The 72,089-nt window shown below is 46.6% G+C and overlaps 1 protein-coding gene across 1 annotated transcript; it reads right to left on the minus strand.

The window, feature by feature from the left end:
• Positions 1–12,517: 12,517 nt before the first annotated feature.
• CKM (creatine kinase, M-type) lies at positions 12,518–29,645 on the minus strand. Its single transcript, XM_069207759.1, has 8 exons — positions 29,508–29,645; positions 24,653–24,865; positions 23,088–23,242; positions 22,118–22,250; positions 17,509–17,680; positions 15,874–15,997; positions 14,944–15,133; positions 12,518–13,106 (listed from the first exon to the last, which is right to left on the minus strand). The coding sequence occupies exons 2-8, from the start codon at positions 24,843–24,845 to the stop codon at positions 12,928–12,930; spliced, it is 1,146 nt and encodes a 381-aa protein (XP_069063860.1). The 5' UTR covers positions 24,846–24,865; positions 29,508–29,645; the 3' UTR covers positions 12,518–12,927.
• Between the last annotated feature and the right edge of the window lie 42,444 nt (positions 29,646–72,089).

Below are 72,089 nucleotides of genomic sequence, written 5' to 3' on the forward strand. Positions count from 1 at the left end.
ATCCCTCTTTTGCATCACAAAATCTTGGTTGGTTATATTTATGGATTTGGTGTAGCACATTTTTTCACCATCCGCAGGGCCACAATCCCTTTTTTTCTTTTCTTTTTTTTGTATTATTCCCCTACAAGGCTGCTGACCATAATTGTGTGGCCTCTGGACCAGCCAGTACCCACATCCCTGTCCTTCATCTGGGTGCCTTGCTAACTACTTATTATTTTTATTTTTCCTTATGAATTTACTTTTGTGCAGCTTTTTAAATCAATTTTTCATGGATTATTTAAATTTTTCATAACTCCTTGCTTCAGGGCTTCAATACAGGCAATCTGTGATCTCCTAATGGCTCCCACCCACTCTCATTCACTCAGATTCACCTCTCCCCCAATATGGCTGCCAGTTTTTCTATTAGCTCAAAGCGGATACATTGCAGCATTCAGAGGTCCCCTCCATATACAAGTGGGCCGTGTCAGTTTCTGTGGCTCTCTTTCCTGTGTGCTGGCAATGATTCTGAAGCTGAGCATGCTCACCATGTCATCCACTTGGCCAGCTCCCTAACCGCACTCTTATCGGCTGCTTGTTTCCTGTTGTGATATTGGTAAGCCTTTTATTCCTGTAATGAGGCTACGGCCTGTTGACTTCTCTTCATAATTTTGTTTACGTATGGCGTGCATGGCTGATTATTATTATTCATTTTATTTTCAGCTCACTGTACAACATTACGGCTCCCCTCCAATTTTCGTGGGTATATCTTACGATATATTGAGCTTACTGTTATACAAATTGTAGGTAAGCGCATCTTCACTTTTGACCTCTGGCACTCCACCTACGTGTTTTCCCTTTCTCATACCTGCTCTGTTTATCTGCCAGGTCTTGCAGAGGACCCTGGCATCCACTCCTTTGTGGGGCATGACCTATAATTAATTCTGTTTATTGCTTGATTTGATAAGCTCAGTTTGTGTGTAATCTATTTTCCACCCTGATTGTTTCTCCTACTTCTAATTGTAATTGGCCCTAGACGTTTCACCTTAGTGCATGGGATTTTGTCATCCTTCACACCCTGGAGGAGCCTACTTCAATTGGTAACTGTCTGGATTAGCATGTTAGATCCACGCTCAATTTGTTATTTGAGCTTGACTCTATTAGCATGACAAGTGATCTTGTTTGCTGTATGCTTCCGTAACTCATTACAATTTGCAATAGGCTTGAGTGTATCAGCATGACATGGACACTTTTTTAGGTCGATTGCGCAAGCACTTTGACCTTTTGTAAGTATTGTGAACTTTTAACCACGGCCAGCTCACACCCATCGTTTTCATTCGTTCCTAGGCTTGCCTTTCAAAAATCACTTGATGTTATTGGTAAATGCTTTATGTTTGTCCCGTCTTGAGGTTGTTTTTGTTATGCCTTGCAGACTGCCCCTGTTACATGGATTATTGCACGATTGCCAATATATTTCAGTGTGGGCAAACTATTTTTTTCTTTTATCTCTCCTCTTCGTGCTGCATAGCGGCCATGGCGCTCACAGCACAACAACGTGAACTCAATCTGTGGTATTGGCGCGCTTGTTACATTATTCACAGTTAAGTAATTAGACTAATTTCTTGTTGCTCTCCCCTTAAAATACTTCAAATTTGGAAATGCTTTGCGTAAAACAGAAATCCTCAGAAGAAAAGCAGCTCTCTCAGCACAGCGGGAGAGCTGATACTACAATATTCACTGCCCTCGCGAAACTTGCCCCATAATGCTTTGCAGGGCATTACATTCACAAAATATATTTGCTCATAACTCAGCCTGTGGTGGTCCTGGGACAATGGGACCACGTACAAAATGTTCAGCACAATATGCTCTTTCTGTCTACATCATTTCTGGGTCCCCATACAATATTAGTGGGGACCACAGAATAATAATCCCTCCCACCATTCAGTGTCTTTTTAAGTGCTCTCATGGCTGAAATGTTTGTTTTACAGCTGGGAATAGCTTGTGTTTTAAGGGGCTTGTTTGTAATATAATTGCTATAGGCCTGCTACCCCTGAAAATGTGTAGTGCACTATGCCCTCTCGGGCTAAATATATGGTTACACTGCATTATTTCATGCCATTTTCTTTTTGTGTGGTTATGCCCTCTAGTGTGTAACTATATAGTTACATGACCATGTTTCTTACAAATGCTGTTTTCATTGTGGTGTTCTCTAGGGACTATTCTAAGCATTACAGTCATATCAACATGCTAAAATATTTGTGGTGCCGAAACTTGCCCCATAATTCTTTGCAAGGCATTACTTTTACAAACTTGTTTTGCTCATAACTCAGCCTGTAGTTGTCCAAGGACAATGGGCCACCTTCAAAACAGTGACCACAATGTGCTCTTTCTGTCTACATCATCTCTGGTTTCCCACACTATGTTAGTGGGGACTACAAAAGAATAACCCATACCACCATTCATTATCTTTTTAAGCTCTCCCTTGGCTGGATCATTTGTTTTGAAGCTGGGAGAAGGTATGTTTTATAGGCCTTGTTTGTATTATCATTGCAACAGACCTGCTAGCCTGGATAATGTTTAATGCGCTACAACCTCTAGGGCAGGGGTCTTCAAACTGGGGGATGAGCCCCCCTAGGGGGGCTCCAGACTTTGGCCAAAAAAAATATTATGCAGATAATAGTGCTTTGTTTTAAGCGTAAGAATGTGTACAAATATAAGTCCGGAAGTATTTAAACATTGCCAACTTAATAGAATAGTTGTGAAAAAATTCTGAGGGGTGACCAGTAATTTATTTTTTCCAACTTGGGGGGGTTCGGCATTAACAAGTTTGAAAACCACTGCTCTAGGGGCTAAATATATGATTTCACTGCATTACTTTCTCCCTTTTTTTCATGTGATTGTGCTTTCTAAGGGCTGACTGTATGGTTACATGACCATGTTGTTTTCCAAAAGCTGCTTTTATTGTGGTGTCCTCTAGGTTTTTTTTTTTAGCATTGTAGTCAACATACTATAGTATTTGCGACACGAAAACTCACTACAGGACATTACTTTTATAAAAACATTTTTGTTCATAACTCAGTCTATGGTGGTCCTAGGACAATGGATCCACCCTCAAAATGCTCTGTCTCCATGATCTCTGGGTCCTCACACTAAATTAGTGAGGACCCCAAAATATAAACCCCTCCCACCATTCAGTGTTTTTTTCAGCTTTCTCATGGCTAGAACTTTTGTTTTACGACTGGGAGAAGTTCTTTTTTAAAGGCCTTGTTTGTAATATCATTGCAATAGGCCTATATGGTTACACTGCATTACTCTCTCCTATATGTTTCATGGGGTTATGCCCTCTACAGGCTAACAATATGATTACATGACCATGTTTCTTACAAATGATATCTTTGTTATGGTGCCCTATAGGAGCTGTTTGAAGCATTACAGTATAATGGCAAAACTTTATTTATGATAAAGCTTTATATGATAATTGTGTATGTTTTAATAATCTCTCCTTATTACGATTATGACCATGATTCAGCCCAACTTAACACCTTTATTTCACTATGACTGTTTTGAACACTCTTGATATGTTTGAGTGACACTCCTACTCTATTTCTCCTCTGTGGCTGTCTTGTGTCTTTTTTTGTCAATTGTGTTAGCCAGCCAGCAACTCTGATGGTGGGGTGGTGAAAGTGGTATTCTATTGGTATTAGAAGGGCAGATTTAAATTAGGATGCTAAATGGGAACATTTTCATTTTTTGCTGCAGATAGAGGGAGAAGGTAAATGGAAGTACTTTATTTATAATGCAGGGCCACTGGAACTATATGACAGGAAAAGACGAAATAATAAGGCAGGGTTGACGAATTAATGTGGCAAGAAAAGTCCAGTTAAAAATGTACAATGCCAATAGCTTTAACTCAAGCGAAATGCAAAACCTATTTCATTGTAAATGCTTCTTATTGCACACTTCTCGCTTGAACTGTTGGTGTTTATTGTGTACATTATTCCTCGACAGCCCTATATTCCCTGTCCTATATTCATTCCTTTGTTGCTTGGCCTTGTACACATTTTGCTATGTTCTTGGTCTGAGTGAATTGATTCCTCCATATTTCTCTTTGGCAACTAATTTACTTGTCTTACGTATATTGTAATTTTCTCTCAGGCAAACTTCTTTGTGTCCTGATAATGATCCTTCTGTTCCCTTAAGGATCGAAATGCCATCGACTACAGCACCTAGACTCAATTATAGAATTGTTATATTGTTGTACACATGAGCACTGGTACTCTTGGACAGTGACTTTCACCATTTGGTTTAATCTGTCACACCTTTAAGCCTGAGCTTTTTGATTGAGAATTGACTTTTTTCTTTTTGTTGTTCTCACACTATTATTGGATGTCGATGCACAATATATATTTATGTATATCCACTGGATAAAAAATTATAGGTTTGATTGTATTCCTATGTACATTCTGATGCTTCACGTGACGGACCCTTGTTCCCTAAATGCAAATACATGTACCCCTGGTCCCTCTATACGTATGTGGTGTACCTTTCTTTATATAACACACCTCACTAAATAGGGCATCAAGGTATGGAGAGCTTCACCCAACGGAACACTAGCTACCCCTAGTGCATGATGGTGGCAAGCAAAGCAGGATTCCCTCCACTGCCAGGAGGAAGGAAATTAGAAAGTGTGCCTGCTGACAACCCCTGCCCCCCAAACAGGATCAGACACAAGAATGGAGCGGTGGACATATACTGTACTGTGATCACGTTCACCCTACCATTTCATTTGCAAGGATGTTGGAACATGGAGGGCTATTCAGTGGAATGAACGCTATGCTTGACATTTAACAACTAAAGGATAATCGAGGACACCTGGAGTTGCATTTCCAGAACTGTACTCACTCAATTTTTCACTTCCATGAAGAACAAAACCAGTGGAGTAGACCTACTTTTTGCAGTACATGCAGGTTTCTCCCTAGCTGACTCTTTCATCGAAAGTGAGTATAGCTCACTCGGCTTAAATTGCCATTTGAGAGAAAGGAAGATTTAAATCACTGTCATTTTGGCACACAATTCCAAGGAGGAAGCACTGTTCAGAGCTACACTCCAAAAAATACTCTATCTGGCTTTTGAGTTCATTGAGGTAGGTTACGATGGGACCTGGTAATGGATGGGAACAGAGAGAAGGCAGAAGAGAAGTTTGGGGAGGGGGTGATACGACTATCCAGAGATGGACTGCAAATGCTCTCAGAGAAAAGCTTGATAGAGGTCACAACAACCATAACACAGTGGATTACCCATACTACTTTCCCACAGATTGTAAGCACAGATTGATATTTGTATAGCCCACATGCTTATGTAAACAGTAACAGAGGGGGATTATGGGCTTTTCTTACTCTTTGACCATCCCACACAGATATATAATTTAAAAATCAGAAGAAAGATGAGTTTGGAGACTGAATGATATAACCTTACAGCAAAAGTGGGAGTGATAGAAGAATGGGGGTCGATTTATCCACTTTAATGAGAGACAATGAATAGGGAATGACTTATGGTGCTCCTGAAGTGGTGTTGAGAGGCTGCTTGAGAGCAGAAGGTTCACACATACATACAATTAGAGAAGAGGTGAGGTGAAATTTTCAATAAAAACTATGGGCACCATGACTTTACACAAAAATTCCAATCATAAGTTTGTTGCGCAGGATCCTGGTCCTAGGAGGATTACTAGACCTCAATAAACCACAATACCCCATTGCCAAACTATGGCAGACGTTTAGGGAGGGGACATAAAATCAAAAGCTTCTAGACTAAAGGCAAATCAGATACAGATATTTGTAACCACCATCAAATATGACAATTCATCAAGGCTAGTGGGAGAAGCTAAGAATGTGTTATGGTTCCACTAATTCTATCAACAGCTATATGACGCTGAGCCAGCCTACCAAGGGTTAGTGAAGGTATACACAGGCCAGGCTAGATTGCACAGCTTGAGAAATGAGGCCAGTCTATAATGAAGGAAGAAGTGATAAAGGCAATCAAGAGTTTTAAGTTTTCTAAAGCACCAGTCCCCAAATGAATTACTTCAATTGTACACAACGGTTTTCCCCCCTGTGGTGGATGAAATAACCCACTCTTCAGTTCCTTTGCTGCCCTAGCAAAGGTGATCCCCTCCATGACAGAAGTGAGGATCACAATACTGGTCAAACCAGGCAAGAATAGAGAGGAGCGTGGCGCATAAAAACCCTACCCTTGTTGAACATGACACCAAGGTATACATAAGTTATGAGACTGAACAAAATCTTTCCACTACTGATACACAAGGAACAATTGGCTTTGTAGGTGTGCACTAGGTGGGCAACAACAAAAAGAAGGTAAGGCATTTGGCAGCTATGGCTTCCAGACTTGGATGAAGGCTGTTATTTACTCCCTTAATGTTGAGAAAGCCTTTTATTGGGTGGAATAAGACTTCCACAGAGAGGCAATCGATGTGCAAGAGTTTGGGCATGCCTTTATAAACATGGTATAGATGGAGTATGCAGTGTCAGATGCAATGATTTTAATTAACATATTAGATTCCCATAGGGTTATGATAATTAAAATTCAACCTATTAAAATATCTGGGCATCAGTCTAACTCCCAAGTACCAGCAACTACTTGCGGTAACCTATTTGCCTGCATTGGATTGGGTGCCCAAAGACCTGCATTGAAGGTACGACCTACATTACTCGTGGCAAGGGAAGGTCCGTCACAACGACAATTCTACTAAAAATGCTCTTTCTTTCCCCAGACATACTGATTGATGTGCCCGCAGTACATCCAAAAGCTATGTACCAATTTTATAGAGGAGGGTAGAGAAAATTAGGATAGGAACTACACAAAGCCCACTCTTCCCTAAGAAGGGAGGCCTGGGCATTCCAGACTCCGTCTCCTATTTTCAAAGCAGCCCAGTTGGAATATATGTTTAAACGGTAGAATGAAGAAACAGCGCACCAGTGGTCCCATTCGGACCACACACAGGTGGGTCAGACACTATGGAACACTATGGGACACCCTCCCCCCCCCACCTTATGAAGATGTGTGATAGTGTGGGTACGGTCCTGCGTTCTGCAGTCTTGGGCACAACCCTGAGGGCCATATTTATACTTTTCGACGCACAACTGTGCCAACGCAGTTGTGCGTCAAAAAATCTAACGCCGGCTAACGCCATTCTGAAGCGCCATGCGGGCGCCATATTTATTCAATGACGTTAGCCGGCGGAGCTGCCTGGTGTGCGTCAAAAAAAATTACTTACACCAGGCAGCGCCGGCGTAGGGGAATATGGAGCTTGGGCGTCAAAAAATGGGGCAAGTCAGGCTGAGGCAAAATTTTCGCCTCAACCCGATTTGCGCCATTTTTTTTTACTCCCAACCCCCATTGAAATGACTCCTGTCTTAGCAAAGACAGGAGTCATGCCCCCTTGCCCAATGGCCATGCCCAGGGGACTTATGTCCCCTGGGCATGGTCATTGGGCATAGTGGCATGTAGGGGGGCACAAATCAGGCCCCTCTATGCCACAAAAAAAAAAAAGAAATACTTACCTGAACTTACCTTAAGTTCCCTGGGATGGGTCCCTCCATCCTTGGGCGTCCTCCTGGGGTGGGCAAGGGTGGCAGGGGGTGTCCCTGGGGGCATGGGAGGGCATTTCTGGGCTCATTCCGAGCCCACAGGTCCCTTAACGCCTGCCCTGACCAGGCGCTATAAAACGACGCAAAAGCGGCTGGACGTCATTTTTTTTGACACGCCCACTCCCGGGCGTCATTTTTGCCCGGGAGTGTAAATACGGTGCACATGCCTCGGAGTCATTTTTTGGAAGGGAACGCCTACCTTGCATATCATTAACGCAAAGTAGGTGTCTACGCTAAAAAATGACGCAAACTCCATGAACTTTGGCGCTAGACGCGTCTAACGCCAGAGTATAAATATGGAGTTTGTTTTGCGTCGAATTTGCGTAAAAAAAAACGTTGCAAATCCGGCGCAAACAGAGTATAAATATGGCCCTGAGTCTCTGGGATGCGATTAACAGAAAGAAAGGCCTTGTTTGTTCTCCTTTTTGCCTGACTTTTTGGAAACTCAATCCAGGGATAAACAGGGAGACGTTCCTGCAGTAAGATACGAATAAATGTGTGAATTTTGTATATTTCCTTGGGGAGGGAGGCCATTAAACCTTTAATCAAACAATAATTCAACTTCGAAATGAGCAGAAGGTTCTATTATTCACAACTCTGCCACTGGGCTTGAAATCCTTGAGTTAGGGCAGGGACATTCAGAGAGTTGATGCCTTTTGAAAAATTCCTACAAACTGCGGAAACGAATACACAGTTAACCTCAAGAATATGCGATGCTGAATTATCTCTACCTAAACAGAGTTTTAAGAATTTGTGGAAGAAAGAATTAGCCATTACACGTAATGAAGACGGAAGGGCCAATATTTAGAGACGTTTTAAGGCATGGGCAAAGTGGGGCTTGGCCGAGGGCCCCAGCATTTCAGGGGGCCCCCATAATAGAGTCAGCTCTGTTATGCTGAGATTCTTGCCCTGATGGCCTTGAATAATTCTTAAACAGATTGTTTTAGATACTGTTTTCCTAGTAATTGATTTTTAATGTGGGTGATATGTGAGCCTATTACGGAAATTTTTCAGATATAGGTTGTGTTTCATGCAACATCCATAAAAAAAGTTCCTTTTAGATCAAAACAATGAAAGAAATGGCCGGGTGACACTGATTTTTGCAGTAATATTAGTGAGCTGCTGCTGTGTTACATTATTTTAAAAAATGTCACTTTCTTTTAATATTATATGTAAAGACATTTAGAATATGGACTAGTGTTCCTTTGCACTGTCAGTGACCTGGTTGAAGAAGGGCATGTAAGAGCTGATACCGGATCATAAACTGAAAGCAGTTCCTAGTAGAGGCCCCCAAAAATTGTTTGGTCCAGGGTCCCCAAAATCCTTAAAATGTCCCTGCCAGTATTATGCATTATACTTCTAGGGGTGCTACCAGTGTGGGTGGGATTGGATCCAGACTGAGTCCACGGTAATGATGGCATTAAGCGCCACTAGATTAAACGGTTTTGAGAAACAAATTATTCAATGCATGCTTGAGCGGTATGTGGGAGAGGGACTTACTACATCATGTGTCATTATGTGAGTTCGGCAGTGAGTTGCTAGAAGACATATATTAAATCATAGGCTTCAGGGTTTTGCCTACAAAACAGGTCAATGGAAAGACTGCGGCCTGTGATATGGAGTGTGTCTTCTGGGACCTCACTCCAGAACTCACAGGGTGATGTCAGAGAGGAACTGAGGTTCAGTGAATCACACCATGAAATTTGTTTTGATGTTGCTTTAGGCAATTCTTGGTAAAAGGGGATTGGGGGCTGGAGGATCCCAAACATGCTCTGATTAGTATCACAGGCTGTTGGAAATGTTAGGGATAAAGAATCTCCCAAAATATCACAGGAACAGGGCAGGAATTTTGTGAACAATGGAATTTTATTATTTGGCTTATTTGCGAATGATATCAGACTACTCACCTGTCTGAAGACTTTGAGGACACTCCAGATTGTTCCCCAAGTCTCCTTGGAGTTCTACGGGTTTTGCTCACGTTAGGCAGTTGAACTCCAGCTACTGGAGACACCAGCAATTTGAGGGCACTTTTCACAAACTGTGCAAAGTGTAGAATTTCCTACTGTTTGGCTCTACATGCATTCTAATGCTCATATCCTATGACATGCTTAGTGCTTAGAAAGTCCCCAAACAGAATTAGAAGTAGATTCAAAGTCCATGCTGTTGAGGTTAGAGGTAACTTTTTGTGGTCTACGTATTTAAATGGGTGTAAAGACGATGCATCAGTATTTTTGGATTGTGGAGCAAGGAGGACATGGCCAAAACAGAATGTGGACTGAGTCCCAGCACCCCGCGTTCCAGAGACCTTCATCTTAATGTGACTCCTGTATAAAAGGGGTGTTTACAACACTCTGGGACCCCTGCTGCACATCGCTATTAATAGCTGCTAGTCTGTGACAATCGATGTCTGACTGTTGGTCCGTGAGCATGGTTGGCTAGATGTTTGTAGCTTTTTGGGAAAATGGATGTCTCCAAATATGTTGCTCTGTGTGCATTTTTTAAGTACACCCATATGGTGTGTGTGTCTGTATACTGCCTCTGCTCTACACAACAGCTAAAGCTGTAGATTTGTTGACGCATGCTTTATATAGTCCCCTCCTCCAAATTAATCACAATGTTTTACATATGCAGCGTAATGGGCTTTCTATATAGTGTTTAAAGAATACTTCTGACTGAATTTTCACTTCCCTTTCACACAGAATAATATGCCCCATGCCTTGAAAAGTACAGATGGTATTGTGCACTCATGTTCAAGCATGCTGTAAAGCCACTATCAATTATTGCTCTACTTTGTTGATTTTTGGCTATGCATGGTTGTGACCTAGCTGCACCGATGACACACTTTCACAATAAGCTCCATCTTCCGTTGTATCAATGACCCCGGGTTGCCCTAAACCCCTTGGAAAATATGCGTGTGTTTTGTTACTTGCTATGAGGGCTGGATTGGATACCAAAATCAGCCCTGAAAAAAAAAGTCAAGTCTTGGCTACCCATCCTGCTGAAAGCAGTCCCCTAGCTGCAGCCCAACGGGGAAAAAACAAAATGGCAAAATCGGCAGTTCCTTTTGACTTTACCACAGATATACAGAAATATTTATCGCATACATTTCTAAACCACACTTGAATATACAGTAAAGACCAGCAGACAAACAAAAACATTCTTGCACCCCCTAAATGCCTCATAACTCTTGGAAGCAGGGTCAGTCGTTGCTTCCTTTTTCTCAACCAATGATTTGCAGGACTAATCACCAAATTCCATTTCGTTTACTTTGAAAGTCGTTATTTGTTATTTCCTAGATCTACATGTTTTGCTTATTGTCTAAAAAGGTTTAGCAGGTTAGCTTGCAAGAACTCTTAGAACCCAGTTCCATATTGTGTATCCTCGTTTATCCAGATGGTCATTAATATCCTCTCTAATGTGGCCCAAGACAGGTGCTATATCCACAGCCATATCGTTGTCAAATGCTGACCCACTCCTATATTGCTACTACCTCTCTCTGCATATAAGTCTGGCCTTGGAGAACGTGTGTGATGACATTTCCAATAAAAAAGTGTAAAAAGAAATTAACATCGGGTTTAATTTTAATGTAGCAGTGCAGAGTGCTTTCTAGCAAGCAGGTGTATGCTAAGAATAGTTACAAGAAACCTTTTTTCGTTTTCATGCACATCAAAGGAAAATATGATCCGGTACTATTTGCTTTGAAGTACTGTGGACCGATAATGTAGTTAAAACAGTGATGGAAGACTGAAAAAATATCAAAAATGATAACGAGAAAAAAAAGCATTGGCAAAGTAAGGTATCGCACCCAGGACCAGCTTTAGGACGGTGAGAGCGGTGCGGCCGCACCGGGTGCTGACCTGGACTTGTGGGCGATGACCTTAGGGGGGCGCTGTGTTTGGAAATAACTTAAGAACTTACGACTTAAAAGCACCTGCTGAAAAGTTCCTTGTGGTTCAGCCTCCAGGAAGCAATTAAAATGTCAAGATACCTCTTGTGATTAAACTTCCTGCTAGGTAGATAGATGGGAGTTTTATGTAAGGGCAGCTTTGACTCGCCATAAAGAAGCTTAGTTGGTTAATGTACCTGCTGCAAAGAAGAGGACTATGGCCCTCATTTCAACCTTGGTGGGCGGCATAGGCCGCCCGCCAAGGTTTAACAGCCAAACGGCTGCCTATGTCGCAGCAAACCCGCCAGCCGCGTTTCAACATCCCCGCCAGCCCAGTGGGGATGTGGGCCGTAACATTGCAGCCGGCTCCTAATGGAGCTGGCGGCAATGTGGCGGTGCGGCGGGTGCAGCAGCACCCGTCGCGCTTTCCACTGTCTGCAAAGCAGACAGTGGAAATCGCAATGGGGCTGTGCCTGGGGGCCCCTGCACTGCCCATGCCAAGTGCATGGGCAGTGCAGGGGCCCCACGAGTCCCCTTACTGCCAGCCTTTCCATGGCGGTGTCTACCGCCATGGACAGGCTGGCGGTAAGGGGAGTCAAAATTCACAGGGCAGCGCTGCTTGCAGCGCTGCACTAGCGGATTTCGACCGCCGGGACCTTCATGGCGGTAAACCGCTGGTCCCGGTGGTGTGACCGTGGCAGTACCGCCGTGGTCAAGATGTCTCTAGTTGAGACTTAAAATGAAGTGAAAGGGAAAGGGCCATGGCAAAGCTGTCATTTATTTGTGAAAGAAATACTCATTGATTAATATTGGGATCAGTCTCTATGGGTCCTATGCAGTTCTCTTGTATAAGCCTTCTTTCTTAAGCTATGAGATAATCTTGCTAATGTTTTCCATATTACGAATTCATTCACTCATTCCTCAGCTCCATCCATCCCCTAATGCCACCATAATTTACACTGAAGGAAAAAAAGTTGTAGTTGAAAGAGGCTTGGGCCACCATTGTGTTTTATTCACTCTTCGCTCAAATTCAAGTGACATATAGGCAGCATAAAAAGAAACAGTTCGTCCAGCTCCATTGAGGTGGCATCTGAGTTGCTACTTCACAGCTCAGTGTTTACCCATTTCAGTCTCTCCCTTTGCTCAGCTGGTGGTGTTGGAATCTGTGTGAGAAGGTGAGGGTTGCAGTAGAAGGGTAGGAGAGGGAGTGATGTCTGTCAAAAGTGATGTTGCTGCCGTCGCTTTCTCTCTTTCCTGGCAGGCTTTTGGCTGTTTTCTGGTAGGTGTTCTCATCATATTTTTTTGGCAGGGTGTTCTGTTTGCCAAGATCAGCAATACGGTAGGTGGTGGCAATGGTCATTGAAGCGTGGTGACTTTAAATTTGTGCATGTTGTTCCTGCCTTACTTCTGGGCCGGCACCAGGTCATCAATGGACTGACCTTTTTCCAGCTTCTTTTCCATCTCAATCATGAGTTTCACACCATCCACCACCATCTGTGTCTGCTCCACCTCGGAGAATCCCAGACGATCAGCATTTGAGATGTCAAAGACACCACCAACAGCTGCGGTATCGACACCACCTGTGAAAGAGTGAGTGAAAAACATTCAGTCGATGCTCTTGGATTCAGCTCAAATCCACTGCCACACATGGTGGGTTCAGTGGAAAATGCTAGCATTTTGACACAAAGTCGTTTCCACCTATCCCTCGCACCCTAGACTTTAGATATGATGGGCAGGAGTGCAAAGAATATTTCTGGGGAAATCGTGTAACAACTGTTAATGTTTTAACAAAACTTAACCTCATTGGCCACTATACTGAGGTTGCATAAAAGCAATGGATGTCAAGACCATACCGAACTAAAACAACACAATCTACTTAATGTTTTATTATATTGTGCATTATATTTGGCCGTTCTAAAATTCAAATTAGCCCTGTCTCACAGGTTAATATTCTTTCAGTTTGTATCAACGGAAGTATGAGCACAACATGAACGACTGGAGCATAGTCTCAAACGAGGAGTGGTAATCTAGTGGTCAAAGAAGAAATAAGGGGGTGGATATACGTTCTCCAAATCTTCAAACTGAGAACCATATGGTAAGAAGTTGAAAGTAAGCCTTAGAGGTTTTTTTCAGGCTGGGGAAGGGGTACGATTATGAACCTAGAAACTCATGGCTACCCTTCAAGAAGGTATTTATCAAATAAGCAGTTTCTCCAGGTCCGTCGCAGTTCCACAAGAGTCAAGATTCTCTCATTTCAAAAAGATAATGGGGTTCTTGTTGTAGATCTGGGGCGAGCCTGCCGACTAAAAGCCATATTCCAATCTACCTAAGGGCAGCCGCCGCTTCTCCGTTAAGGCACAGGAGCATCGTCCCACTTCTCCCAGCAGTGAAAACATGAAAATTAAAATGATAATAACACAGGTTATTATCATTTTATTTTTCGTGCCGAGTCAAGTGAAAGAGGAGGGTGGGGCCATTGTGATGACAGCAGCTGCAGCGGTGGGGGGGAGGAGTGGTTGGTACTGCAGCAAGTGTGCATGACGGTTTGGCCAGCTGTCTTAGGACGGGCAAACTGACACGTGCACTTGGATCACTCCACGCGAGCTGTGGTGCACAGCCGGGTGGAGACAGTACATGCTCCCAGGGCCTACCTGAGTGTCAAACCAGACCACTCAGGCCAATCACAGCACTGCTTTCATGCTGGTAAATAGTATTACCAGCATCAGAGCAGCATGTGGATTGGCATTGGGGTCTGGAAACCTTGCTCTGGGCCACGAGGGGGAGTTGAAAGAAGAGGTGCAGAAGAGCACTGAGTTGGTGGCCAGCAGGTAAGTGTTTATTTATTTATTTTCTCCCCCGGGCTGCCCTCCTCTTCCCCCTATGCTGCCCCACTTTTTTTTTTCCACTGTGGCCACCACTGCCTATGGGTCTGGTGGAAAGTTAATGATTTACTAAAGATGAATAGATGTTGATTTATGGGTAATTTACAAAGGAGGAGCAACATTTACATGTTTGAAATCAAGCTTACAAGAAAGACAAGAGAACTTCCAAAAATTGGTTGGCAAGAATTCACCAACTCAATAAGTGTTATATAGAGAGATTGTAGCTGAATCTGCAGGTCCAGGACATGCTGAAGCATAGATATGTAACCAGAATGACTCTAGCTTGCACGAAGAACATAGAACTGAGGCAATGACATAAGCATAAGGGGGCTACTTGAGGGGATGGGGGTTCATACTAGTTTGAACTCAGAGTATTGAATACAAGTTAGTGCACAAAGCGAAACTGCTGCTGGGAGACCTTAAAACCTTCTGACTAGTATAACAGAGGTTTTGTAAAGGGTTTATTTTTTAGTGCAGACTGACACTGTTTGCAAACTAAATGGGAGATTTTCTTATGCCGATGTCTGTATCTTACCTGTACCACGTTTCTGAAGGCGCAGCCTGGTCAGAATCTCCTCAAACTTGGGATGCTTGCTGAGGTTGGGGAGCTTGACGTGGACACCACCACGCAGCCCAGTTCCCAAGTTGGAGGGGCAGGTCAACACGTAACCGAGATGCTCGTTCCACATGAAAGGATGGCCTGCTTTCTTGAAGATTTCTTCAATCTATCGCAAGAGGTTAAAAAAGGAATAACATTTCAGAATAAAAGTACACTATTTCTACATGTGAAATGCTACTTGTAAAGACCTATTTAGGCAGTTCCTCAGTCTAACGTAGGTGCTGACCCTGGCCGATTATTAACTTCCTGGAGGAGATAATGTGGAGGAATGTTTTATCTTTATCTCAAGCTCCTTTGCTGGTCTATTGCCTCTATGGAGGTTGACTAAAAAGTGTTTTATTTTGTTTGCCCCGTATGTGTTTTAAACGGAATGCACTTTGGTGGGGAAGACGTTTTTGGGAAAGAAAGATGGCTGGGAAAATGGAGTCCGGTGTAACAGTGAGGCTGATGTAAATGGCCTTTAAATATTGGAAATACTTGCGGAGATGCAGCCAAATTTACTTCATTTAGTTGCTGTGATAGGTGTTTGAGAGACAGCTGTGGAAAGAGAGAAAGGAGTATGGCAGGGGCGTATTCAGAATGAGTCCTCTGTACTGGATTAGCAAAGAGTTTAATGAGGCAGAAAAGGATAAATAGAAGACAGGTTGCCCTAGCTGTCTAGCACCGCTTGTAAGTCAGAATATCATATACATAAATATTGTATAACAAATGTTCTGACCTAATTATTGTCCCATTGTATGTGGTGATATTTCTGTTGATGATAGTTAGGACACAATATTTATTTCAAAATATTTGACAATGATACTCTGGCACCATGCCATAGTGCCAGACTGATCTGGCCCTCACCTTCTGCAAACCAACACAGAAGCGTCTGAACACCTCCTTCATGTTTCCACCCTTCTGCATAGAGATGACACGGAGATGATCCTCCTCGTTGACCCAGACCAGAAAGGTCTTATCGTCATTGTGCCTGTAGGATATGGAGATAAATGGTCAATACCATGATAGTCATTCAGACCCTGACCAGTGGTTTCCACGTCTAACATGTTTCCATTTCAGGATAGAAGTGCAGAGCTACAGCCATGACTGCAGAGTAACTTTTAAATTATTCAACTAGTCCTAACAAAACTTCTTAGCCATTTTTCCTCTGTGAAAATCCTGTTAAGGTCTAGCTACGACCTTTTGATTTTACTAAGATTATATGTGTGATATACTTATAGGAGCTTTCAGTCGGTCCTCTTTATCCATTGGTCTGTTATTGTGCTGTTTACATTTTTCTTCCACCATTACAGTGCAAAGCATGGGGCAGTGGATCAGCCCACGTAAGCTATTGGCTAACTTTACTGTGAGTGAGGGCATTCTACCCTTCACCAAAGAGCACATCCACACACAAAAGTAGTCCCCTAGGTGCCAGAGACGTCTATGGCAATACATGCCTTTTGATACTATAAACATATTTTTAGTTTTAGCTGATTTTTTTCTACATTGATTAGGGCACTGCAGCATAGCAGACAATAAATTGATGCAAAATTTATGACAAAACAAACAAAGCATTTACAAGACCAAAAGGCTCTCTGCCAATGCCAGACAAATTGGCTTTGCCAATGTTGATTTCCAGTTGGCATGTAAAACAGACGTCCAAGAATAGTGACTCTTTCTGTACAAAAATGTGTTTCATGATTCTTGAGAGGTATTCTTTGAATCACTGAATCTACAAATACGACTCACACTTATTGATTGGTCTATATCTTTCCCAAACACAGACCACTTTTCAATTATGATATAATACATGTGTTTGAAACATTACAAACCATGTGTCAGCATTTTGCAAGTACATTAAATAGTCCATTGTGCAGCAATTCTATCTTAATTTAGGCAAATCACAGCATATTTGGGGCTAAAATGTGTATGATTGATTTTTTGGCAGATTACATTTGCTCGTTTATACCCATGACACCCATTTCAGGATTTTTGAGAAGATGATAGGACAAAAACATTATTATTCCTCCAGGAGACGATTGAGGGTATCCCTGCCTCACAATGTCTATTGTGGGTTCTCCCTTCCCTTGAAGCCATACCTGTCTGCTCGCTGGTAACCTTTAAAGTTGAGTTTGAAGGCTTTCCCTGTCTTGTGTGGTGGGTTCCGAAGGCCCTGTGGAGGAGGCACTGCCAGTTGCCATATAGAGATATGAAGGTTGATTTATCCTTTTTAACAAGGATAAATCAAGGGAGTTGTAGATGCCTCTTTATATGACTGGATCCCTACAGAGAGCAGTCTTGTTTATTCGATATTGTTTCATGAAGCAGAATTTGAACGAGTTTTTCACCTTACTGATCTTCTCTTTTGTAATGTCATTCAACTGTGCTGCTTTTTTACCTTCCTCACCACAGCGAGTGCTGCCTGTCCATCTTTACAGAGACTACAAAGGCCATAACCTCAGCACTACTATGCTCCTTCGCCACTGTCTCCGTGCTCCTTACCAGATCCCTCTGGCGTCGGGCCAATCACGAGCCATGCCTGCGGCCAGCAGAAGAGGAGAGACGGGCTTGTCAAAGAGAAAGTGGTCATCGATAAGCTGCTGCTGCTCGGCGTCGCTCATGTCCTTCAGGGGATAATACTTTCCCTTGAACTCACCAGTCAAGCTGTTCAGAGCTGGAAGAACAAGCCCACACAAAGTCAGCACGTCTGATTTGTTTTATGTGTTCTGATATTTGTTGTGATGGACCTATGTTTGTGTGACGTTTGGATGCACAAACAGAAAACATACCTACAGACACCCAGATGACCTCTCACACAAATCCACTCACACAGTAAGAAAACAGGTGATAGACACAGCAGGTTCAGCCTGGGACAGAAAATAAGCCCCGGCATCAACATAAAAGTGGCCCCCATTAACGAATCAGATAACCCAAACAGTGCCCACATCTGAAAATCGGGGCCGTTCTGAACTTGTGAAGACACATTGCCTATATGTTTGGAAGGTTGGGGAGCTTGCATATATTTGTGCTTAATGCAGGCAATGTTTGTTGCTTTAAAAAGGAAATCAACAACAAAAACGGGCCCACCAGACCATAAAACAGGTGAACAAACAGCCAAGAACCAACCCACACATTGACCCGACAGACCATCTCTTTGGGCACTGGCAGAAAGACCTATAGGCCAGTCCGACCCTGGACACAGGTCAACATTGTTTGAATGCATGGACTGATTTATGATTGTACACATGGAAAAATAAATGGGTGGTTTACTCTCAGTGCTGAGTGAGTGGATAGATAAATGGATATAGTTGTATGGCTGGAGGGATAATAACTTGGCTGTGGTGGATGGATTTTCGGTTGTGAATTGATGGAGGAATGTTTGGAGCTAGCTGTATTGGTGCTTTGGTGAAGGTGGAGGATAGATGCATAAAGATAGTTAGATGTAATGATAGGTGTGGATAAATGCCCTTACCCAGACCTAAAAAAAAGGTGCTTGCATCCCTAGCTTATCTTTGAGACACTGGTAGCATTTCAGAGGAGTAGGTTAATGAAAAATCACAAATAAAAATACTTCTAGTACTCATCTGACTCCAGATGATTTAGTAAGAAAAACCTCGTACGGTTACACATGCCTGTATGTCATTACTCAGCATTACGGAAGCAGAAAAGAGGGAAGCATAGTGTAACAATAAGACCTGTATGAGACGTAAACTTTGCAATAAAGTTCCATCATACACCAGCTGTGTTGTGCCATAATGCAAAAACATCAATGTACATTGGTAGGTAAGGATAAATACAAGGAAAGCAGTCTGTTGCATGTGTAACATTGCAGTTGTGCTATGCACCAACAGAAAGTGCCACATTTGTGCCACAGAAACAGTTCAAGTTTGTTTTAAAAAATTAGGGTGCAAGCTGGGAATACAAAAGAAAATTCCTTATTTGGATTCATCTTAAAAGTGAGAACATGAAAACACGGGCATGCACAAATACTCTTTGTGTGCGCGGGCACAGTGAAGATATTGGTTCCATTGGTTGATGCTGGAGGGTGAGGAAGACCTCAAAACACAACCATTCTGCTGGACATGCTGTTAGTTCTGTGGGGCCTGGTGCTCCTCGGGTGGACAAAGCGCCTTCCAAAGCATGTAGCGAAGGGGCCACAAACACATGCACTGAATTTACTAATGATGATGGCTGTAATGTGTGTATCAGCTGTTATGTTATATTTTAAGTTGGTGGGTGTTTACATACGTTTGATATTATATGTGTAGTTTAAATATGGTGTAAAAAGATTTGCATAAACTGTACCAATACTTTATAGTATTGAATATCCTCTTGTAGTATGTATAAAATAAGGGCCTCTCTAGTTTTGAATGTATTGGTTGCATTACATAAAATGGGTGATGGCAGCATTGTCAAATTGTAATTACAAGTATTAGGGTGCAGTTAAATGTCACACCGCTCACTTGTAAAGGGGTCTCAGAAAGCACTGATCTTCCTTTCCACAGTGCGGGAAGTATCTATGCCACCTCTTTGAAAGTGCTTCTAGGAATATTTTTTAAGCCACATTTCTTTAGTGCAGAATTTATGGCTGTTCCTTTCAGCAGGTTTACTTCCACAGATTGGATGCAAAAAACTCTCCTCCTGCTATACTCCTTAAAATGCTGCATGAAAAACTGACCTTAAATGAAACTTTTATACACGTTTTGCCTCCCTTATTAACTGGAAATGCACCTCTGCTTGCCTTCTGCATGTCTCTTCTGTATATACACTACTTTAAATGTCATGCCTATCTGTCTTAAGTTATTTTTGAAACCATAACAGTATCTATTCTAGAGCAAGCAGTTGCTTCTCACATAGTCCCTCTAATGATCAATCTAGGCCACCATCAACACAAACTGGTATAATTGCATTAACTGGTTTTCTTTGACATGCAAAACTAACCCTAATAACCAATGGACTAACCGCTAACTTTGGGCTCAGGATTAGCGTGCTACTCACTGAAAAGGGCTTCATCTCCTCACCAAGGGTAGTAAGTGCTATATAAATGCCATTTCAATTTTATTTCAATGACAATAAGTAGTACCTATTACCACTACTTGCTGGAAGATTGTGAATCCAGCATACACATTGTGTGCTTAACGCTGTGTGCTGAGGAATGTGTGAGATGATTTAACCTGACTCCTGCAACAAATCAGCTTGCTTATCTGGTTACTAAGGCCATCATGGGATCACTAACAGAATATTGGAAAAAAAAATATTGCGAAGGTAAGTGAAAATAGGCCAGTACAGATTTACTATTCTTAACTCCACCTCTACATACTATATTAATATATATATATATATATATATATATATATATATATATATATATATATATATACTGTCAAGGTACATATATGTCGAGTTCTATATAGTAAAACCTTGCTTACCTTTAAAAACTAACCTTCACAATGTTTTTGTCCTCGATATTCTTGACATATTTTGTCCCACGATATTTTTGTTTCCGATATTCCATCTAAATACCCTCATCGTGACCTTGCATGAGAACTGATAAGCTGATATCTGCTCTCCTGAACATATCTATATTTTCATAGCACTGAAAAGTATTATCAGTGGAGTTAACTTGTGACTCTCCACTTTCCAGAGTTGTTATGTTGCAGGCTGTGGGCTCAAGAGAAAATAGACAAGTTTTGCTTGTGTATCTTTGTTTTTTTGTTAATAATACTTCAGGTTTAGCCACCCAAAGTACGTTATTGAGAGATTGACATCACAGCAGTTGATGGGTGTGGGGCATGGTCCAACTAAGAGACGAAGTCACCTTACAGACACAAATAGAAAGTGAGCAAGAAATGTATAAAGAAAGATTTCTGTTCAATCTCAGGGACAGTTACCAGTCAGAGCCAAAATGCCATCTGTATATTAGCATGCCACGAAGATCAGCGCTAGCATTGTTGCGTAGTCCATTATGATTCCTGCAATATATTGCATGATCCTTTGGCTCAAGCCTCTATCAACTTTGTTTGCTTGATGTTCCTATGAACTGATGTGGCCAGGCTTTGGAGGATCCTAGGAGACTGACTCTGTTCCAGTGCTTTCCCCACCCAGGATGTGAGATCGTCACCCACTTGTAACTCACTCCCAATCTCCTTCCTGTTCCCTGGCCAAGCTAATCCTTATCCACCAGTTCCCATGCTCCCGATATTCAAAACTTGGGGGGACTGTGCCCTACTCCCTACCCCTTGCAGTGTTAGGTGAGCACCCACAGGCATCCTCAAGCGTGATTGATCCAGTCAGCCTTCTGAGTATCCTTGGAAAATGACTTTGCTCCAGTGCTGCAGGAGGATCTGGTTCAATGCTCCTCCGAAAATGTTGCTAGTAGAAATGAAGACGTCAGGCTATCTGCGGCTGCTAATGGTTGAAAGCTTTCACTATTCACTATGAAAAGTGATAGTGAGCGCCTTTGTCACCCCTGACAGCAGTGCTTCACGTAGCTGACCGCTTTGTGACAGGTTACAATTTTTTTTATCACATTTCTCCTATTCTTCGCACCCTTCAATGCCATCTCATTAAAGCAAGAGCTCAATACACCCTTCCACTTGGTTGGAAAACTGAAAGTTTCTGGTGCTTGACGAGGATTGAGAAATGCTGCAGTACTGCTGCTGGAACTTCAAATGTTCAAGCAAGAACGTTTTAAGAAACAAGCATTATCCGGCAGTACATCAAGGATCTGGAACTCTCCCACTAGCTCTTCACACAACCATGTGTCTCCATCAAAAAGGATCTCAACATCCTTGTATAAGCTAAGATCACTTCCTCGAATTGCTTTTTGTCTTATCCAGTACATCCAGATTGAAACTGCCTGTCCTTTCTCCCCTGATTTAAACTGTTAAGTCTTTGGCTTTTATTTGTTGTTTATTGGTATTTTCATGATGATTGTTATCCATATTATTCTTGTTTTCTTGTAAAGTCCTCACATGCCCTTGGGGTACGTTTGCAATGTATAAAAAAGCAAAATAAATAGCACAGAGTAGACCCTCCTTCAGCACTATATTTGTGGCAATCACCTCATATTGCATAGAGCACCCAGGCCAGAAAATGAAGCAGGTCCTACCTTCAATGGCGAGCTTCTCGATGGCTCGACGCTCTCCCCGGCTGCAGTGGGGGGGCAGAGTGTATCCCTTGATGCTGCGGCCAGTGCGGACACGAGAGCTGAAGACGTAGTTGGGATCCAGATCATCACCTCCCTGTCAGGAGATCAGCAGCATTGTGACTAACGAGAGTTACAACCACCAATGTCCCACCCAGCCTGTGTTCAGCCACTCTATGGATCCTTTGATCAAACATGCCTCATTGGTAAACCAGTGATCATTCCTAGTACCTATATGCAGGGCCACTGGAATACTGCGGTAGCGGTGCATCAAATTATGCAGCAGGGTTGACTAAATTATGTGGCAAGAAAAGGCACACTGTGCAGCCGTACCTATATGTACCATCAGATGATGTAGTGGCTTGTTAGACGGTTGGGGGCGTGAGGCATACTACCATTTATTTTACAGAATGAATCCAGTTTTCACAGTCTTGAATAAACTTTGGGTGACATCTGCCTTCTTGGGCAAAGAGGAAGGCAATTATTAGAGAAAGTGCACAATTGTTCTAACTAGTAGAGCCAGGTCGGTTTACCCTGAGTACGGGTGACAGTCAGGTCGAAGGTTACAAAGGGAATATTCTGATTTTAGATGGGAGCTGCGTAGGAGGGAATGGTTTCTGCTCAGATTCAGTTGAGGCACTGGACTATACAACAGTGTCACACATGAATGACTTGCTGAACAATGGGAGGCATATAGAGTAAAGGAAGGGGTTCATGCACCCTGTGTGTCTGCCAGTGAAGCTGAGAAAGGGATAGGGTGCAGTGCATACTTCACTGTTGGGTTTAACTGGTACTCAAAGCACAAAATGCTCTTTTGGAAATTTAACACCCCCAAACTTTGCTAGGTCTTTACGTTTTTTTCAGTCCATAGGTTTGCAGGTGACTATTTGACAGGCTGCTCTGGGGGGTTATGTACATCCCTCGGGTATCTTACCTTCAGGTTCTCATGGTTCAAGTCAGTCTTATGCTTGTCTGTGGGTTTGTATCCATTATGACGGTCTTCAATGACGGGGTCGAGCAGCTCCTTGAAAACGTCATAACATTCTTCATCTCCAGCAACACAACCCACAGTCATGATGTAGGGGTGACCTGGAGGCATAGGAAAGAGAAGGCATGTATGAGAGCAACTTTGACTCAGTGTCCTACTGCTGTGGCTTAATGTAATTGCTCCTGGTGCCAAAGATACAGTCAACCAGTGATTGCAGAGGTAGATGGATCCTGAGAGTGGAAGTGGACTGTAACTATGTCATGATATGGTGTTGTTTGTAGAGGTGTGTCTTCTGCTCTTTCCCAAAGCAGAAGAGATTTAGGGCAAGCCTCATCGACATGGATGGCATTTCAGATCGTGGGTGTCTCAATAGAGAAGGACTGTTGTTTTGTCTTTTTCCAAACATAGTGCCTCCTTTACAAGGACCTAAGGGCACACTGCGCCACCAGAGCATCATTATCTTTGACACTCCAGTGGTGCAGTGTGCTGGCCCATATTTACAAGGCCACTCAAAACCACCTTGAATAGTTTTTCATGGCTTTGTAAATATGGTCCCCTTTCGAGCATTATTCTGCGTGAAAAGGGTATTCCATGGGTGTTGCTGTGGGTGTTCTCAAGCAACACCCATGGAACCTGATAGAATCTGATGCATTCCCAGATTTACAAGGCTGGGAATGCGTCAGATTCCTACGCCACCTCAGGGGTGGTGTTCAAATTGCGCAATGGGGAGAAATAACATTATGCTTTCTGTAGCACACAGAGAAAGAAGAAACACCATTAATGATTGTTGAAGTGCAGGAAGGTGTCCCTTACTACACATAAACAATCACTCCTGCAATTCATGCACTCTTGCACCATGGTGCAAGAGTGCCTGTGTTGGCACTAGGCAGCAGTTTGTGCACCAGCACTGAGGAACTTACAGGGATGTGTTGTATTTTTGTAAATACAATACACCCCACACTTTCAAAATGATGCAGCAAGCTTGCTTGCAGTGCCACACTACATCATTTCTTCAGAAATTAGGCCCATAGTCTTTAGTGTGATGGTGCCCTGAAGGTGTTTTACCTAGAGCTACCAAGGATAGTGAACATATCAGTCAAATAGGCAGGGGTGCTGTAGGCAGTGAAGTAAAGCGATCCATGTCTTAAAATACAGGCTTCTTGACAAGAAGCATTGATAAGAAACAGTTGTTCTTATTTTCAATCACTTATTTTGGGATGTAGGGTCAGTAAAATGTGTGCAGAGATGGAACTGTGTCAGTGAGGATCGACATTGCATGCTTTTATTGGATTGTGACCTGTGTACCTGAGTTAACCTTCATTGGAGTTATTTGGGGTTATACAAGGATACAGTGACTTTGATTGTGGCTGTTTGTGGATATTGCTATAAACTTGGTTGTTAGCTAGGATTTTGACTATATTTACTTTTCATGGGCGAATGTTGTGTGTGGTGGTTTCAGAGGTAAGAGCTGTCCCATTTAGGGGAGTCCAATTTATTAGAAGGAGGCATACCTGGGTTATCAACACCAGTCTGGATGACATCATCCACAGTGACGCCACTGGGGGTCTGCCTCTCCCTCAGCTTTTTGTAGATGTCCAATGTCAGGACTTTAGCCATGTGGTTGTTGTGCTTGCTCAGGTCAGGAAACTCTTCTTCAGTTGTGAAGTTCAGCTTGTAGTTGTTGTGGGTGTTGCCGAAAGGCATGATTGCAGTCTGGACAAGTCCTGGAGCGAGAGAAACAAGAAACCTACTGAAATCTAAATAAAAGAGTTGTGTCTAAACACAGTAATAGAACAAGAGTAACTGGTAGCATTTATTTGATGACAGACAGGTTCATTGGGATGGCAGACAGTAAATTAAGGGGCAGATTTACAAAGGGCTTGTGATGCCCTTGCGTCACGCAAGGTGAGGCAAGCCTTTAGCCATGCAAAGCCACCTTTCTTGGTTGGCTGTGTGTGGCTTAGTAAATCCAGAGTAATGCAAGGCAGCACAAAGTGCTGCCTTGCATTACTCTGCATTGAGAAGGCTTTGCATGGGTGGAGCATGGGCATTCTCATGCATCCACCAATGGTTTTTTAACGCAATTGCAGATTTACTAATGCCAGTAAACTTGGAATTGTGTTAGAATGGTACACCTTCCCAAGTAAGGTGTAATAAGGAGAAATCATTATTTATCCTTGTTATCTCTTGTTTCCTTGTGTGCTGCATTCTGTAGCACACATAAAAAGAGAAAAATTCCTCTAAGGATTGTTTTTGTGCAGGAATGTCACCCTTTTACAATCCTGCCAGTAACTCAGGCACCCTTGCACCATTGCACAAGGGTGCCTGATTTGGTGCCAGGCAGCACAGAGTGCACCAGTGCAGGGAGAAAGCTGAAATGCATCATCTTAGTAGAAATGGTGTATTTCTGCTGTCTCCCTGTCACACAAAGCATCGTAGCAAGTTGTCTCGCTGGGTTGCGTTGCATGACTTAGTAAATCTGCACCATGCTGTTACCAGCCAAAACAGATGTCCAAAAAAGAAGACACTAAGAATGCAATCTAATATTTCCAGCACTTCCACACAAGTAGAGCCATAGGGGCTATAACGGAAGTAGGATGGTGAGCCGTTTCTGCTGAAAGGCTGCAATGGCCAGAGACACCATAATGTCAGGAAATCGCCCAGTTTCTTTATGGAAAGGATCACTCCTTCAACTAATACCATTGCACAGAAAACCGTTTTAATGACTACCGCATCCACTGGGTAGCCGCTTTGTGTGCATCAAACTGTGAGGCGTGCCATCATGTTGTGCACACTGCCCCGGTTGATCTGCAGTTCTTTTAATTATGATTAGATTCTCCATCAGATTTGTTCTGCATTGTTCCGGATCCATTGCTCTTCGTAAATGAAAGACCAATGTTCAAAGCCCTTGTTTCTGTCAGTGCTGCCACGGGGCAGTCGTGTCAACTCTCGGGGGTCTCATAATGAGGTTCACGATTTTAAATCGTTTAGGTCGTCGGCTTCTTCTGCTGAGTTGCAACGCAAGCGCAGCTTCTCACTACTTTACAGAAAGCACCCATGGTGTAGTGTTAGTATCTGGCAGTTCTTACTAAGACACAAGAATAAACACAGTCGTAATAACATACATTCCCTGAACATAATCACTGCATGAGTAGATGGTATTTTTCGGCGAGCGGGGTATACTGTCTGATGCAAACTCCTTCCTCGGGGTCCTGCGGCTCTCTAGCGACAGGAGGCCCCGTTCTCCCTCATTGCAGGGGCTCTATTCCTCGCGGAGAACAAGGCATCTGTGCTTGGATATGTTTCTTCTGGCGGTTGGTCCGTGAGACTGGGTGGAGTGACAGGGCGTCCTGGATTTGGCGGGATAGTCCCAGTTTTTCACCAGCTGTCCTGACAGATTTCTTCAAATTTGAATTATAGCCCGGTTTACAGTCCTAGAATAATTTGGACTATGCAATATGAGCCAAAGCAGTAAGAACGGCCTCAATATCGCTGAATTATAATCTTGTATTGGACTAAGTACTTTGCCCATGTGTTAGGTATGTTTTAATAGATTGGCAGTGCCACCATGTGGTGCATTCTCATGAATATGTAAGCACTGGCGAACAGTATACCCAACCTATTACACAGCAGAGATCGCAGTGCCCATGTTACATACATGGCTGCCGACGCAATGGTACCTTTCTGGAGGAGGCGGGTGCCCTGAGCGAGGTAAAGACTTTTTCTCAGATGAATACGGATCCCGTGGTGCATGGGGGAGGCTTGGAGCCCACTGCTCGGAGGGGCTGTGGTGAGAGCTCTGACAGGTCCCTTCAGTCTACGTCTAGCCTCCCCGACAGCGAAATATTTTTTCTGTGCTCTCCATCTATTTATAGCCAGGTCTGTGATTTGCCAGCAGCTGTGTGTCTCAAATCCTGATAAGCCCAATGCTGCAGCTCAGGGTGTTCGGAAGGCCAAATGCGAGGACTCCAGAGCTGCTGACAGAGGCGGAAATTTCCCTCCTCACCCATCTCGAGCGACTGTCATCCTTATGCCACGAGACCTCCTCCGCCGCCCCCATCGCACTATCTATTTGTGTACTCACCCCTAGAGGTCAGCATGTTTCATGGCAAAATGGGTCCTGGATCCCAACGCCGAAGCACGTGGCATGTCAGCGCCTGGACAGGTGTCCCTTCTCTACTCTATTGTGTTTAGTGGTTTATGACTGGGGAGCGTGACACCCCGTGCCCAGAAGCACAAGCCCGATACGTAACACGCCATATCATAAGCTTATCCGACTCCTATGTGCTGTGTGGCACCTCGCCTAAGCCCTACATATACTTTATCATCTAAAGCGGAACATTATTGACACTATCTCAAATCCTGGCCTATTCACCTACTACGATTTTTAGGCATTTAAAACTAGATATACACAAGACCACAACACCAAGAGTGCGTTATGTGATTACGCAAAAGTTCAGCTGTAGAAACAGTGTACGTCATGGCCTGCGAGAATGTGGTCGCCTTAGATGAAATACTGGATCTCCTAAAAAGAGACCTTTCCCATGAAAAGGTGAATTAAAGTACTCCGGTTGTGAGGGGGGAAATAGATGTTCTGTGTGGAGGGTGAGAGGGAAACGACATGTTTAGCGATATCGTATGGGAAGGGTACTGCAGCAGATGTCCGTCCCGCTGCACTATTTCACTACCGAAGGAATGATCAGCTTAAAGTAGAATATTTTGGTAACTGGAGACCCACCTTTCACTTCTCACTGCATGCTCCTTTGCAGCCCGGAGGACTTAGATCCGGGTTTTCCCCTGTTAATACACTGAACCAAGGATGCACATGAATCCCGAGGAGAGGTCTGCTGCCGCCACTGCTCCTTGCTGGAGCCGCTGAAGCTCGGCCGTGGCAGCTGACTGGCACCTTCTGTCCTAGCTATAAATAATTTTCGACTCCATTTCCTTTCTGGGGGTATGGACATATGAGCCCTTCGGTGCTGACGAGCGCAAGGACGTCAAGAGACTTACCCGCTCCCCCAACCACCATGAAAGGTATCAGAGAATAATGGAATGCCGTGCCCGAGTGTTATGCCATGCAGCACAGTGTAATCATTCACATACACCGCCCACAGTGGGCACAACGATTACTTTTACCCTCGCTCTCATTAATTTACCTCAACATTAGAGGCGGGCTGAGAATGCGTCAGTCAATTTTTACAGTTGCAGTCACATAACTGGGGAGCGGGTGTGGTGCTGCGGCCGGAGCTATCGACTTTGGAACTAGAGATCTAGGCTCAAGTCTCGGCGTCGGCCCAACAACCTGAGACCCCGTGGGCAAATTATCCAGTGTAAACAAAAGAATCGTGTAATGTAACTGGAGCTCATGTTAAGCTCTCTAGTACCTTCGGGTCGAGTTCGCGCTATAAAAAACCATGTATTTCCCCAAAAAGGGCAAATGTATATTTCGTGCTTTCTTTTTTTCTTTGTTTGTTTTTTTGCCTAATACCCCAGTTTTAATTTAGCTTCTGTAACCAGATTCGCTCTATTTACTTTTGCTATTCTCAAGCTCTTCCTTAATTGCCCTTGTTTGTTCTTTATTTATTCCTTTCGTTTCTATTGCTTTTTGCACATTCTTTCTGCTATCCCATTTGCCTCGTTCGCTTGCTTCCCCCCTGTGCTGCTAACAGTGTGTGTCTCGTGTTAATTTATTTTCATTTTAATATTTTCTTATTTGCACTCGTACATTTTTCTCTTTATTTTTTAACTTTCATTTCTTTTGCACGAATCTTTTTATAGCTTCATTTGGCTCAGGTCTTCCCTTTTCTCACCTTACTACAAAGGTCGATTTTTTCTGCTCATTTCACTGTCTCCATTTTCCCTTCGTTTTTTTCGCTGTCTATTCTTGTTTTTCCTGTCATGGCTGAAAATAACTGTAGAAACTGACTGATCCAAAAGAAAGAAATACACACCGTCTGTAACTAGATTGAAGATTTCTGAGCGGACACAATATTTTAATAAAAGCGCTTGGATATCCATTGGGCCTAAAGCATTATACAGACGGCAGAACACACCTCTCATCTAGCTAAGGTACCCTAGTTCTTATGGGACCGGGGCCTTTCAAACATGTACAGAGTGATACGACGCAAAGCCCATTTCGCACCGCCTGTTAATGGATTCTCCAAATTCACTCCGCTTTTGCCTTGCCACACATACTTAATAGATCGCAGTTTGCATGAGAGAGGAGTTACAGATTGAAAGATGCCCTCTCCTCGCCCAGCACCACGGTTGCTTTCAACACTGGGCCAGTGAACGATAACATGATGCTATCTCTTGGCGCTTTATGACTGCAAACGCCAAACACCCTGCAAGCCCACCCTGCTTTACCTGATAGGGAGAAAGCTCTTCAAATGTCGATGCCCCAAGGGGTGGTACGTCCTCTTCTCACTCCTCAGCCGGATGGGTGACCCGAAGTCTCAGCTCTCCGACCTAACCCTATATACTCTACGCCTTTTCCTCATTGGCTTGGCAAAGCTCTTGGCCGAACCCAGATTGGTCAGCCTCACTGAGAATTTGGAGAGGTCATTGTGATGTCACTGTCGGCGTCGAAGGTGGTCTACTGATTAGATTTGGGGCCGGGCTGGCATGGCTCGCAGTTGCTGTCTTATTTTAGCACCGCGGGACACTCTTGCATTTAACTCGTCCACTGCCTGCCTGAAAAGGCTGAGTCGCAGGGCCCAGGTCCACGCACCTGCTGGCCATCGATTTTCCACAGCTGTCAAGGCCACAGGACTCAAACGAATGCATGTTTGAGCACATGATGTCCCATATGTTTTGCTCATATTGTATATTCAACTCATGTATAAAGTATCGATCGCAGTAGGAACCTCCACTTAAAGCATAACTCTGAGTGTGAACCTCCAAGTGCTTCCAGTTTTCCAGTCAGATTTGGGCACAGAGGCATAAGGCGATGAGTTGCTTTTTCCAGGAACACACAACGTGTTGGACAAGTGGGGAAACTGAAACGGGACCTGACACTCATGGTTCCGAAATCAGCAACTATGACACTAAAAAGAACTACATCACAACTTAGCCACTAGACTACATCCACGGTGATGTGAGACATGAAGGTGACTTTCATGAAGTGTCCCAGCACGATGGTGCGGTATATCGCATGCATGAGGCCGTGGGCAAATTAACTTTCATAGATTGTATGCTATGAAACCCTTGATGGGGTAATGGACGAATGCCCCCTTAAATTGGAGTGGGGTTAACTATCACACATTTATGATTAGGAAGCCTTTCCAGACAATTGGGCACAGGGGTTGGGACGTTGTTACTGAAATTATTGTCTAGTAGCATAACCTCATTCTTGTTTTCATTGAGCTTCAGTTGACAGTTGGCTATCCAACCGGGTACTTCCTAAAGACATGGTGCCAGTCTGAGGTGGCTAGAGCTTGGATGGGGGAAATGGAAATCAGCAACTTGGTGTCATCGGCATAAGAGACCAAGTCCAACCCATAGGAGCATACAATTACTGCCAAGGGATACATATAAAGATTAAAAAGGGTGTGGCTCAGGGAAGACCCCCCTGTGACACCCCACAGCTCACAGAGAGACTGCCAGAATACCAGGAATGATCTAGAACCTGGAATGTTCTATTCTTCGGGAAGGAAGAGAGCCATTTCAGGGCATTGCCAATGATACCCACTTTTGATATCCTATGGATAAGTGTGGCATAATCTACTGTGTTGAAGTCTGCGCTGAGATCCAAAAGGATAATGGGTGCCAAACCTCCTTGATCCAACAAAGATATAAGTTCCTCAACCACAGCCTTCAAAGCTGTTTCTGTGCTATGCTGTGGTGCGAACCCCATTTATGGGGGGTGGAGGATTTAGCTGGACTCAAGAAAGGTGGAAATATTTTAGTTTTCATGTTTTTCCAGGAGCTTCGAAGGACCTGGTAACAGGGAGATTGGCCTATATTTACTCAGGCAGAGATGATCTAACCCAGGCTTTATTTTAAAAAGAGGTTTGACTACTGCATGCTTCGATTGCAGAGGAGCCAGCCCTCTAGTAAGGGAGAGATTAAGCAAATCACCAGCAAATCTAACCCTCATCTCAGTGTAACACTGTTAGTATGCTCCTGTTTTGTCTATTTGTCAAGATGGGTCATCACACTTCCTGCACCCCAGAGGCTGGGTACGGATGCAATAGTTCAACAAAGTAGGGCTTGTCACACATGGATGCCAGGTGTGTGTAACACTCATCAAGTGAACAGTAGATCTGTTACTCCCTGCACCAATCGTTGTCGTGTTTCTAGGTCCTCGCATAGCAGCATTCATTCTTGGTGCATGCACAGTCACCAACTACCTCACCTCTCTTTCCTGCTTCTAATAACATCTCCTACAAAAAAAAATATACAGACTTATCTTAGATGAAAATACAACTTGTTTACAAAAAGACAGATCTGACTGGTAAATAAAACTTGGAGTCCAAATCTGACACACGTCCCATCCTAGTCTCTTTTACATGGATGTAGGAAAGTACCATCTTGCCTGGCATGTTACCCCCATTTTTCACTGTATATATGTTGTTTTAGTTGTATGTGTCACTGGGACCCTGCCAGCCAGGGCCCCAGTGCTCATAAGTGTGCCTGAATGTGTTACCTGTGTTATGACTAACTGTCTCATTGAGGCTCTGCTAACCAGAACCTCAGTGGTTATGCTCTCTCATTTCTTTCAAATTGTCACTAACAGGCTAGTGACCAATTTTACCAATTTACATTGGCTTACTGGAACACCCTTATAATTCCCCAGTATATGGTACTGAGGTACCCAGGGTATTGGGGTTCCAGGAGATCCCTATGGGCTGCAGCATTTCTTTTGCCACCCATAGGGAGCTCTGACAATTCTTACACAGGCCTGCCACTGCAGCCTGAGTGAAATAACGTCCACGTTATTTCACAGCCATTTTACACTGCACTTAAGTAACTTATAAGTCACCTATATGTCTAACCTTTACCTGGTAAAGGTTAGGTGCAAAGTTACTTAGTGTGAGGGCACCCTGGCACTAGCCAAGGTGCCCCCACATTGTTCAGGGCCAATTCCCCGGACTTTGTGAGTGCGGGGACACCATTACACGCGTGCACTACATATAGGTCACTACCTATATGTAGCTTCACAATGGTAACTCCGAATATGGCCATGTAACATGTCTATGATCATGGAATTGCCCCCTCTATGCCATCCTGGCATAGTTGGCACAATCCCATGATCCCAGTGGTCTGTAGCACAGACCCTGGTACTGCCAAACTGCCTTTCCCGGGGTTTCACTGCAGCTGCTGCTGCTACCAACCCCTCAGACAGGTTTCTGCCCTCCTGGGGTCCAGCCAGGCTTGGCCCAGGATGGCAGAACAAAGGACTTCCTCTGAGAGAGGGTGTTACACCCTCTCCCTTTGGAAAATGGTGTGAAGGCAGGGGAGGAGTAGCCTCCCCCAGCCTCTGGAAATGCTTTCATGGGCACACATGGTGCCCATTTCTGCATAAGCCAGTCTATACCGGTTCAGGGACCCCTTAGCCCTGCTCTGGCGCGAAACTGGGCAAAGGAAAGGGGAGTGACCACTCCCCTGACCTGCACCTCCCCTGGGAGGTGTCCAGAGCTCCTCCAGTGTGCTCCAGACCTCTGCCATCTTGGAAACAGAGGTGCTGCTGGCACACTGGACTGCTCTGAGTGGCCAGTGCCACCAGGTGACGTCAGAGACTCCTTCTGATAGGCTCCTTCAGGTGTTGCTAGCCTATCCTCTCTACTAGGTAGCCAAACCCTCTTTTCTGGCTATTTAGGGTCTCTGTCTCTGGGGATTCCTTAGATAACGAATGCAAGAGCTCATCCGAGTTCCTCTGCATCTCTCTCTTCACCTTCTGCCAAGGAATCGACTGCTGACCGCGCTGGAAGCCTGCAAAACTGCAACAAAGTAGCAAAGACGACTACTGCAACTCTGTAACGCTGATCCTGCCGCCTTCTCAACTGTTTTCCTGGTGGTGCTTGCTGTGGGGGTAGTCTGCCTCCTCTCTGCACTAGAAGCTCAGAAGAAATCTCCTGTGGGTCGACGGAATCGTCCCCCTGCAACCGTAGGCACCAAAGAACTGCATCACCGGTACCCTGGGTCTCCTCTCAGCACGACTAGCGAGGTCCCTTGAATCCAGCAACTCTGTCCAAGTGACTCCCACAGTCCAGTGACTCTTCAGTCCAAGTTTGGTGGAGGTAAGTCCTTGCCTCCCCACGCCAGACTGCATTGCGGGAACCGTGACTTTTGCAGCTACTCCGGCCTCCATGCACTTCCGGCGGAAATCCTTTGTGCACAGTCCAGCCTGGGTCCACGGCACTCTAACCTGCATTGCACGACCTCCTAAGTTGTCCTCTGGCGACGTAGGACTCCTTTGTACAACTTCGGGTGAGCACCATTTCTCTCCACTTCGTAGTGCCTGTTCCAACACTTCTACGGGTGCTGCCTGCTTTTGAGAGGGCTCCTTGTCTTGCTCGACACCCCCTCTGTCCCCAGACGCAATTGGCGACATCCTGGTCCCTCCTGGGCCACAGCAGCATCCAAAAACCCTAACCGCACGATTTGCAGCTAGCAAGGCTTGTTGGTGGTCTTTCTTCAGGAAAACACTTCTGCACAACTCTCCACGGCGTGGGGGATTCATCCTCCAAAGGGAAAGTCTCTAGCCCTTGTCGTTCCTGCAGAACCTTCAGCTTCTACTGTCCAGTAGCAGCTTCTTTGCATCCACAGCTGGCATTTCCTGGGCATCTGCCCATCTCCGACTTGCTTGTGACTTTTGGACTTGGTCCCCTTGTTCCACACGTACCCTCGACTGGAAATCCATCGTTGTTGCATTGCTGGTTTGTGTCTTTCCTGCAGAATTCCCCTATCACGACTTCTATGTCCTTTGGGGAACTTTAGTGCACTTTGCACTCACTTTTCAGGGTCTTGGGGTGGGCTATTTTTCTAACCCTTACTATTTTCTAATAGTCCCAGCGACCCTCTACAAGGTCACATAGGTTTGGGGTCCATTCGTGGTTCGCATTCCACTTTTGGAGTATATGGTTTGTGTTGCCCCTATCCCTATGTGTCCCCATTGCATCCTATTGTAACTATACATTGTTTGCACTGTCTTCTAATACTATTACTGCATATTTTGGTATTGTGTACATATATCTTGTGTATATTTGCTATCCTCATACTGAGGGTACACTCTGAGATACTTTGGCATATTGTCATAAAAATAAAGTACCTTTATTTTGAGTATATCTGTGTATTGTGTTTTCTTATGATATTGTGCATATGACACTGGTGGTACTGTAGGAGCTTCACTCGTCTCCTAGTTCAGCCTAAGCTGCTCTGCTAAGCTACCATTATCTATCAGCCTATGCTGCTAGACACCCTATACACGAAAAAGGGATAACTGGGCCTGGTGCAAGGTGCAAGTACCCCTTGGTACTCACTACAAGCCAGTCCAGCCTCCAACATTGGTTGTGCAGCGGTGGGATAAGTGCTTTGAGACTACTTACCACTTTTGTCATTGTACTTTTCAGAAGAGAAAAATATACAAAACAAGTTCAGTGTATGTACACCTAACCAAAAAGTTTTGCATTTCTTTTCTCACCTCTTTTCTAAAGTGCTGAAAAGTACCTCTAAACTTTCTAAAAAGTTCTTAAAAGTTTAAAAAGATTTTTTTCTGTCTTTCTAAAAGTTCTGAAAACCTTTTTCTCTTTTTCTGTCACTTAAACTCTTTCTAAAAATGTCTGGCACAGGCCAAAATGTTGATCTGTCCAAACTTGCATATGATCACCTTAGCTGGAAAGGAGCAAGGAGTCTCTGTGTAGAAAGAGGTTTGAGTGTAGGGAAGAATCCTTCTTTGGAATTATTGCTTAACATGCTTAGAGAACAAGATAAGGCCAGAAGGGCCCCATCTGTTGAAAAAGTAGCTAATGGTTCCCAATCTGATCCAGGGACTCCCCTAGGAAAAGATTCAGGAAAGAAAATTCCTAGCCTGCCCAATACTAGACAGCCTAGCATAGATGGTACATAGGTTGAGTCACACCATACAGATAGTGTTCTCTCACATCTTAACAAGAGTATTCCTTCTCACCACAGTAGAAGTGATGTTTCTGTTAACCAAGCTGTTAGGGTGCCTTCTGTTAGGGATAGGTCTCCTTCTGTCAATTCTCATCATACCTCTGTTTCAAGACATGTCCCTCCGACCAACCCTGATGACAGAATGTTAGAAAGGGAACTCAATAAGTTGAGAGTGGAACAAACCAGACTGAAGCTTAAGAAGCAACAGCTGGATTTGGATAAACAGTCCTTAGAATTAGAGAAGGAAAGACAGAAGTTGGGTTTAGAAACCCATGGTGGCAGCAGCAGTATTCCCCATAGTCATCCTGCAAAAGAGCATGATTCCAGGAATCTGCATAAGATAGTTCCCCCTTATAAGGAGGGGGATGACATTAACAAGTGGTTTGCTGCCCTTGAGAGGGCCTGTGTTGTACAGGATGTCCCTCAAAGGCAGTGGGCTGCTATCCTATGGCTATCATTTAGTGGAAAATGTAGGGATAGGCTCCTTACTGTGAAAGAAAGTGATGCCAATAAATTTACAGTTCTTAAGAATGCACTCCTGGATGGTTATGGCTTAACCACTGAACAATACAGGATAAAGTTCAGAGAGACCAAAAAGGAGTCTTCACAAGACTGGGTTGATTTCATTGACCATTCAGTGAAGACCTTGGAGGGGTGGTTACATGGCAGTAAAGTTACTGATTATGACAGCCTGTATAACTTGATCCTGAGAGAGCATATTCTTAATAATTGTGTGTCTGATTTGTTGCACCAGTACTTGGTGGACTCTGATCTGACCTCTCCCCAAGAATTGGGAAAGAAGGCAGACAAATGGGTCAGAACAAGGGTGAACAGAAAAGTTCATACAGGGGGTGACAAAGATGGCAACAAGAAGAAGGATGGTAAGTCTTCTGACAAGGGTGGGGACAAATCTAAAAATGAGTCTTCATCAGGCCCACAAAAACACTCTGGTGGGGGTGGTGGGCCCAAATCCTCTTCTAATCAAAACAAAGAAAAGAAACCATGGTGCTATTTATGTAAAATAAAAGGCCATTGGACAACAGATCCCAGTTGTCCAAAGAAAAGCACCAAGCCTCCTACCACTACAACCCCTACTGCTACACCTAGTGTCCCTACTAATAGCAGTGGTGGTGGGAGCAAACCTACTAATAGCCAATCCAAGGGAGTAGCTGGGCTCACTATTGGTAACTTAGTTGGGGTTGGTCTTGTTAGGGAGACCACAGAGGCTGTGTTAGTCTCTGAGGGGGCTATTGATTTAACCACCTTAGTTGCTTGTCCCCTTAATATGGATAAGTACAAGCAGCTACCCCTAATAAATGGTGTTGAGGTTCAGGCCTACAGGGACACAGGTGCCAGTGTCACAATGGTGATAGAGAAACTGGTCCACCCTGAACAACACCTACTTGGTCACCAGTACCAAGTAACTGATGCTCACAACAACACACTTAGCCACCCCATGGCTGTTGTAAATCTCAACTGGGGGGGGGGGTTACTGGTCCAAAGAAAGTTGTGGTAGCCTCAGATTTACCTTTAGACTGTCTACTAGGAAATGATTTGGAGAGATCAGCTTGGTCAGATGTGGAGTTGGAGGCCCATGCAGCAATGCTGGGCATCCCAGGGCATATTTTTGCTTTAACCAGCGCTCAGGCCAAAAAGCAAAAAGGACAGGGTGACTTGGATCCTCGAACAATGGACCAAGTGCTCCCTAAAGCTAGGGCTAGTAGAAGTAAAGCACTTCCTACTATCCCTCCCTCTACAGTGGATTCTAATTCTGAGGAAGAAGAATTTCCACCCTGTGCAGAACCTACACCAGAGGAGCTGGAAGCAGACGCTGCTGAGCTTTTGGGTGAAGGGGGGCCTGCCAGGGAGGAGCTGAGTGTGGCACAGCAAACCTGTCCCACACTAGAGGGTCTAAGACAGCAAACTGTCAAACAAGCTAGTGGGGATGTCAGTGACTCTCACAGAGTTTACTGGGAGGACAACCTCTTGTACACTGAAGCAAGGGATCCTAAACCTGGAACTGCCAGGAGGTTAGTGATTCCTCAGGAGTACAGAAAGTTCCTCCTAACTCTAGCCCACGACATTCCCCTAGCTGGACATTTGGGACAAATGAAAACTTGGGACAGACTTGTTCCCTTGTTTCATTGGCCTAGAATGTCAGAGGACACAAAGGAATTTTGTAAGTCCTGTGAAACCTGTCAAGCCAGTGGCAAGACAGGTGGCACTCCAAAGGCACCCCTTATTCCACTGCCTGTGGTTGGGGTTCCCTTTGAAAGGGTAGGGGTTGACATAGTTGGCCCCCTTGACCCTCCTACTGCTTCAGGCAATAGGTTTATCTTGGTGGTAGTGGACCATGCCACAAGATATCCTGAAGCAATTCCTCTAAGGACCACTACAGCACCTGCAGTGGCAAAGGCCCTCCTGGGAATATTTTCCAGGGTGGGCTTCCCAAAAGAGGTGGTATCTGACAGGGGAAGCAATTTCATGTCTGCTTACTTAAAGGCCATGTGGAAGGAGTGTGGTGTGACTTACAAGTTCACTACACCCTATCATCCACAAACAAATGGACTGGTGGAGAGATTTAACAAAACTCTCAAAGGCATGATTATGGGACTCCCTGAAAAACTCTGCAGGAGATGGGATATCCTTTTACCATGCCTCCTTTTTGCCTACAGGGAGGTACCCCAGAAAGGAGTGGGCTTCAGCCCCTTTGAACTCCTCTTTGGACACCCTGTTAGGGGTCCACTAACACTTGTCAAGGAGGGTTGGGAACAACCTTTAAAAGCTCCAAAGCAAGCTATTGTGGATTATGTACTTGGCCTCAGATCAAGGATGGCTGAGTACATGAAAAAGGCCAGTAAAAACCTTCAGGCCAGCCAAGAGCTCCAAAAGCAATGGCATGACCAGAAGGCTGTTTTGGTTCAGTACAAACCAGGGCAGAAAGTGTGGGTCTTGGAGCCTGTGGCCCCAAGAGCACTCCAAGATAAATGGAGTGGACCCCACACAATTGTTGAGAAAAAGGGTGAAGTCACCTACTTAGTTGACTTAGGCACTGCCAGGAGTCCCCTTAGGGTGCTCCATGTCAACCGCCTGAAACCCTACTATGACAGGGCTGATCTCACCCTGCTCATGGCAACTGATGAGGGACAGGAAGAAGACAGTGATCCTCTCCCTGATCTCTTCTCTTCCACAGAACAAGATGCTCTAGTGGAAGGTGTAGTTTTGGCTGATTGTCTTACTGCTGAGCAGAAAGACCATTGCATAAATCTCCTGGGTCAGTTTTCTGAACTCTTCTCTACTGTGCCAGGTACCACTTCTTGGTGTAAGCACACTATAGATACTGGAGACAGCTTGCCTGTCAAAAGTAAGATCTATAGGCAGCCTGACCATGTCAGGGACTGCATAAAGCAAGAGGTGCAGAAAATGTTAGAACTGGGAGTGGTTGAGCACTCTGAAAGTCCATGGGCTTCTCCTGTGGTACTTGTACCAAAACCCCATTCCAAGGATGGAAAGAAGGAAATGCGGTTTTGTGTAGACTACAGAGGTCTCAACCAGGTAACCAAAACTGATGCTCACCCTATACCCAGGGCAGGTGAGCTCATAGATACTCTGGCATCTGCCAAGTATCTAAGCACTTTTGATTTGACTGCAGGGTATTGGCAGATCAAATTATCAGAAGATGCTAAACCTAAAACTGCATTTTCAACCATTGGAGGCCATTACCAATTCACAGTAATGCCTTTTGGATTGAAAAATGCACCTGTCACTTTTCAGAGGTTGCTGAACACAGTCCTGCAAGGGCTGGAAGCTTTTAGTGCAGCATATTTGGACGATATAGCTGTCTTTAGCTCCAGCTGGGATGATCACCTGGTCCACCTATAGAAAGTTTTGGAGGCCCTGCAAAAGGCAGGCCTCACTATCAAGGCTTCAAAGTGCCAGATAGGGCAGGGGAAGGTGGTTTATCTGGGACACCTTGTTGGTGGGGAACAGATTGCACCACTTCAGGGGAAAATCCAAACTATTATAGATTGGGTTCCCCCTACAACACAGACTCAGGTGAGAGCCTTCCTAGGCCTCACTGGGTATTACAGGAGGTTCATTAAGAACTATGGCTCTATTGCAGCCCCTCTTAATGACCTCACATGCAAGAAAATGCCTAAAAAGGTATTATGGACAGCAAACTGTCAGAAAGCTTTTGAGGAGCTGAAGCAGGCCATGTGCTCTGCACCTGTCCTGAAAAGCCCTTGTTACTCTAAAAAATTCTATGTCCAAACTGATGCATCTGAATTAGGAGTAGGGGCAGTCCTATCACCACATAATTCTGAGGGCCAGGATCAACCTGTTGCTTTTATTAGTAGGAGGTTGACCCCTAGAGAAAAGCGTTGGTCTGCCATAGAGAGGGAGGCCTTTGCTGTGGTCTGGGCTCTGAAGAAGTTGAGGCCATACCTGTTTGGCACTCACTTCATTGTTCAGACAGACCACAAACCTCTACTTTGGCTAAAACAAATGAAAGGTGAAAATCCTAAATTATTGAGGTGGTCCATATCCCTACAGGGAATGGACTATACAGTGGAACATAGACCTGGGAGTAGCCACTCCAATGCAGATGGACTCTCCAGATATTTCCACTTAGACAATGAAGACTCATCAGGTCATGGCTAGTCTTATTGTCCTTCGTTTGGAGGGGGGGTTGTGTAGGAAAGTACCATCTTGCCTGGCATGTTACCCCCATTTTTTACTGTATATATGTTGTTTTAGTTGTATGTGTCACTGGGACCCTGCCAGCCAGGGCCCCAGGGCCCCAGTGCTCATAAGTGTGCCTGAATGTGTTACCTGTGTTATGACTAACTGTCTCACTGAGGCTCTGCTAACCAGAACCTCAGTGGTTATGCTCTCTCATTTCTTTCAAATTGTCACTAACAGGCTAGTGACCAATTTTACCGATTTACATTGGCTTACTGGAACACCCTTATAATTCCCTAATATATGGTACTGAGGTACCCAGGGCATTGGGGTTCCAGGAGATCCCTATGGGCTGCAGCATTTCTTTTGCCACCCATAGGGAGCTCTGACAATTCTTACACAGGCCTGCCACTGCAGCCTGAGTGAAATAACGTCCACGTTATTTCACAGCCATTTTACACTGCACTTAAGTAACTTATAAGTCACCTATATGTCTAACCTTTACCTGGTAAAGGTTAGGTGCAAAGTTACTTAGTGTGAGGGCACCCTGGCACTAGCCAAGGTGCCCCCACATTGTTCAGGGCCAATTCCCCGGACTTTGTGAGTGCGGGGACACCATTACACGCGTGCACTACATATAGGTCACTACCTATATGTAGCTTCACAATGGTAACTCCGAATATGGCCATGTAACATGTCTATGATCATGGAATTGCCCCCTCTATGCCATCCTGGCATAGTTGGCACAATCCCATGATCCCAGTGGTCTGTAGCACAGACCCTGGAACTGCCAAACTGCCTTTCCCGGGGTTTCACTGCAGCTGCTGCTGCTGCCAACCCCTCAGACAGGTTTCTGCCCTCCTGGGGTCCAGCCAGGCTTGGCCCAGGATGGCAGAACAAAGGACTTCCTCTGAGAGAGGGTGTTACACCCTCTCCCTTTGGAAAATGGTGTGAAGGCAGGGGAGGGGTAGCCTCCTCCAGCCACTGGAAATGCTTTCATGGGCACACATGGTGCCCATTTCTGCATAAGCCAGTCTACACCGGTTCAGGGACCCCTTAGCCCTGCTCTGGCGCGAAACTGGACAAAGGAAAGGGGAGTGACCACTCCCCTGACCTGCACCTCCCCTGAGAGGTGTCCAGAACTCCTCCAGTGTGCTCCAGACCTCTGCCATCTTGGAAACAGAGGTGCTGCTGGCACACTGGACTGCTCTGAGTGGCCATTGCCACCAGGTGACGTCAGAGACTCCTTCTGATAGGCTCCTTCAGGTGTTGCTAGCCTATCCTCTCTCCTAGGTAGCCAAACCCTCTTTTCTGGCTATTTAGGGTCTCTGTCTCTGGGGATTCCTTAGATAACGAATGCAAGAGCTCATCCGAGTTCCTCTGCATCTCTCTCTTCACCTTCTGCCAAGGAATCGACTGCTGACCGCGCTGGAAGCCTGCAAAACTGCAACAAAGTAGCAAAGACGACTACTGCAACTCTGTAACGCTGATCCTGCCGCCTTCTCGACTGTTTTCCTGGTGGTGCATGCTGTGGGGGTAGTCTGCCTCCTCTCTGCACTAGAAGCTCCGAAGAAATCTCCCGTGGGTCGACGGAATCATCCCCCTGCAACCGCAGGCACCAAAGAACTGCATCACTGGTACCCTGGGTCTCCTCTCAGCACGACGAGCGAGGTCCCTTGAATCCAGCAACTCTGTCCAAGTGACTCCCACAGTCCAGTGACTCTTCAGTCCAAGTTTAGTGGAGGTAAGTCCTTGCCTCCCCACGCCAGACTGCATTGCTGGGAATCGCGGCTTTTGCAGCTACTCCGGCCTCCGTGCACTTCTGGCAGAAATCCTTTGTGCACAGTCCAGCCTGGGTCCACGGCACTCTAACCTGCATTGCACGACCTCCTAAGTTGTCCTCCGGCGACGTAGGACTCCTTTGTGCGACTTCGGGTGAGCACCGTTTCTCTCCACTTCATAGTGCCTGTTCTGGCACTTCTGCGGGTGCTGCCTGCTTCTGAGAGGGCTCCTTGTCTTGCTCGACGCCCTCTCTGTCCCCAGACGAAATTGGCGGCATCCTGGTCCCTCCTGGGCCACAGCAGCATCCAAAAACCTTAACCACACGATTTGCAGCTAGCAAGGCTTGTTGGCGGTCTTTCTTCAGGAAAACACTTCTGCACGACTCTCCACGGCGTGGGGAATCCATCCTCTAAAGGGGAAGTCTCTAGCCCTTGTCTTTCCTGCAGAACCTTCAGCTTCTACTGTCCAGTAGCAGCTTCTTTGCATCCACAGCTGGCATTTCCTGGGCATCTGCCCATCTCCGACTTGCTTGTGACTTTTGGACTTGGTCCCCTTGTTCCACACGTACCCTCGACTGGAAATCCATCGTTGTTGCATTGCTGGTTTGTGTCTTTCCTGCAGAATTCCCCTATCACGACTTCTATGTCCTTTGGGGAACTTTAGTCCACTTTGCACTCACTTTTCAGGGTCTTGGGGTAGGCTATTTTTCTAACCCTTACTATTTTCTAATGGTCCCAGCGACCCTCTACAAGGTCACATAGGTTTGGGGTCAATTCGTGGTTCGCATTCCACTTTTGGAGTATATGGTTTGTGTGGCCCCTATCCCTATGTGTCCCCATTGCATCCTATTGTAACTATACATTGTTTGCACTGTTTTCTAATACTATTACTGCATATTTTGGTATTGTGTACATATATCTTGTGTATATTTGCTATCCTCATACTGAGGGTACACTCTGAGAAACTTTAGCATATTGTCATAAAAATAAAGTACCTTTATTTTTAGTATATCTGTGTATTGTGTTTTCTTATGATATTGTGCATATGACACTGGTGGTACTGTAGGAGCTTCACTCGTCTCCTAGTTCAGCCTAAGCTGCTCTGCTAAGCTACCATTATCTATCAGCCTATGCTGCTAGACACCCTATACACTAATAAGGGATAACTGGGCCTGGTGCAAGGTGCAAGTACCCCTTGGTACTCAGTACAATCCAGTCCAGCCTCCTACAATGGAAAGCATATAATTGATCAGACCAAGCTTGACAACAATATAGACTTAGAAGAGGATCTTATTGGTCAGCTATTAGAGTCCTTTAAAAATGGAAAAACATGATCTGACAGATAATTCTTTGTGCTAGAGATGCAAGTTCTTTCATGCTGATCTTATTCACATGCTGGTAACCTGCTCTTGAACATAACATTTCTGAAATATCATCTCTCAGAAAGCTTCACTTGTCTTAATATGTGAAATTAATCTGTTGCCTTTAATGATTTCATTTAACTAAATTCCATGGGAAATGGCTTGTTAAGGTATTAAGGTGACTAAATCCCTACATCTTAAAATCCCCAGTGACTCATTCGGAAATTTGATTGGTGGAATTGTCAACCCTCGCTGTTATGCAGAAAATATACCATAGCATTTCAGGAACAATTAATCTATTCCACAAAGTTTGGGGGCCATACCTGGAGGCCTATATATTGCTGATGCCTGCACTGATCTCCTTAACAATATTCATACTTAATAAATTATGTCTAAAAAACTCTCTTTCATAGATGCCAGCATAAAGACACATGGAATCCATAGCCCATGGATCGTTTATTTCTCCGGTGTGCAGCCACATAGAAAGATAAAATCCATGACTCAATATGGATACCTCTCCCAGGGATCGATAGAGGATAGACGTACAGGGTAGGATGGATAGAACATCTGCATAGCTACACCCCCATCCAAAAGGAAACATTAGACAGGAAACCACACATCCAACACAGTGCAGATACATCATAAAGCTGGGTATCACTACACTCACTAAATACACATAGAATCCAGGACTCAAACAGCCTGACCCTAACAGGCATTCTCCTATACAGGTGATTTCAGGATACATATTACTTTTCCTTTCCACCATGCTATCATAGAGAGCCTGGGAAGGCATGAATCAATTACACAATAACTCCCAAAAGGCTATTGCAAAATATTACAACAATATGAGCAACACAGGGCCAAACAGTCAATCACTTTCTAGCATGTTACAACATAGCTTAAAAACACCCAGGCCTCAGCTAGTATTTCCTTCCTAGAAACGCTACCATAAACATGCAGATAATTGAGGTACATCTGCCAGGTCTCTCTCAAACATGGTATCGTACAGGTATAGGGAATCTGGAGCCTACCAAACATGTGACCTTAAGCAATTGAACAGTGGCAATCTAAAGATCTGTTGAAGCAGATATGCTAATTAAGAAAATTATGAATGATTTATACGTTGTTACTAATGACAAAACGTGTAGAGGAAATAACAATAGAAAATAACTTGCATGTTTGAAAAATGTGCCCTCGGTGTGGGGTCACCATGTGTACTAAAACCACATAAAATGTGCAAAATAATGAAAATATATGAGAAAAATGTAGTAGTATGTCATAATGAGATGCATAACCTCTGTTTTGTATTATTAAGTTAGCTGAACTAAAGGCCTAGTTCCACTGGGCATCGCTCGCTCTGAAACATGAAGAAATCGACGCCTTGCAAAGGACCGGAAATCGTGGACTGCAGCCTTGACCAGTTTGAAGTTCAAGTTACTTAGCTAGAATTTTCTGCAATGTACCAACTGACAGGAGATGATGAAGACAATTTGATCGAATTATGTGTAGAGCAGGCTAAATGTACTTTCCCAGGACTTGAACAAAAGAGGCACTGACGGAAGAGCCATATGCAACAATTTTGATACCTGAAGGGCCGGATGATGAGGGCATCGCAAGAAGAACCAATCCGTTTCGTGTAACTTGAATTTTATGAAAATTGGTAGATTTGGTAAACAAAAACTATAGGTTAAATTAATATCTGCTGACAGACTGGCCAATTAGCAATTAGGGGGATGGACTGGGAGACTCTAATAAAAAATCATGACAAGGGGTAAGAAATCCAAATTGCGGGTAGAAATTGATGATGTCAGGAGACGCTGTCCGAGGTGCTGATATTGGGTTCATACTCTGTGAGCCTGATTTGTAGCTGGTTGATGACCTAAAGACGAAGACTGACTTGTTGCTGATCCATCCTGGATAGGTAGCTATGAAAATGTGACTAACGATTGTATGCCTTTTCTTCTCGGTACCAACTGCGCTGTTTATAGAGACTCTCATTTAGGTAGACTTTTCCAAATTAATGTTTTCTCCAAATTGTTTTTGCATGAAGACCCCCATGCTAATGCTAATCTTGGTTAGGTAGGCTGATAGGGGTGACGCTGATGGTGACAAATGACTGACAAACTTAATTGCTGAATTGCATTATTGGAGGGGAGCCTTACATTTTCCCCAACTCTTGCCACTTGTCTGACAAGTTTGGCAAGACCTACAGTGCGCATCTGAGTGCCTGTGCATATGGGGCCAGTAAAAGTGGGTGACAAGCCTCTCAAAGGTCTTGTCCTGCCCCAAATGTCCAGCTAAAGGCACATCATGAGCCTAACCCAGAAGGAAGGCTCTGAAGCACGGGGGTACCACCAGCACACGGTTTGTCCCAGGCTCAACAACCTTAGGCTCGCTATATGGGAGGCCATCCTCCCAATAAATCAAGTGTGAACCAGACTTCTTGACAGATGCCTGGTCTGCAGCCTGTTGTTGCAAACCCTCCAGGGTAGGACATGTTTTCTGTGCCTCATAGAATGCTTCCCTGGTGGGTCTCTCTTCCTGCTGCCACTGAGTCAGCTCAGGGACCTCCCCCAGTTCAGCCACCTGTTCCCCTGTAGGCTCCGGGGCATCCCCCACAGGTTCAGCCTCCTCCCAGACCGTGGGAACTTCTGGAGTGGGTTTCTCCCACCTCTTGCCTTCCTCTTTCTGGCAGGCACCTGGGTCACTCTTTCAGGCTCCAGGGCCGCCTCATCACCCTGACAGGCTGCCATTGACTGGGTGGACACACCCACCTACGCAGGCAAACCCAACATCTCTAACTGAGACCTGTGTTCCACCTCCTTCCAGGGGAATCCTCCAGGTCATTGCCAAGCCGAAAATCAACAGGCATGGTTAGACTTTCAGCTACTCTCAAGGAACCTGAGACCCTCCTCCTCACAAAGGGAACCTGCACCACTCTGCACAGGCGCTCTGAGTTGTCTACCGCATCTACTTGGTGATATGCGTAGGGAACTACTTGCTCTTCAGATGCCAGGTGACTTCTCACAGTAGTCACACTGGCTCCTGTGTCTCTCAGATCCTCCACCCTCTGTCCATTGATGGTCACCCATTGCCTGTACTTTTTTGTTTTCTCAGTCACAAGGGTCCTCTGGACCATCTGACTGTCCCCTGGTGAGAGGAGGGTCATCTCATCTGGCTCCCACCCACCTGGAACCAACCCCCCCCCAATGGGCTACATTGGCCAAACCCTGTGACTGAGCACCAGTGGGTGTCTGTGTCCCCTTGGGACATTTGGGATCCCCCTCATGTGACCCAACTGATCTCATGCATAGCACTTGTGTGGACCCCTCTCTGCAGGTTTCCCTGTAGAGACCCATGGTTTCTTTTCAACTGGGGGCTGGGAATCTTTATCATCGAAACTAGGTTGGGGCCCTTTAGAGATCTCCCCCTGTTTACCCTTACCCCCCACTTCTTCTGATGGGGCCCTGCCAAATCTTGGTGGAGTTTCCCCCATACCTCTTCTGGACCCTGGTGTTTTCCACTGGTCCGCTTCCTGAGCAAGCTTTCTGGGGTCAGTCAGCTTGCTGTCAATTAGGTGCTGGCGCAGCAGTGGAAAACAAAGACTGTACAAGTGCTCCCAAGCAATTAAGTTGTAAAGCCCCTCATAAGTTGTTACCTTACAGCCTTTCACCCAACCATCCAGTGACCTGCGAAAAGAGTCTACACACTTCAACCAGGTTTGGGATTCCTTCCTTTTGTAGGACCTAAACTTATCCTTGTACTGCTCAGGGGTGAGACCATATCTTGTGAGTAGGGCATCCTTCATGATAGTGTAAGTGAGCCCATTAAGACCCCCTAAGGATGTCAGAGTGTCCCTCCCCTCTACCTAGAAGTGCTTCCACATACCCACCCCCCACTGTGCTTCAGGGACTATGTTCATATGGAGGCCAGACTCATATCCCTTGACCCGCAGATAAATGTCATCCTCCCTCTTGCAATCCTTCACCAGATCTTTATGAATGTGCACCCTTCTCTCAGGCTGCACTGAGGTACTGCTGCCGCCATCTCTACTAGACTGGCTCCTCCGAACCAGCTCCCTTAAACTGGTCTCATGAGCCAAGAACATCTTTTTCTCTTCAATGGCCAGCCTCCTCTCTTCCATTTCCATCTCCATCTTAAGCTTCCATAGCTCAAACTGACGCACCCTCTCTGCCTGTTTGTCCTGCAACTTCTCAGGAGCCAGACCCTTAGATGATACACTACTCCCTGCCCTGGAGACCCTTCTCCCAGGCAGAACAGGTACATCCACTACACCACCTTGATTACTCTGCACTTCCTCACCCTCATCCTCTTCCTCTGTGTGGCTCCCAACCTCCTTGGCTGCCACACAGGCCCTCATTGTCTTCTGCAGCTCCTTCTTCCTGGCGGAACTCCTGATTCAGCAGGCAAGATCCTTACAAAACTGCTTCAGTTGAGCAACTGTGTACTCCTCCAGTTTCTCCAACTCAAAAACAGCCTTCGTAGCCACAGCTGGTGCATCGCCAGATTAAGACATGTTGGTAAGGTTCACTCAAAAATGCAAAGTTCCAAAAAGAACAGAAAGTTCCCAAGAGAAGTTCAAATAATCACAAAAAATATTGAAGCAGGAAAAGTCCAAAAAGAGAAAATGCAAAAACAAGTAGTATGTGGTCACATAATGGTCTGCACTGAAAACAGTAGTGTACACTTAATCACTGTATGTCAAGTACAAATACAAGTTGTATCCTCACCGCTGATCACCGATGTTAGAAATGGGGACTCTGGTTGGCAGTCAATTTGCACTCTGTCCAAGCAGGGAGCCTCACTATACTCAGGGCAATGGAGATACACGCTTAGATAACCCCTGCTCACCCCCTTGGTAGCTTGGCACAAGCAGTCAGGCTTATCTCATAGGCAAAGTATAAAGTATTTGTACCAACACACACAGTAATATAGTGAAAACATTTAAAAATGGACACCACACCACTTTAGAAAAATAGGCAATATTTATCTAAATCCAACAAAATCAAAATGACAAACATCCAAAATATACATGTAAAGTTATATATTTTTAAAGTAAAAAGAGTCTTATTCCATAGAAAACAATGGAAACATTGTTTTTACACAAAGTACCTGGTTTGCGTTAAAAATAAAGCCGCACGGGCCAGCGTGCATTAGAAAAGTCAGCAAGGTGTCTATTTTTAACTCGCAAGTTAGGCCGTGCATTGTTTCTTCTCCGGTCGGGTTGATGATGCACAGTTTTTCTCTCCTGCAAGAGAGCAATGTCTCGATTTCTGGACGGGGCACCTCGGATCCACGCAGGTTCACAATGATTTTGACGCCCAGCGACGATGCGTGTGAAATCCAGCCTCATGATGATGGAAAAACCACGCTGCAAGGGGTTGCGTCGTTTTTACTGCCGCAATGCAGGTGGTACATCAGAATTTTCCTTGCACGCTTCCTGTGCGTGGATTTCAGTCCTTGTTCTACCAGCTTCACCTTTCTAGGGCCAAGGGACTACTTAGGGCACCACTTGGCAGGGCAGGAGTCGCAGCAGAGAGTCCAGGTGCTGGCAGGGGAAGTCTTTTCAAAACAGGAGGTAAGCTCAATCCAAGCCCTTGGAGATTCTCCACAAGCTGGAATATATCACAAAGTCCAGTCTTTGTCCTCTTTCAGGCAAAAGCAGCAACTGCAGGCCAACCCAGCAAAGCACAGTCACAGGCAAAGGGGGCAGTACTCCTCCTCCAGGTCTTCAGTTCTTCTCCTTGGCAGAGGTTCCTCTTGGTTGCATATGTAATCTGAAAATCTGGGGTTTTGGGTCCACTACTTATACACCTTTCTGCCTTTGAAGCAGGAAAACGTCAAAGGAAAGTCTCTGTTGTTCACAAGATCCTGCCTTGCTCAGGCCTGGCTCCAGACACACACCAGGAGGTTGGGGACTGCACTGTGTGAGGGCAGGCAAGGCCCATTCAGGTGTAAATTACCACTTCTCCCTCCACTCTAGCCCAGATGGCCCATCAGGATATGAAGGCTATACCCCAGCTCCCTTTGTGTCACTGTCTAGAGGAGATTCACAAACAGCCCAACTGTCAGTCTGACCCAGACAGGGAATACACAAGCAGGTAGAGTCACAGGATGGTTTAAGCAAGAAAATGCCCACATTCTAAAAGTGGCCTTATCAAACTGAAAATTTAAAAAACAACTTTACCAAAAGATGTATTTTTAAATTTTGAGGTTAGAGATCCCAAACTCCGCATCTCTATCTGCTCCCAAAGGGAAACTGCACTTAAAGGATATTTAAAGGTAGCCCCCTATGTTAACCTATGAGAGAGATAGGCCTTGCAACAGTGAAAAACGAATTTGGCAGTATTTCACTGTTAGGACATGTAAAACACATCAGCACAAGTCCCACCTTTACCATACACTGCATCCTGCCCACGGGGCTACCTAGGGCCTACCTTAGGGGTGCCTTACATGTATAAAAAGGGAAGGTTTGGGCCTGACAAGTGGGTACACTTGCCAGGTTGAATTTTGAATTGGCAGGTTAAAACTCCACACACAGACCCTGCAGTGGGCCATGTTAGCAGGGCTACTCATGTGGATGGCACAACCAGTGCTGCAGGCCCACTAATAGCATTTGATTTACAGTCCCTGGGCACCTCTAGTGCACTTTACTAGAGACTTACTAGTAAATCAAATACGCCAATCATGGAAAAGCCAATTACAGATATAATTTACCCATGGAGCACTTGCACTTTAGCACTGGTCAGCAGTGATAAAGTGCCCAGAGTACCAAAAACAGCAAAAACAAAGTCCAGCACACAGTCAAAACATAGGAAGCAGAGGCAAAAAGACAGGGGAGACCACGCCAAGGAGGCCAGGTCCATCATCCCTCTTTGACAGTTTTGTGACTCCTTCAGGAATATCTCATTTACTCTCTTTCAATTGTATGAAGACTGTAGAATGAGTTTCAGATATGGGGCAGGATTACCTCACTTAAGATCATAGTATTCAGTTTGCATGAGAGGATGTTGCTGACCTAACTGATTACCCTTTCTCCTGTTTAATAATGTCACATCTTTTTTTCCTCTCAACTCTGCACAAACAGCCACTTAACCCCCTGGATGAGCTGGTGCTGCCCTCTGCCACGGTTGCCGTGTGCCAAGGTCTAGACCAACTCGTCCTGCACCCGGCACATGGGGGGAGCGCTAGCGCTCCCCCCATTGGCCTCTCACCCACAAACTCCCATCAGGGATTGAAGGGGAGATGGAAGGGGAATTGCTTCCCCTTCCACCCCGATCCCCCAGCAATCTGATGATGTCAGCACGCTCACAGGGCGCTGACTTCATCAAATGGTGCTGGGGACGCGCTGGAAGCCATTTGTTTCCAGCGCGTCGAGAGAGAGGATATAAAAAAAGGTGAGTCCTTCTCTTTGGGGTTTTTATTTTTGGGGGGAAACAGACTCAGGGGGAAAGCAAAGAGTTTTTCCTCTTCTCATGTGCCTGTTTTAATTGGATTCCTGCTCCACGATCAAGGCGAGGCCCACGATCGTGGAGCAGGGTATTTATTTAAAAGTTTATTTTGGGGAGCAACCCTTTATTCAAGGGTTGTTACGCTGGGGGCATAATAATATCCTTGTTAGGGCCCCCGGGGGGGTCAAACCCACTAGACACCAGGGATTATGTTTATTATAATGTTTTAGGGCAGCGACCCCTATGGCAAGGGTCGCTGTCCTGGGGGCAATTTTTTTAAATATGTTTTGGGGCCGCTCAGCCTATTTGTTTTAGGCCCATCTGCCCGAAGGGGGGCAGAAGCCACCAAGACGCCAGGGATTTATTTTTCCCCTTTGTTTTTTTGGGGGGGGCACAGAACTGTTGGCCATTTCTGCCCCCTTAGGAGCAGATCGGCCTATTGTTTTAGACCCACAAGGGGGGGCAGAATCCACTTGGGCACCAGAGATCTTGTGTGTGTTTTGTGTGGAGGGGCGGCCCCTTTGGTAAGAGTTGCCCCCCAAAAGGGGCACATTACTGATGGGCATTTTTGCCCCCCTTGAGGGCAGATTGGCCTATTGTTTTAGGCCCATCTGCCCCCAAGACACCAGGGATTTTTTTTTCCCCTTTGTATCTTTTTTGTTGGGGGGCGCACCCTTTAGCAAGGGTCACCCACCAAAGGGGATGCTGAACCGTTGGCCATTTCTGCCCCCCTTTAGGGCAAATCATCCTATTTTATGTAGGCCCATCTGCCCCAAGGGGGACAGAATACACTTAGGCATCATGGAAAATGTCTAAATGCTTGGTGGCGGGGTGTTTGTCAACTGGTGATGGTTTTGCATTTGTGATTATAACAGTTTATTTCTTCTTTTTGTTCTAGTTAAAAGCTTTTGCTTCCTTTGCTGTGGCTCCTTGCGGTTTTGGCGGTGGTTGACCTGCGGTTTGCATAGTTGCATGTTTCAGGTAAGTAAAAATAATTTACTCCAAAGGAGTAATGTTGCCATGCATGAATGACGTGTTTGTAGGTGGTGTATCTAATGCAGGATTGTGTTGTGAAATTGTCCTTAGATTTGTGCACAATGATATTTGTGTTGTCTTATGTCTAATTTGCTTTTCTTTTCATTGGTGATTGCTGTGGCTGTGCAGAGTAGCTGCTGGTGAGTCTAGCTTTTTCAGTCAAGTGAGTGGTATAGCCTTTGAGTACATAACTCTTTTGATAAAGCCACACTTTGTTTATTACTTATTTTAGATAGTGCTGGTTGTTTTTGGCGCATTTGTCAAGTTACACTTCTTAGAAAGGATAATGGCTAGCCGCAGAGTGACCGCTCAGTAGGTTGTTGGCATGCTTTTTGAGTCGTCTTCTGACCATGATTATGAGACTGACTCTGCATCTGAGGCAGAGGAGGAAGTGAAAAATTCTGGCAGTGAGGTTTCTCTCCGAGAGGAATCTTCTGATGAGGAAGCCACTCTGAGTGCAGATGAAGGGCCTGTTTTAGAGGAGGACACTGATGTGCCAATAGTGCAGCAGCCTGGGGCTGAAAGGTTTCCCATTGGAAGACCTGACACCTGGATTGCCCCAATCAGGAGCAGCCACAGTTGCCTGCCTTTACTGGTCTCCCAGGGTGTAGAGTAAATACGGAAAACTTTTTGCCTGTCAATTTCTTTGAGTTGTTTATGGACGATGTATTTTTGGAAGAGATTGTTTAGCAGACTAATTTGTATACGGAGCAGTATTTGAGGGACAACACTGCCAGACTTAGGGGGTCATTACAACCCTGGCGGACAGTGTTAAAGCAGCGGAAATACCGCAAACAGGCCGGCGGACAAAAAAAGGGAATTATGACCCTGGCGGAAACCGCCAACAAAGACAGCCACTTTAACACTTCGCCCGCCACGGTGGTACAGACAAGCAGCGCAGCGGTCACCGCCAACAGACAGGGGGAAGACAATGTACCGCCCACAGTATTACAACCCGCCAATCCGCCACCTTTTCCGGGGCGGATTCACCGGGGATAAAAACACGGCGGAAACAGCTTTTGCTATGGGAAAACGCTCACCTGAACATATCCCACGAGGAAGGAGGACAACAGCTACGTAGGCGCCGCAGACAACGGTGAGTACTGCACCTACGACATGGGGGAGGCAAAAGTTAGGGGGACACACACCAAACACCCCCACCCTCGCATATTACAACATACACACCAATGCATTAACAAAAAATCACAGTAACAACCCACAATTCCCCCAGAAAAATGAATACACAAAGCGAAAATCGGTCAAACAATGTAATGTGCCAATATACATGTCATACAAAAATATACAGATATATATTTGAAAATCAGTCATAATTATATACAATACGAGAAGTAGTGCAGATATGTACATAACAATGTCCGTGCACCAACAGTCCAAAAATGCATGGGCGAGGCCCACAAACAATACCTGACCACAATCGGAGAGAACACTGCCGGGGCATCAGATAGAAATACTACAGGCACCTCAAGGGGAAGGGAAGGGTGGGGCACCTCAGCCGGATGACTGCAAAGCCAGATCCAAGACGGGGCTCCATGCCTATTTATGCCATCCTGGGGAGTGCAAAGCCACAGTCTCTCAAGTCAATACAGTGGGTGGTTTGCCCACTGTGCCATCCTGGGGAGTGCAAAGCCACAGTCTCACAAGTCAATACAGTGGGTGGGTTGCCCACTGTGCCATCCTGGGGAGTGCAAAGCCACAGTCTCTCAAGTCCATACAGTGGGTGGTTTGCCCACTGTGCCATCCTGGGGAGTGCAAATCCACAGTCTCCAAAGTTGATGCAGGTCTCTACTGGTACTGGGGGAGACTGGTGCCCAGCCTGGATGAGTCTCCCCGTGAAAGGTCGTGTCCTGTCACTGTCCCAGCTGCACATGAGATAAGGATGCCTGATGTGGCGGTCCATTCATTCCTACCCGGTGCATTGCCCTGTTCAGCGGTGCTTTGCCATGGCGGTCTTTGCCCTGTTCAGCGGTGCTTTGCCATGGCGGTCTTTGCCCTGTTCAGCGGTGCTGTGCCATGCCGGTTCAGGACTGTTCAGCTGTGCTTTGCCATGGCGGTCTTTGCCCTGTTCAGCGGTGCTTTACCATGGCGGTCTTTGCCCTGTTCAGCGGTGCTTTGCCATGGCGGTCTTTGCCCTGTTCAGCGGTGCTTTGCCATGGCGGTTCTGATAAGGACATTGGTGTGTGGCATGACGTTCTCTACACTGGACATTGGTGTGTGGCATGACGTCTTCTACACTGGACATTGGTGTGTGGCATGACGGTTCATCACTGCCCAGCGGGGCTGTGGCAGCCGGGGCCCTCCAGGGCACTGACTCCGGCGGTGGTCTCTGGACCAGTGACGATACTTGGGCCCGCCTGGGCAATGACTCCGGCGGTGGTCTCTGGACCAGTGACGATACTTGGGCCCTCCTGGGCTGTGACTCTGGCGGTGGTCTCTGGACCAGTGACGATACTTGGGCCCTCCTGGGCTGTGACTCTGGCGGTGGTCTCCTGACCAGTGACGATACTTGGGCCCTCCTGGGCTGTGACTCTGGCGGTGGTCTCCTGACCAGTGACAATACTTGGGCCCTCCTGGGCTGTGACTCCGGCGGTGGTCTCCTGACCAGTGACAATACTTGGGCCCTCCTGGGCTATGACTCTGGCGGTGGTCTCTGGACCAGTGACGATACTTGGGCCCTCCTGGGCTGTGACTCTGGCGGTGGTCTCTGGACCAGTAACGACGGTGCTGGCGGTTGTGTCTCGACTGCCAGAAATGATGGCGCACTTCTCTGCCGTGACACTCGCAACAGGCTGGGGAGACTTCCTCTGGCCCTTCCCCACCTTTGGTGGAGTCACAGCTGACTCTCCAATCCCCTTGGAACCCATGTCAGTTGTTTTCCCACCGGGAGTCTTAACACGGTCCCGTCGTCCACTCTCCAATTTTAGAGCCTTTACAGGGGGTGGGCTGCCAGTGCCTTGGCTTCGGGTCCTACTGCCTGCCCTGGTGGCCGGTGCACTCCAAAAACCTTCAACAGGCACCACTGGTATTGGAGGCTTTTTGGCTGAGGCGCTACGACGGGACTGATGAATTGGAGGGGGGGGGCAAAAAGGTCAACTTTACAGAGGGACAGTTTCTGACGAACACTAGGATGGGTAGCTGGAGGGGGTCTGGGAGTGGAGGAAGAGGAGGTGGTTGTAGGAGGTGTCACTTTAGGTGTTTTGGGTGCAGGTAGTGGTGGCTGTCGTGATGTGGATGGATGTTGGGTGAGTGATTGCCGCCATTTGTGTACTTTGGGAGGGGACGTCACAGACACACTGGGAGAGGACACAGGGGACGTGTAAATGGCAGTGGAGGTGGTGAGTGCAGGTGAGCGGCTTGTGGTGCTGGGTGTCCTGGTGCGATTCTTGGTGCCTGTAGATGTGGTGCATGCAGGTGTGTGTGTAGACGAGACTGGGAGGGAGGAGGGAGAAGAGGAGGGGGACACAGTGGAGGTAGTAGATGTTGTTGTGTCTGTATGTGGCTGAGGCTTGCGTGAGTGCCTGTGGTGTGTGTGTGGTGCCTATGTTTGCTTGAGCTACTTGGGTGTGTTGACTTGTGTGCATGCTGGTCTGTAGGTGTGCTTGGGATGGGCTGGGGTACAGGAGATTTGGTCTGGGTGGAGAAAGTTGGAGGGGGGAGGCTAGACACAGGGACAATGGCTGCCATCAGTGCTGAGGCCAGAGATTGCAGGGTTCGCTGAAGGACAGCCTGACCAGAATGAATGCCCTCCAGGAATGCATTACCGTGTTGCAACTCTCGTTCTACACCCTGGATGGCATTCACAATGGTAGACTGCCCAACAGTGAGTGACCTGAGGAGGTTAATGGCCTCCTCACTGAGGGCAGCAGGGGTGACTGGAGCAGGGCCTGAGGTGCCTTGGGCAAAGGTGATGCCCACCCTCCTGGGTGAGCGGGCACGGGGCGAACGCTGAGGGGCTGCTGGGAGGGCGGTGCTGGTAGGGGAGGTAGCGGCTGTACCTGTAGAGGTGGGGGGCACAGATGGAGCCGCCACCACAAGGGAGCCCACATCGTCGAACGAGTCCGTGTTGCTGCTTGGTGATCCGGTGGCCGACGTGAAGCTCCCCTCGCCCTCCGTCCCACTGATGCATTCAGAGTCCGTGGTGTGGCCCTCCATGGCCATGTGGGATGCAGCTCCCTCGTGCTCCGGTGCCACTGTACCTCCGCCTGTTGATGCTGATGTACAAAAGGACAGGGAGAGCAGAAAAAGGGGGGGAGACAGAAGAAAGAGGGTTTTAGTGCATGGCATACCGCTACCGTTGGCGGACAACACAAACGCAGAAGCCCCCTGCATTACGCCGTGCTCCTGCCCTCTGCAAATGCAATTTCTGGGATATGGCCTATATGGCAATGGGGGACATCTGCGCACATGGATGCCACAGGGGCAACTATACATTGACTTGGCACTCTGCTGAGGTGGGGTAGAGTGCCACATGGCCTACATTACGGAGGGGCCTTGCCTACCGAACTCGCCCTGGCCTAGGGACACCCACAGCCCACCTCCCACACCCAGACACCTCCACTGCACGCAAAGTCAGCAGAATGAGGTTGTGCTCACCCCCTTGTGTCTGCTGTGATGCCCATAAGCGCCCATCCAACTCCGGGTAGGCCACCGCCAGGATCCGGAACATCAGGGGGCTCATGGTGCGATGGGCACCCCTCCCACGTTGGGAGGCCATCCCCAGCTGAGCCTCCGCCGTCTTCTTGCTGCAGCGGCGAATGTCCTCCCATCTCTTACGACAGTGGGTGCCCCGTCTCTGGTGGGCCCCCAGGGTCCGGACCTCCTTGGCGATGGCACGCCAAATGTCCATCTTCTGGTGGGCGCTGACCTACATGACATGCACCAGGAAAGAGGAACAGTCATTACCAACTGCACCGTCGTTGTGAGTGGCCCCCTCCCTACTCTGGCCATGTGGCCCATTCATTCCCATGCATTAATGTTCTATGAACTCTGCACCCTTCCCTCTTCCAACCAGCCCTCTCCACCCAGGCATAGCCCATACAACGTGCTCCCTGTGTACTAACCTGTTGGTCTGGAGGACCGTAGAGTAGCGTGTACTGAGGGAGGACCCCGTCTACCAGTTTCTCCAAATCCTGTGCAGTGAAGGCAGGGGCCCTTTCCCCAGACGCAGCAGCCACCGTCGCTTCCAGACCGAGGTCACAGCAGCACTTGCAGTGTAGGTCCTCTCCTGTCGAAGGTCAGGTATCTAGTGATTGAAGAGATAGAAAATGGCGGTGACGTCCGCGGCGATGCGCATCATCACCGCCAGAGCACCTGTTCATTGGCTCCTGGGACCCATAGGGTCCAATGTTAACCAATGCAGCATTGCGCCGCGGTCTACGACCGCCTACCACGACGGTGTGCAACGCCAGCGCAGTTACCCCACAATCCCATTGTCCCACTTTAGAGGTCAGGCAGCCGCCATTTCAGGGGCCCACATGGCTTCATTTAATACTGTGTCACACATAGCTAGGCCTACACTCAACACACATACAGGAAGTGTTTTGTGAGTGGTGTAGTCTTGTGTGTGACTGTGGGTACATACCTGGAGGAATAATGACTGGTTCTTCGCTGTTGTCCTTCATAGGCACCGTTTGCTGGGACATATGAGAAGATGGCGGAATCCTCCGGTGTACCGACCGCTGGTGGACCTGTTGACAATGGAAGAGCAACATGTCATTGTAACCTACCGGTTTGACTGTGCCACAATCCAGGTACTATGCACCCAGTTGGAGCCAGACCTGATGTCACCAATCCGCCATCCGACTGGAATCCCCCCTGACGTGCAGGTGCTGTCAGTGCTCCATTTCCTTGCAAGTGGGTCTTTTCAGACAACTGTGGCCATGGCATCAGGGATGTCCCAGCCTATGTTTTCCAACGTGTTGTCCAGAGTGTTGGCTGCCCTGCTGAAACACGTAAGGAGATACATCATTTTCCCTGAGGTGGAGGATTTGCCTACAGTGAAAGGTGACTTCTATGGCCTTGGACATATTCCCAACGTCATAGGTGCTATTGATGGGACCCATGTAGCTCTGGTCCCCCCCCACAGGAGTGAACAGGTGTACAGGAACCGGAAGAGTTATCATTCGATGAATGTCCAGATGGTCTGTTTGGCAGACCAGTACATCTAGCAGGTAAATGCTATGTTCCTTGGCTCAGTGCATGACGCCTACATCCTGCGGAATAGCAGCATCCCTGATATGATGGGTCAGCTCCAGAGGCACTGTGTATGGCTATTGGGGGACTCTGGTTACCCCAACCTGTCCTGGCTATTGACCCCAGTGAGGAATCCCAGGACCAGGGCAGGGGAACGCTATAATGAGGCCCATGGGCGGACTAGGAGGGTGATCGAACACACCTTCGGCCTCCTGAAGGCCAGGTTCAGGTGCCTCCATATGACAGGTGGATCCCTATTCTACTCACCGAAGAAGGTGTGCGACATCATCATCGCCTGCTCCATGCTCCATAATTTGGTTTTGCGACGCCAGGTGCCTTTTCTGCAGGAGGATGATCCCGATGACGGTGTTGTAGCAGCTGTGGAGCCTGTGGAGCCTGTGGACAGTGATGAGGATGAAGTTGATGAAGAAGACAACGACAACAGGGAGTCAGTCATACAGCAATATTTCCAGTGAGACACAGGTGAGATCATTTTCTGTTTTAGCATTACATTAACTTTCACACGTCTACCTCTATCCTGTTTTTCGATTTAAATCACTATTTGGTAACTGAGTTGTACCCTCTGTGAGAAGGTAGCCTCTTTCTAGCCTTGTTACCCCCACTTTTGGCCTGTTTGTGAGTGTATGCCAGGGTGTTTGTCACTGTTTTCACTGTCTCACTGGGATCCTGATAGCCAGGCCTCAGTGCTCATAGTGAAAACACTATGTTTTCAGTATGGTTGTTATGTGTCACTGGGGTCCTGCTGGTCAGGACCCCAGTGCTCATAGGTTTGTGGCCTATATGTATGTGTCACTGGGACCCTGTCACACAGGGCCCCAGTGCTCATAGGTGTGCATGTATATGTTCCCTGTGTGGTGCCTAACTGTCTCACTGAGGCTCTGCTAACCAGAACCTCAGTGGTTATGCTCTCTCATTACTTTCAAATTGTCACTAACAGGCTAGTGACCAATTTTACCAATTTACATTGGCTTACTGGAACACCCTTATAATTCCCTAGTATATGGTACTGAGGTACCCAGGGTATTGGGGTTCCAGGAGATCCCTATGGGCTGCAGCATTTCTTTTGCCACCCATAGGGAGCTCTGACAATTCTTACACAGGCCTGCCACTGCAGCCTGAGTGAAATAACGTCCACGTTATTTCACAGCCATTTTACACTGCACTTAAGTAACTTATAAGTCACCTATATGTCTAACCTTTACCTGGTAAAGGTTAGGTGCAAAGTTACTTAGTGTGAGGGCACCCTGGCACTAGCCAAGGTGCCCCCACATTGTTCAGAGCCAATTCCCTGAACTTTGTGAGTGCGGGGACACCATTACACGCGTGCACTACATATAGGTCACTACCTATATATAGCTTCACCATGGTAACTCCGAATATGGCCATGTAACATGTCTATGATCATGGAATTGCCCCCTCTATGCCATCCTGGCATTGTTGGTACAATTCCATGATCCCAGTGGTCTGTAGCACAGACCCTGGTACTGCCAAACTGCCCTTCCTGGGGTTGCACTGCAGCTGCTGCTGCTGCCAACCCCTCAGACAGGCAGCTGCCCTCCTGGGGTCCAGCCAGGCCTGGCCCAGGATGGCAGAACAAAGAACTTCCTCTGAGAGAGGGTGTGACACCCTCTCCCTTTGGAAAATGGTGTGAAGGCAGGGGAGGAGTAGCCTCCCCCAGCCTCTGGAAATGCTTTGTTGGGCACAGAGGTGCCCAATTCTGCATAAGCCAGTCTACACCGGTTCAGGGACCCCTTAGCCCCTGCTCTGGCGCGAAACTGGACAAAGGAAAGGGGAGTGACCACTCCCCTGACCTGCACCTCCCCTGGGAGGTGTCCAGAGCTCCTCCAGTGTGCTCCAGACCTCTGCCATCTTGGAAACAGAGGTGCTGCTGGCACACTGGACTGCTCTGAGTGGCCAGTGCCACCAGGTGACGTCAGAGACTCCTGCTGATAGGCTCCTTCAGGTGTTAGTAGCCTATCCTCTCTCCTAGGTAGCCAAACCCTCTTTTCTGGCTATTTAGGGTCTCTGTCTCTGGGGAAACTTTAGATAACGAATGCATGAGCTCAGCCGAGTTCCTCTGCATCTCCCTCTTCACCTTCTGATAAGGAATCGACCGCTGACCGCGCTGGAAGCCTGCAAACCTGCAACATAGTAGCAAAGACGACTACTGCAACTCTGTAACGCTGATCCTGCCGCCTTCTCGACTGTTTTCCTGCTTGTGCATGCTGTGGGGGTAGTCTGCCTCCTCTCTGCACCAGAAGCTCCGAAGAAATCTCCCGTGGGTCGACGGAATCTTCCCCCTGCAACCGCAGGCACCAAAAAGCTGCATTACCGGTCCCTTGGGTCTCCTCTCAGCACGACGAGCGAGGTCCCTCGAATCCAGCGATACCGTCCAAGTGACCCCCACAGTCCAGTGACTCTTCAGCCCAAGTTTGGTGGAGGTAAGTCCTTGCCTCACCTCGCTGGGCTGCATTGCTGGGAACCGCGACTTTGCAAGCTACTCCGGCCCCTGTGCACTTCCGGCGGAAATCCTTTGTGCACAGCCAAGCCTGGGTCCACGGCACTCTAACCTGCATTGCACGACTTTCTAAGTTGGTCTCCGGCGACGTGGGACTCCTTTGTGCAACTTCGGCGAGCACCGTTTCACGCATCCTCGTAGTGCCTGTTTCTGGCACTTCTCCGGGTGCTACCTGCTTTAGTGAGGGCTCTTTGTCTTGCTCGACGTCCCCTCTCTCTTCAGGTCCAATTTGCGACCTCCTGGTCCCTCCTGGGCCCCAGCAGCGTCCAAAAACGCCAAGCGCACGATTTGCGTGTAGCAAGGCTTGTTGGCGTCCATCCGGCGGGAAAACACTTCTGCACGACTCTCCAAGGCGTGGGGGATCCATCCTCCAAAGGGGAAGTCTCTAGCCCTTGTCGTTCCTGCAGTATTCACAGTTCTTCAGCCTAGTAAGAGCTTCTTTGCACCAACCGCTGGCATTTCTTGGGCATCTGCCCATCTCCGAGCTGCTTGTGACTTTTGGACTTGGTCCCCTTGTTCCACAGGTACCCTCAGTCAGGAATCCATCGTTGTTGCATTGCTGATTTGTGTTTTCCTTGCATTTTCCCTCTAACACGACTATTTTGTCCTTAGGGGAACTTTGGTGCACTTTGCACTCACTTTTCAGGGTCTTGGGGAGGGTTATTTTGCTAACTCTCACTATTTTCTAATAGTCCCAGCGACCCTCTACAAGGTCACATAGGTTTGGGGTCCATTCGTGGTTCGCATTCCACTTCTGGAGTATATGGTTTGTGTTGCCCCTATCCCTATGTTTCCCCATTGCATCCTATTGTAACTATACATTGTTTGCACTGTTTTCTAAGACTATACTGCATATTTTTGCTATTGTGTATATATATCTTGTGTATATTTCCTATCCTCTCACTGAGGGTACACTCTAAGATACTTTGGCATATTGTCATAAAAATAAAGTACCTTTATTTTTAGTATAACTGTGTATTGTGTTTTCTTATGATATTGTGCATATGACACTAAGTGGTACTGTAGTAGCTTCACACGTCTCCTAGTTCAGCCTAAGCTGCTCTGCTAAGCTACCATTATCTATCAGCCTAAGCTGCTAGACACCCTATACACTAATAAGGGATAACTGGGCCTGGTGCAAGGTGCAAGTACCCCTTGGTACTCACTACAAGCCAGTCCAGCCTCCTACATTGGAAGCAGCGACGGGATAAGTGCTTTGAGACTACTTACCACTCTTGTCATTGTACTTTTCATAGGAGAAAAATATACAAAACAAGGTCAGTGTATATACACATAGCCAAAAAGTTTTGCATTTCCTCTTTTCACTCTTTTCTAAGTGCTGAAAAGTACTTCTAAACTTTCAAAAAGTTCTTAAAAGTTTAAAAAGTTTTTTTTTTCTGTCTTTCCAAAAAGTTCTGAAAACTTTTTTCTCTTTGTCTATCACTTTAACTCTCTCTAAAAATGTCTGGCACAGGCCAAAAAGTTGAACTGTCCAAACTTGCATATGATCACCTTAGCTGGAAAGGAGCAAGGAGTCTCTGCATAGAGAGAGGTTTGAGTGTAGGGAAGAATCCTTCCTTAGAACTGTTAATTAATATGCTTAGAGTACAGGATAAGGCCATAAGTGCCCAATCTGTAGAAAAAGTAGCTAATGGTTCTCAATCTGATCCAGGGACTCCCCCAGGAAAAGGTTCAGGAAAGAAACTTCTCAGCCTGCCCATTACTAGACAGTCTAGCATAGTTGGTACAGAGGTTGAATCACATCATACTGATGATGTGCTCTCACATTATGCTGGTAGCCAAGCTGTTAGGGTGCCCTTGGTAAGGGACAGGTCTCCTTCTGTTCATTCCCATCATACCTCTGTATCTAGAAATGTCCCTCCCACCCACCCTGATGACAGATTGTTAGAAAGGGAGCTCAATAGATTGAGAGTGGAGCAAACCAGACTGAAGCTCAAGAAGCAACAGCTGGATTTGGATAGACAGTCTTTAGAAATAGAGAGGGAAAGACAGAAGATGGGTTTAGATACCCATGGTGGCAGCAGCAGTATTCCCCATAGTCATCCTGCAAAAGAGCATGATTCCAGGAATCTGCACAAGATAGTTCCCCCTTATAAGGAGGGGGATGACATTAACAAGTGGTTTGCTGCACTTGAGAGGGCCTGTGTTGTACAGGATGTCCCTCAAAGGCAGTGGGCTGCTATCCTATGGCTATCATTTAGTGGAAAAGGTAGGGATAGGCTCCTTACTGTGAAAGAAAATGATGCCAATAATTTTACAGTTCTTAAGAATGCACTCCTGGATGGTTATGGCTTAACCACTGAACAGTACAGGATAAAGTTCAGAGAGACCAAAAAGGAGTCTTCACAAGACTGGGTTGATTTCATTGACCATTCAGTGAAGGCCTTGGAGGGGTGGTTACATGGCAGTAAAGTTACTGATTATGAAAGCCTGTATAACACAATCCTGAGAGAGCATATACTTAATAATTGTGTGTCTGATTTGTTGCACCAGTACCTGGTAGACTCTGATCTGACCTCTCCCCAAGAATTGGGAAAGAAGGCAGACAAATGGGTCAGAACAAGAGTGAACAGAAAAGTTCATACAGGGGGTGACAAAGATGGCAATAAGAAGAAAGATGGTGAAAAATCTCAAGATAAGCATGGGGATAAGGGTAAAACCAAAGATCCCACTTCAAATCTTAAACACTCTTCAGAGGGTGGGGATAAAACAAATTCTTCCTCTTCTTCCCAACCTGCACACATTAAAAAGCCTTGGTGCTTTGTGTGTAAAAACAGAGGCCATAGGCCAGGGAATAAGTCCTGTCCAGGTAAACCCCCTGAGCCTACCACCACTAATACATCAAGCTCTAGTGCCCCTAGCAGTAGTGGTACTAGTGGTGGGACTGCTGGCAACAGTCAAGCAAAGGGTGTAGTTGGGTTCACTTATGGGTCCATAGTGGAAACTGATGTAATCAGTCCCAAGACAGTTTCTGTCACACCTAGTGGCATTGGCCTTGCCACACTGGCTGCTTGTCCCCTTACAATGGATAAGTACAGGCAGACAGTTTCAATAAATGGTGTTGAGGCCTTGGCCTACAGGGACACAGGTGCCAGTTTCACTTTGGTGACTGAAAACCTAGTGCCTCCTGAACAACACATCATTGGACAACAGTATAAGATTATTGATGTCCATAACTCCACTAAGTTTCTTCCCTTAGCTATAATTCAGTTTAGTTGGGGTGGAGTTACTGGCCCTAAGCAGGTGGTGGTATCACCTAGCTTACCTGTAGACTGTCTCTTAGGTAATGACCTAGAGGCCTCAGGTTGGGCTGATGTAGAGTTTTATGCCCATGCAGCCATGCTGGGCATCCCTGAGGAATTGTTCCCTCTCATTTCAAGTGAAATTAAAAAGCAAAGGAGAGAAGGCCTGAAAACTCAGGATCCCTCTCCATCAACAGGTAAAAAGGGTATCACAGTATCCCCTAACCACCCTACCATTCAGGATACTATTCCTGTGGTGGGAGAAACCTCTCCTGGGGTGGCACCTGTTCCAAGGGAATCATCAGCTGGCAAAGCTGGACTCCCTGAGGTGGAAGTACCTCTCTGTGGGATAACTAACATTGGTGAGAAAAACAACACCATTTTAGTTAACATGGAGCATCCCTCCAACCCTCCCAGAGAAACTTTAGTGCAGAAACCCTGCACTACCTCACAACACTTAGGACAGCATCCCTGCCCTAGTGTGGAGCTCATAGGACAGCATCCCTGCCCTGCTCCAACTCAAGAGAAACAGCATCCCTGTTCTCTCTTCCAGCCAGATGGACAAAGTTTTTGCCCAGCTATGGCTTTTCTGAGACAGCATCCCTGTCTGGCATTTCCATCACTACAAATAGGTTCAGTGGACAATTCCCACTGCTCTAACCTAAAACTTACTGATAGAAACTCTGAAAATACATCTTCACATTGTTGCTTAGCTAAAAAACTTCAAACAGGGTGGTTTACATCCCCACAGGGAAGTAACCATATAGTGGATGATAAAGGGAGTAACCAGTCTATTGCAGAGCTACTCTCTACTTATCACCACTTAGACAATAAAGTCTCAACTGGCCAAGGTTAGCCTTATTGTCCTTCGTTTGGGGGGGGGTTGTGTGAGAAGGTAGCCTCTTTCTAGCCTTGTTACCCCCACTTTTGGCCTGTTTGTGAGTGTATGCCAGGGTGTTTGTCACTGTTTTCACTGTCTCACTGGGATCCTGATAGCCAGGCCTCAGTGCTCATAGTGAAAACACTATGTTTTCAGTATGGTTGTTATGTGTCACTGGGGTCCTGCTGGTCAGGACCCCAGTGCTCATAGGTTTGTGGCCTATCTGTATGTGTCACTGGGACCCTGTCACACAGGGCCCCAGTGCTCATAGGTGTGCATGTATATGTTCCCTGTGTGGTGCCTAACTGTCTCACTGAGGCTCTGCTAACCAGAACCTCAGTGGTTATGCTCTCTCATTACTTTCAAATTGTCACTAACAGGCTAGTGACCAATTTTACCAATTTACATTGGCTTACTGGAACACCCTTATAATTCCCTAGTATATGGTACTGAGGTACCCAGGGTATTGGGGTTCCAGGAGATCCCTATGGGCTGCAGCATTTCTTTTGCCACCCATAGGGAGCTCTGACAATTCTTACACAGGCCTGCCACTGCAGCCTGAGTGAAATAACGTCCACGTTATTTCACAGCCATTTTACACTGCACTTAAGTAACTTATAAGTCACCTATATGTCTAACCTTTACCTGGTAAAGGTTAGGTGCAAAGTTACTTAGTGTGAGGGCACCCTGGCACTAGCCAAGGTGCCCCCACATTATTCAGAGCCAATTCCCTGAACTTTGTGAGTGCGGGGACACCATTACACGCGTGCACTACATATAGGTCACTACCTATATATAGCTTCACCATGGTAACTCCGAATATGGCCATGTAACATGTCTATGATCATGGAATTGCCCCCTCTATGCCATCCTGGCATTGTTGGTACAATTCCATGATCCCAGTGGTCTGTAGCACAGACCCTGGTACTGCCAAACTGCCCTTCCTGGGGTTGCACTGCAGCTGCTGCTGCTGCCAACCCCTCAGACAGGCAGCTGCCCTCCTGGGGTCCAGCCAGGCCTGGCCCAGGATGGCAGAACAAATAACTTCCTCTGAGAGAGGGTGTGACACCCTCTCCCTTTGGAAAATGGTGTGAAGGCAGGGGAGGAGTAGCCTCCCCCAGCCTCTGGAAATGCTTTGTTGGGCACAGAGGTGCCCAATTCTGCATAAGCCAGTCTACACCGGTTCAGGGACCCCTTAGCCCCTGCTCTGGCGCGAAACTGGACAAAGGAAAGGGGAGTGACCACTCCCCTGACCTGCACCTCCCCTGGGAGGTGTCCAGAGCTCCTCCAGTGTGCTCCAGACCTCTGCCATCTTGGAAACAGAGGTGCTGCTGGCACACTGGACTGCTCTGAGTGGCCAGTGCCACCAGGTGACGTCAGAGACTCCTGCTGATAGGCTCCTTCAGGTGTTAGTAGCCTATCCTCTCTCCTAGGTAGCCAAACCCTCTTTTCTGGCTATTTAGGGTCTCTGTCTCTGGGGAAACTTTAGATAACGAATGCATGAGCTCAGCCGAGTTCCTCTGCATCTCCCTCTTCACCTTCTGATAAGGAATCGACCGCTGACCGCGCTGGAAGCCTGCAAACCTGCAACATAGTAGCAAAGACGACTACTGCAACTCTGTAACGCTGATCCTGCCGCCTTCTCGACTGTTTTCCTGCTTGTGCATGCTGTGGGGGTAGTCTGCCTCCTCTCTGCACCAGAAGCTCCGAAGAAATCTCCCGTGGGTCGACGGAATCTTCCCCCTGCAACCGCAGGCACCAAAAAGCTGCATTACCGGTCCCTTGGGTCTCCTCTCAGCACGACGAGCGAGGTCCCTCGAATCCAGCGACACCGTCCAAGTGACCCCCACAGTCCAGTGACTCTTCAGCCCAAGTTTGGTGGAGGTAAGTCCTTGCCTCACCTCGCTGGGCTGCATTGCTGGGAACCGCGACTTTGCAAGCTACTCCGGCCCCTGTGCAATTCCGGCGGAAATCCTTCGTGCACAGCCAAGCCTGGGTCCACGGCACTCTAACCTGCATTGCACGACTTTCTAAGTTGGTCTCCGGCGACGTGGGACTCCTTTGTGCAACTTCGGCGAGCACCGTTTCACGCATCCTCGTAGTGCCTGTTTCTGGCACTTCTCCGGGTGCTACCTGCTTCAGTGAGGGCTCTTTGTCTTGCTCGACGTCCCCTCTCTCTTCAGGTCCAATTTGCGACCTCCTGGTCCCTCCTGGGCCCCAGCAGCGTCCAAAAACGCCAAACACACGATTTGCGTGTAGCAAGGCTTGTTGGCGTCCATCCGGCGGGAAAACACTTCTGCACGACTCTCCAAGGCGTGGGGGATCCATCCTCCAAAGGGGAAGTCTCTAGCCCTTGTCGTTCCTGCAGTATTCACAGTTCTTCAGCCTAGTAAGAGCTTCTTTGCACCAACCGCTGGCATTTCTTGGGCATCTGCCCATCTCCGAGCTGCTTGTGACTTTTGGACTTGGTCCCCTTGTTCCACAGGTACCCTCAGTCAGGAATCCATCGTTGTTGCATTGCTGATTTTTGTTTTCCTTGCATTTTCCCTCTAGCACGACTATTTTGTCCTTAGGGGAACTTTGGTGCACTTTGCACTCACTTTTCAGGGTCTTGGGGAGGGTTATTTTGCTAACTCTCACTATTTTCTAATAGTCCCAGCGACCCTCTACAAGGTCACATAGGTTTGGGGTCCATTCGTGGTTCGCATTCCACTTCTGGAGTATATGGTTTGTGTTGCCCCTATCCCTATGTTTCCCCATTGCATCCTATTGTAACTATACATTGTTTGCACTGTTTTCTAAGACTATACTGCATATTTTTGCTATTGTGTATATATATCTTGTGTATATTTCCTATCCTCTCACTGAGGGTACACTCTAAGATACTTTGGCATATTGTCATAAAAATAAAGTACCTTTATTTTTAGTATAACTGTGTATTGTGTTTTCTTATGATATTGTGCATATGACACTAAGTGGTACTGTAGTAGCTTCACACGTCTCCTAGTTCAGCCTAAGCTGCTCTGCTAAGCTACCATTATCTATCAGCCTAAGCTGCTAGACACCCTATACACTAATAAGGGATAACTGGGCCTGGTGCAAGGTGCAAGTACCCCTTGGTACTCACTACAAGCCAGTCCAGCCTCCTACACCCTCCCATTACGGTTTCACAGGTGTGGTTACCTACGTGTCAACTGCTTGCATCCTTCAAGGGCTTGTGATGTGTGACATAGGTATGTTAGCTTTACAATGTTACACCCATTATGACACTGTCATTGATAATACATTTTTACTAAATCACAGACTGACTCCAGATTGTTTTGTGTTTCAAGGGTGTTTATTGAGGTGCTCAGAAATGTGAGGGGTTTGTAAAATGAGGATGGGTGATGGCGGAGGAATGTCCATGGCAGAGTCCAGTCTATTAGTCTCACAGGTGCACTGCCCATCTGGGCGTAGGAAGTGGAGCTGGGGAAGTTTAACTATGGACAGGGTAACAAAGTGGTACTGTGGGGTGACAATCAGCGGTCTAATTTCCTGGCAGAGGTCTTGCCATCTTGCTCTGTCCTGTTCCTGGATCTCAGGGACCACTTGCGTGGTGGTTGTCTGTCTGCAGGGGGTGGGGTGCTGGTGTGTTGGTCCTGTGGCGGGGCGTCCTGTCCAATAGCGCCGGCGGAGGTGGTGGGCAGTTCATCATCCATGCTAGTGTCAGGGGCCCCTTGGAGTGCCACGGTGTCCCTCAAGGTCTGCTGTATGTCCTTCAGCACCCCTACGATGGTGCCCAGGGCGGAGCTGATATTCCTGAGCTCCTCCCTGAACCCCAAATACAGTTCGTCCTGCAGGCGCATGGTCTCCTGCAACTTGTCCAGGACCGTCGCCATCGTCTCCTGGGAGTGGTGGTATGCTCTCATGATGGAGGAGAGGGCCTTGTGGAGAGTGGGTTCCCTTGGCCTGTCCGCCCCCTGTCGCACAGCAGCCCTCCCAGTTCCCCTGTGTTCCTGTGCCTCCGTCCCCTGGACCGTGTGCCCACTACCACTGCCCCCAGGTCCCTGTTGTTGTTGGGGTGGTGGGTTACCCTGGGTGCCCTGTAGTGGTGGACACACCGCTGATTGACCTGTCCTGGGTAGGGAGGTTTGGGCCCACTGGGTGGGTGCTGTGCTGGTGTTACCAGAGGGTGGAAGGTCGATGTTGGGCTGTGCCTGTGCAAGGGGAACCGACTGTCCGGAGGCCCACGATGGTCCAGGCTGGTCATCAGGATCCAGTAGGGCAGAGCTGCTCTCGTCACTGTGGGCCTCTTCTGGGGGTGCAGTGGTGTTGTCTGGACCCTCTGGTGTGGTGACGGTCCTTTGGGTTCCTGCAGGGGCATGAGAGCATGATTATTGCATGTGTGTGTGTAATGGTGTGCAATGGGTGGGTGTTTGTGTACCCCAGTGCAAGCATTCCTGTGTGTGGGTTTGTGTGGTGATGGTTGGGGGGGTGTACTGGGTATGTGCAGTGGGCATGCTTTAGTGATGGGTGTCCATGCTTAGTTGTGTCATGCAGGGCTTGGTGTTGGGATGGGTGGTTGGTGTCATGGGTACATTAGTGAGGAGTTGTAGTGATAGGGGAGGGGGTGAGGGAGGGGGTGTGTGATAGCATGCAGGTAGGGTGGGGGATATGATAGTTAAGAATTGACTTACCAGTGTCCCATCCTCCACCGACTCCTGCGAGGCCCTCAGGATGCAAGATGGTCAAGACTTGCTCCTCCCATGTTGTTAGTTGTGGGGGAGGAGGTGGGGGTCCGCCGCCAGTCCGCTGTACCGCGATGTTGTGCCTGGAGACCGTTGAACGCACCTTACCCCGTAGGTCGTTCCACCTCTTCCTGATGTCCTCCCTATTTCTTGGGTGCTGTCCCAAGGCGTTCACCCTGTCCACTTTTCTGCACCATAACTCCATCTTCCTGGCTATTGATGTGTGCTGTACCTGTGAGCCAAATAGCTGTGGCTCTACCCGTACGATTTCCTCCACCATGACCCTGAGCTCCTCCTCGGAGAAGCGGGGGTGTCTTTGGCGTGACATGGGGTGGTGTGGGTGATGTGTGGGGTGGTGTATGTGGTGATGGTTGTGGTGAGTGTAGTGGTGTGTGGTGTTTTGTGCGTGGATGTTGTGTGGGTGATGGTGTTGTGTGCCTCTGTGTAGTGGGGTTGTCTATTCTGTGCTCTCTCTCTGTCGCCTTCGTCTCTAAAAAAATTTCGTAGGGGTTTGTGGGTGATGTGGGTGTGTGTTTTATATTGTATTGGGTGTGTGGGAGTGATGTTTGTATGTGTATCAGGTGTGTGTATTTTGAATTGTCCAATGTGGCGGTGTTTTTGAGATGTGTGTGTATTTTGTGGGCGGCGGTGTGTACCGCCAATGGAATACCGCGGTTGAAAGACCGCCGCGTAGATTCGTGGGTCGTAATAGCATGGGCGTGTTTCTGTTGGCGTGGAGGATTTGTTTCCGCCAGTTTATCACTGACCTTTGGTGTGGCGGTCTTGTGTGGGTGTCTGAATTTCGGCGGATTCCAAGATGTGTGTCATAATAGCTGTGGCGGAATGCCGCCACCGCGGCGGTGTATTGGCGGTCTTCTGCACGACGGTAAGTGCCTTTTACCGCCAATGTTGTAATGACCCCCTTAGTCCTCAGTCTAGAGCTACCCAGTGGATTCCCACAAACCTGGAAGAGATGAAAAAGTTCTTGGGTTTGCCTTTTTTTATGGGGTTGATAAGGAAGCAGTCACTGGCTTCTTATTAGTCTACTAGTCCCTTGATGGCAACTGCTATATTTCCTGAAACCATGACTCTTCTTTGGATGCAGCATTTTGTTGACAATACTTTAGCTTTGCCACAAGATCTCCCTGATTGTGACAGTCTATTTAAGATTAGGCCTGTCCTTGATCATTTTGTAGATCGGTTTTCAGAGGTGTATGCTCCAGGCAAAGAAAAAAGTGTGGACGAGTCTTTGGTCCTGTTCAAGGGGCGTTTGTTTTTTAAGCAGTACATTCCTAGCAAGAGGGCACAGTATGGAATTAAATTGTATATGCTGTCAGAAAGTAGCACAGGATATGTGTATAATTTCTGGGTCTACACTGGTAGGGATTCCCCTATTGACCCCCCCCTCTGTTGTCTGCCCACTTTTGGAGTTAGTGAGAAAATTGTGTGGGAACTTGGTAGACGACTGTTTAACAAAGGTCACCATTTGTACGCGGATAACTTCTACACTGGAGTGCGGTTGTTCATGGAATTGTTCAGAGTGGACACTGTTGCTTGAGGCACAATCCATTCTAACTGGAAAGACTATCCAAGGAAGCTTGTCTGTAAAAAACTTGAGACGGGACAGTGCAGTGCCTTGAGTAATTATGAGCTACTACCTACACTAGGGAAGTGTACATGCTAACTACCATCGATGATGAAAGTACTTCCTGTGTGACTGTTTGGGGTCAGGTTGTGGTAGTGCACAAACCTGCGTGAATTTTGGACTACAATAAGCACATGGGTGGTGTTGATAGAGTAGATCAGAGGTTGGAACCTTACACTGCTCTTCGTAAGTCTTACGTGTGGTATAAAAAGTTGGCCATCCATTTGTTTCATTTGGCAACTTTTAATGCTGTTATTGTGTTCAAGGACTGTTCCCCTGAGTCAAGGATGAAATTTGCTAAATTTCAGGAGTCAATGATAGAGAGCCTTATTGTGGTGGAACAGGCAAGAGTTCCTCAAGTAGCAGTGGTGGAGGATGCGGCTAGATTGAAAGATCGCTACTTTCCTGATCATATTCCTCCCACTCCCAAAAAAGACTTGCCACTAAGAAATGTAGAGTCTGTGCCCAAAGAGTTATCTGAAGGGAGAGACAGATGTCCTGCCCAGACTTTCCTTCAAAGCCTGGGCTGTGTGTGACTGGCTGTTTCAGGAGTTACCACACAAAGAAGAATTACTGGGAACAACCGTGAGCGTAAACTGCCATTTTATATTTTCATATGTTCAGTTTCATGGTTGGCATTACTGTCATGTATTCAGTTAGCACGTTTGTGTTTGTAGTTCTGTAATTATTTATAATTAGTGGTTTCTTTGTTGTTTAAAAACAAAAAAAGTGATGGCGGTGTGCATGGAGTGGCACTTCACTGCGGGGTGTGTGGAGTGGTGCTTGGCTGGCAGTGTGTGTAGAGTGATGTTTGGCTGGTGGTGTGTGTGGAGTGGTGCTTGGCTGGCGGTGTGCGTGGGGTGGTGCTTGGCTGGCAGTGTGCGTGGGGTGGCCCTTGGCTGGCTGTGTGCGTGGAGTGGTGCTTGGCTGGGGGTGTGCGTGGAGTGGTGCTTGGCTGGGGGTGTGCGTGGAGTGGAGTTTTTCTGGCGGTGTGTTTGGAATGGCACTTGGCTGGTGGTGTGTGTGGGTTGGCGCATGGCTGGCGGTGTGCATAGGGTGGCGCTTGGCTGGCGGTGTGCATTGAGTAGCGCTTGGCTGGCGGTGCCAGCCAAACGCCAGTCCACACACTCCCATCAGCTGGTGTGATTGCTTTTATCAGGCATGTAGGCGTATGGCACTGTCTGTCAATGCGAGTGTTGTAATGTGCTGGGCCCATGGCGGGCGGTGTGAATGGT

Source organism: Pleurodeles waltl, chromosome 9, assembly GCF_031143425.1.
Source record: "Pleurodeles waltl isolate 20211129_DDA chromosome 9, aPleWal1.hap1.20221129, whole genome shotgun sequence".
In the NCBI taxonomy this organism is placed as follows: domain Eukaryota; kingdom Metazoa; phylum Chordata; class Amphibia; order Caudata; family Salamandridae; genus Pleurodeles; species Pleurodeles waltl.

What these genes read in the sequence shown, in the direction of transcription:
- CKM (XM_069207759.1), bottom strand. Translation starts at nt 24,845, where the DNA reads ATGCCTTTCGGCAACACCCACAACAACTACAAGCTGAACTTCACAACT. An exon ending in TCTGTGTTGGTTTGCAGAAG is followed by an intron (nt 15,134 to 15,873) that starts GTGAGGGCCAGA and finishes CTCTTGCGATAG; the next exon opens with ATTGAAGAAATCTTCAAGAA. An exon ending in CCTTCAGAAACGTGGTACAG is followed by an intron (nt 13,107 to 14,943) that starts GTAAGATACAGA and finishes ACTCTTTCACAG; the next exon opens with GTGGTGTCGATACCGCAGCT.